At 42.0% G+C, this 72,089-nt stretch overlaps 1 protein-coding gene across 3 annotated transcripts; it reads left to right on the top strand.

Moving 5' to 3' along the window:
- Positions 1-19,487: 19,487 nt before the first annotated feature.
- Positions 19,488-61,706, top strand: MAP3K7 (mitogen-activated protein kinase kinase kinase 7). 3 transcript variants are annotated; one of them, XM_066612722.1, is made up of 16 exons: positions 19,488-19,715; positions 24,243-24,353; positions 25,483-25,548; positions 26,956-27,001; positions 28,877-29,015; positions 31,922-32,046; positions 33,221-33,349; positions 34,502-34,632; positions 35,235-35,316; positions 36,638-36,786; positions 37,641-37,800; positions 48,837-48,901; positions 52,417-52,531; positions 55,211-55,272; positions 57,206-57,321; positions 59,965-61,706. In XM_066612722.1, the coding sequence occupies exons 1-16, from the start codon at positions 19,626-19,628 to the stop codon at positions 60,143-60,145; spliced, it is 1,767 nt and encodes a 588-aa protein (XP_066468819.1). In that variant the 5' UTR covers positions 19,488-19,625; the 3' UTR covers positions 60,146-61,706. The 3 variants fall into 3 exon arrangements, with proteins under 3 accessions (XP_066468819.1, XP_066468812.1, XP_066468827.1); XM_066612715.1 differs by having other exon boundaries at positions 48,834-48,901; XM_066612730.1 differs by lacking the exons at positions 19,488-19,715; positions 24,243-24,353 and having other exon boundaries at positions 25,532-25,548; positions 28,857-29,015; positions 48,834-48,901.
- Positions 61,707-72,089: the final 10,383 nt, after the last annotated feature.

The raw sequence follows: 72,089 nt of genomic DNA, 5'->3' as shown, positions 1-72,089 counted from the left end.
TGCAACAAGGGGAGGTCCATAACTGAATCAGAGTGCTAGTATCCCACTTTCTTTTTTTAATTAGTATTTTCAGTTCCTAAGCCAGCTTCAATGTTGGCATAGTGTTGCACCAACATTTGGGGTGTATCTATCATCTGGAAGGGTTTTATAGTATTGTGAAAGATGACTCCTTCCCTACCTTCATCCCATTGGGGATGAAGCCCATGACTTCATCCCATTTGGGGGTATATGCTGTCTGTAGTTCCACCAGCATTCAAGGTACGTCAACACAACGTCGCACCGAAATCTATGGCATGTATGCACTTATTAATCACATTGACTGCAGTTGTTATGGAAGTATAAAAAAGACAGTCATTCAACAAATGCTCTTAAAATACCCAAACAGAAAAAAATAGTGTATCCCTAAACAAGCCTTGGAACCTTGTGCATGTCCATGTACACAAGTCCTGAAATATGAAATGATGTCCATGACCTTGGATAGAACCACATTGTACCTCTTAGGGCACAATCCTAACCAACTTTCTAGCACCAAGGTAGCACCAATGTAGCTCCAAGGTAAGGAAACAAACATTCCTTTACCTTTTGGAGGCCTCTGTGACTGCCACCCAACTGCAGGATGCAGCACGTGCCCCACTGGCATAGCTAAGTCAGTGCTGGAAAGTTGGTTAGGATTTGCCCTTATTAAAATGTTCCTAGGCTGCCTTTCAATCCCATTAATGAGGCTGCTTGCCACATATGAGGCTGCTTGCCACATATGATTTTAAAAAGTATTCCAACCATTTAAAACAACAATATAATCAACCAAATAATCAGATGCAGAACAGAGGCAGCACACCCTTCCAATTCCAGAGTCGTGCCCAGAACAATTGCATGGTGTGCTGCTAGACCATTTCCCAGTAACCAGTTTCAAGATTTCAACTGAAGTTTCCAACAAATGTTTTTTGTACCACTTTTCTCAAATAATCTGACTAAAGATGTGTCTCCAGTTAAAAGTTTCATAAAGAAAAAAAGGAAAATGGTTGCAATACTTTTACCTTATGATTGAACACACTCCGTTAAAAAAAAAAAAAGAACTTGCAGACTTTGTGATTGAGTAAAAAACTCTGTTTTTCAGGAATCTGGAGATGAGTTTCAGAAATAAATGTCACCAAAAAGTAGGATTTCATCAAACAGTCATGGGGAAACAGTGCCACCTAGTGGGAAGAAATATATTTGTTTATTTCCCATTCAGTATGATTCAGAAAGGGAAATAAAGTCTATGTATGTGAGCATTGCAGCCCAACCATGAAGCTGCCTGATTCAGCAGCAGATCACAGGGGAGACATGGGAGTGGCAGATTTGGGGTGCCTTTCACCCAGCATCTGCCACCACCTAGCCCAGTAATTTTCAACCTTTTTTACTTCACGGCACATGGACAAGATACTAAAATTTACAGGGCACACTATCAGCTTTTTGACAAGTGACAAGGCACACCATGTTGCCAGTGAGAAGTTCATATCCCCAAAGGCCTTATTAATAAATTACCCTCTCCCAATCCTCCACAGCACCTTCACAGCACACCATTCACAGCACACCAATGTGCCTCAGCGCACCAGTTAAAAATAACTGGTCCAGCCCAACACAAACATGAACTTGAGCAAGAAACAGATCAGCCTTCTCCTTACTGTGCTTCTTGCATGGTTTCCTCAAACCCAGAAGTGCAAGACTTCCAGTTTTATTTACAGGGACCATGTGAAAAACCTACTTTGTCCATGTAGCCCTTTTATATAAAACTGAAAGCCTCACACTTCTGTGTTTGCAAACCACTTAAGGAGTACAAGAAGGGACTTTTTACTCCAGAGCAGTGTGGTAAAGGCCGGGATGAAGTAATGTGGTAGAGGCTGGATCCAACTGTCATGCCAGTGGGGAAGGGTGCCCACTGGGATGGGAAGCAAAGTCAGGCAAAAGGGGAATGCCCACTGGGCAAGGTGTCTGACAAGCTGAGTCAGAATGGGAGTCCAGATCTACCTGCTGGGTAGATCTGGGCTCTAAGTCCAGGCGGGAGCCCAGGTCTACCTACCCAGCAAACTTAGGCCACTGAGGCCACAAGTTCAACCAGAATCCCTGGTCTACCCAGCAGACAGATCTGGCCTCCAAGTTCAGGCAGGAGCCCAGGTCTACGTGCCCAGCAAACAGCCATCGAGAACTGTAAAAGTTCAACCAGGAGCCCAGGTCTACCTGCCTGGTTGACCTAGGCTCTGGAGTTAACATAGTGCTCATGCCCCCCTCCCCCAACACAAACAATGAATCCACCCCTGGGTAGAGGAGGCAGAAGCACTGTGTCATCATGCCATCCCTACATATGAAAACAGATTTCAGGCTAACATGCGGGGCAATACCTCTACCAATATCTGTTCAAACAGTCTACATTTTATTGTATGGAGTAGGATTGTTTATTTGTGATTCAGCCATGACAAGTTTGTTGTTACAGACTTGCCAGATTGAGTACAACAGCTCAGGAAACAAGAATGCATTCCATAGCAGCCAGTCGTTCATTGTACGTAATTACCTTTAATCTTGTCGACTTGTGTCAGGTCTGAAAGGTGCTACAGATCAACACTAGTCAGTTGGAATACTGTTCTATTTTTGTTCTAACAGGTGAACGGAGTTGCAGTTACTCAATTGGCTGAACAATACAATTTTGACTCTATTATATAATTGACATCTATACAGTAAATGCCAATGTACTTTTCTTCTTCATTTACTTGGATTCATCATTTTTCTATACAGGCATTCCGGAACCCCCCACAGACACCTAAAACCGCGGACATAGGCAAACGCCCACCCCCATGGTCTGGAGGCTGCCCTTGCCTCCAGAGAGGAGTCTGAGCTCAGCAGAGGCCGAGGATGTCCCTCCCTGGCTCTGCCAGGCGCAGACTGAGCAATATAGCTCAAATGACTCAGCTTCCAGTTTCTCCGTAAAACCCAAAGTTGCATTATTTGAGCAATACAGCTCAAATACTGCTCAAATACAGCTCAAATACAGCAATACAGCTAAGTCTGAGCCCAGCAGTGGTCAGGGATGGATACCCTCGGTTTCTGCTGAGCTCAGACTCCACAATGGAAGATCTCCAGATCCGTGAGGGTGCGCATGCTGGGGGGCCTGGACTCACTTTGCAGAAAACTGAATCCACAGATATGAGATCTGCAGATATGGGGGCCCCTGTACAGTATATATAGAAACAAACGTATATGAATGAATATTTACATGCATGTATATTTACATGCATATGAACGAAGTTTTAAGTATCCTATGATATTCTACCAATGCTCCAATATGTCTGACAAACAGATTCCAGGATGGAGCTATGCGAATAGAAAGAAGCTTAACGCATAAGATCCAGGGTCACCAGGAGTAAAGGAATCTTATAGACACTTTCCTGGGAGTCTGTCCCATTGAACACAATGGAACTTATTTCAGAGTAGACACACATAGGATTGTGTTGTGAATTATTCAAGTCCTGTGCAGATAAACTGATGCCCAAAAGGCTCAGTCAGAAATGCTGATTCTGAGACAAGGGACTTGGACCCAGCTGTACCTGTGTATGGATATTCTGTGGTCACATACCACAAGGTGAAACTGTTACGTGAAAATCCCCTTTTTCCCTTCCAAGTTGTGTTTTTATATCTAGTTATGTATTTTGGACTAAAATGCAGGCCTAAAACTTCTCTTTCAGGCCACAAAAGGAGTCAGATCTTAAGCTCACTCATCTCTCATGTTGATTGTCAGTCTGGGAAGACTCATTTTCTCCAGAGACACTGGAAATGTCTTTATTGTTTAAGTCAATCACTGAATATGCAAACACCTTAAAGGAGGAGGACTTTGGCAGCAAAGTCTACCACCTATTGTTAACTAAATTACAGCCATTAAGCCACCTCCAGCCTCAAATCCTGTAGCAACAGGAAGTAAGCTACTCCCCCTCCCCCAGAGTCAAACTGAGTTCTGGACTCTTCCACCTTTTCTTTACATACTCCACATGTACCATTGTGTGTTACTGAGCATGCCCACAGCTCTGGGATACTTCCGGTCAGTTTAGATCAACTTCCAGGTCCAAGACAAATCTTATAAGAGAGAACTCAGAGCACATGTGGTCTCTCTCTCTGACTGCCCACCGGCCGGAGTGGCCAGACTCTTCCTCCAACTCTCCCCCCCCGACAGGTAAATATATCGTTGCGTCTAAACTTCCCCCCCCTTCTTCCCTACCTATTCCTCCCTGCTCCCCCATCTTTAGTCAGCAACTGGGTTTAGCAGATTAAGGAACCCCTATAATACCTCCCTACTTCCTGTCCATTTCTGATTCTTTTTCGGATGCACCCAAAATACACAGCACACGCATCCATCACTAGTTAGGTACACCAGACCAGTACTAGAAATCTATACTTATCGATTCTCCATGTGTATTATGTTTTACCTTTGTGTATTTTTGCAATAAAAATATAATCCTTTGATTGAAAGTTATCTTCCTCCCAATCTCCTCATTAAGCTAAACAAGAGATTTCTTTGCTCTACGCTGTCTTGCATCCAGCCTATGGTCCCAAAAGTTTCCAGAAGGCTAATATAAATAATTCCCCTAAACAAAACAGCCTTTTTGGTAACATTATTATTGGTGGAGAATGCGGGCAGGCATGTGTTGGTGATGCCAGTGTGACAAAGCTAACACAGGATCAGACTGTAGTTCTGCAAAGATCCTTTTTGAAAGTTTGGAGATGCTAGGAAAAACCTTGCTGAATGTTAAAGGAAAAAGCATAGGGAGTAGGAACATAGATTTGAGAAATGCTAGACTCACAGATTTGTGATTTTTGGAGTTGGGTGCAGTACCTGCATGCAGACCAGGGAAAATTTTACACCCATGGCTCTGGTTACAGTCTGCAAAAAGCAGACCCTCCAGTATTCGTCTTTTTGCTTCTAATCCTGCTAAAAGGAGTCAGCTGTTTGCTCCTTATGAGTAAGCAAGCCTCAATAAAAATTCCTTCCCAGTGTGCTTTTAACTGAAGCAATTAGCAAGCACAATATATGAGAGGGAAAAACAAAACCATGAAAATGAATGAAGCAGAATCTAAAGAAACCCAGAACTTGTACACAAGTTCAGGAGTTAATTGTATAGAGAAATGGTTAGGGGAAAAAAGGACAGAATCCACGGAAATTAGGCTGCTTTGAAAACAATGATATTTGTGGAAAAATAGTTGATCTTTGTGAAGAATTCAAAAAGAAATACAGACCAAGAGGGGCTAAGAAGGATGCAGTTTTTGCTCATGCTTTGTGGAATGGTATTTTGACCTTCCAGAAAAGCATACAAATCTTGAAGAAGGAGTTTGATGAAAAACAGGATCAGTGGAATAAAGAAAAGGAGAAGACAGAGGATAAAATAGAAAGACTAGAATGTAGGACAGAGGATCTTAAAAGAGAGTTAGAAACACGGTTAGCAGAATTTAAAAGAGATCAGGAGATTCAGTTAGAGAAGATAGCAGAGAAAGAGGCTAGGATAACTGATCTGAACAGGCAGTTACAACATTACACAAATGAACTTGCCATTTACACCCTAGGAAGGAAAAAGTCAATAGAAGAATATGATCAGGTTCTTAAATATGAACGAGACAATAGAAAGCTAGAGGAGGATCTTGAACAAACCAGAACCTTAGTGTTAAAACTCATGACCCAGGCCCAACAAAACAAACAGTCTGTAAGCCACGTGAGTTGCCAGAAGGAAATACAGCAATTAAAAGAGGCTCTAAACTCACACAAAGCTGCAATAGCCGCAGTCTATGGGAATGGAGCCGAAGAAATATTGGAATCAGAGCAAACTTTGCCCTCTGATGCAGTGCCTGCGTCTCCACTTAACCCTCAATGGGAAGGAGAGACTCAGTGCCCAGTTAATCCCGTTACCACAAAGGAGATAGTGGCTAATAATAACGTCACCAGGGAACTAGTATATGCCCCATGGAAACCCTCTGAATTAGAGGCTGTTGCCAGAGAACTAGGCACTTTATCAAGAGTCACCTGCCTTGATTGGATGTTCAAAGTTCACAGGCGCTATCCCCAGTTAACAGGTGTAGACCTCACTCCCCTAGCACAAAAATGTGCAAAGGGTCAAGACAGTGCAGCTTTGGATAGTCTCGTGGCTGCTCAGGATCTGCGTAGTTTAGAAACCTTTCCTTGGATGAGGAGGGTTTTACACACCTTGAAACCAGGCACTCCAATGCCAAAAATGTACCATAACACTGAACAATATGAAAATGAGAGCCCAGTTGCTTTCTTAGAAAGAAAGAAATTAATGGCCCTGTTAGTTGGTGCAGTTCCTCAGGTAGGGGGCCAGTATGACTTCGATAGACCAGATTTCATATCTGGAGTTTATGATGCTTTAAATAAGCAAACTAAAATTCATCTTGGCCTAATCAATACTGCCCATCTGACCTATGCTAGACTGCAACTTAAGCTTGCTCAAGTATCTGAATTGATGAGAGTTACTGGAACGGGGTTTGCAATACATGAACAAGAGGAGATTCAAGAGGAACCAATCCAGGCAGTAACCTTCTCTAAGTATGACCCTTACTCCCCATATGAAAACGATAGTCAAAATTGGGAGAGAAATGGGAACCAGGATTTCAATCCATTTTACAGTCAGAATCAGGGCATAGCAACAGAATACAAGCCCAAAACTCATGAGCCTGTAGCAATGAGCTATAGCAATGAGCCTGTAGCAGCAGTTCAACAGGTAGAGCCATCTGCCTCAGAACCAGTTTTCCCCATGATGTTCTTCAGTGCTTGCACTTCCAAGCCCCCTCCTAGTAAAAATCAAGTTTTTTTTACTATTAATGGGAAAAAGTTACGGGGACACATAGATTCTGGAGCCAGACTGACCTCAATTCATAGAAACTTAGTGAAAGAATGTCAGATTTTACCTGGAGAAACATATAAGGTAAAGCCTTATGAAAGTCCAGAGATTTTTGTACCTAAAGCAAAGGTGCATTTAGAATTTAAAGGATGGAAAGGTACACGTGTTGTGGCTGTACATTCAGACACACCTACATCATTTCTTTTAGGACAAGATTTTTCTGATGTTTTGAACAGGCAGAGGTATAATAGGAAAGCTCCAGTAGGCAAAAGTCCATATGGACACATGGCTGCTAGAGCAGGAAGAGAGCAGTCTTCAGTCATCTCTTCCATCAGCCAAGAAGAAATAACTTTCAAATCTAGAATTAGGGAAAAAGGAACCATAGGGAGTGGAAGATTTCCACCCCAAAGAAGACATTATCGTTGGAGAAAGGATTGAACCATGTGTGTGTAAAATGCATTTTAAAACCTATTAACATTTTTTTTTCTTCTTTGATGCTAAAAATTTAGATTATAGTGGCCTTTGGAACTCCCTGCCACTGTGCCAGCAACAAAAGTTTTACTAATAGCTTTATGTTTCCTTGAAACTTTCTAGATCTTATGTAAGCAATGCAAGAAGCCAATGCATTGTTCCTAATGAAAAGAAAAGCAGGAGGAACCCTCCTAATCTTGGTGCCTCAGGGCATGCACAGAGTGCAAACTAGTAGCAATCCTTTGTGTTTTTAAGTTTTTTGTTCCAGTAACTTAATGCAAGAAGCAAACAAAGCAAAACCTCTACTGCCTAATTTAGCAAAGGCTATCTTTTAGTTTTAACCCTTTTTTTTTGCTTCAACAGCAAGTAAGGACAAAGGAAAAGGAACGAGGACATGTCCTCCAAAGGACAAATGTCCTCCAAAAAACAAAAATTTACTTGAATCTCAAATTCCTTTACAGGAGCTGAGCAATGAGCCTATATGAAGTGATTTCCTTTTATAGTACAAGTATTCTCAGGACAATTTATGTCGTTTATTTACAAATAATACCTCACTTTGCCTGTTGTATGTCACCCACAACAGACACTTTAACTGATGGACAGTGCGAGACTCAGAATGTTTATCAGCCCTTCTGATTCTCAGTCAAGTCCAGTTTATAGAGAAATTGGCTATCCAATGCTAATCTGGTTCGCAGCACAAATTGGGTGACTATAAATTTCAAAATCAGTTTTTTTTTCTCTTCTCTCTCTCTCTCTCTCTTCACAATTTCTATACACCTTATGCATGTAACCTGTATTCATGTAAATGTAATACCAACAAGTCTACCTCATGTATTCTGTTCTAAGCAAAGCAACCTGAGATGCAGTGAGCAGAAGGAGAAGTTTTTGCATCAAGAAACATTTCTCTATGAACTCTATAGCTAAAACCAACAGATCTCCAAGCAAGACAGAGTTATGGTTTTTCTTAAAGTTGTTTTTTTTTTAATGTGTTTAACTCTTGGTACCCTCAGAAATCATGAATGCTCAGTATTATCTGGTGTACTTGATGTTTATTAGCTAGGCGGGGAAAGAAAGAAAAAGACACCTCAAGCATCCATGGACACAAGTTGAGCCACCTCGCATCCCTGGAAACTCTGGCGTGGACTGCAAGACAAGCTGGACCCGTGCTCTGTTGGACTGTACCTCTCTTGGAAGCAGCATGGCTGTCAGAACAATCTGACTTTTCACTCAGCCTGTGGACTCTCTCTCAGCGAGACAGCAAGGCAACAAGGTGGCTGCACGCCATGGCGATAGCTCCAGATGAATAGGTCCAAGGTATGCAACGGGATCCACAACCTTCTTGAGTTCCAGCTGTGCCAGACGACACCCCTTTGAGGAAGACCACAACTTCGCCACCCTGATGCTGGTGACAAGCTGCTCTGTACCGCCCCATACACAAGGCACCATACAATGAACTGTGTTTGTAGGCATACATGATTTCTCAAGTACAAGAGATTTTATTATTGATGTTCACAAGATATTTTTATTGATGTTGGTTTTCTTTGCTATAATTTTGTCTCAAATGTGTTCTACTTAGTTTGATTTGCTGTGGGGCCATGAGACCACTCAAGTGATCTCGGCCCCAAGGCGGGGAATCCTGTTAAGTGAAAATCCCCTTTTTCCCTTCCAAGTTGTGTTTTTATATCTAGTTATGTATTTTGGACTAAAATGCAGGCCTAAAACTTCTCTTTCAGGCCACAAAAGGAGTCAAATCTTAAGCTCACTCATCTCTCATGTTGATTGTCAGTCTGGGAAGACTCATTTTCTCCAGAGACACTGGAAATGTCTTTATTGTTTAAGTCAATCACTGAATATGCAAACACCTTAAAGGAGGAGGACTTTGGCAGCAAAGTCTACCACTTATTGTTAACTAAATTACAGCCATTAAGCCACCTCCAGCCTCAAATCCTGTAGCAACAGGAAGTAAGCTACTCCCCCTCCCCCAGAGTCAAACTGAGTTCTGGACTCTTCCACCTTTTCTTTACATACTCCACGTGTACCATTGTGTGTTACTGAGCATGCCCACAGCTCTGGGATACTTCCGGTCAGTTTAGATCAACTTCCAGGTCCAAGACAAATCTTATAAGAGAGAACTCAGAGCACATGTGGTCTCTCTCTCTGACTGCCCACCGGCCGGAGTGGCCAGACTCTTCCTCCAACTCTCCCCCCCCCCGACAGGTAAATATATCGTTGCATCTAAACTTCCCCCCCTTCTTCCCTACCTATTCCTCCCTGCTCCCCCATCTTTAGTCAGCAACTGGGTTTAGCAGATTAAGGAACCCCTATAATACCTCCCTACTTCCTGTCCATTTCTGATTCTTTTTCGGATGCACCCAAAATACACAGCACACGCATCCACCACTAGTTAGGTACACCAGACCAGTACTAGAAATCTATACTTATCGATTCTCCATGTGTATTATGTTTTACCTTTGTGTATTTTTACAATAAAAATATAATCCTTTGATTGAAAGTTATCTTCCTCCCAATCTCCTCATTAAGCTTAAACAAGGGATTTCTTTGCTCTACGCTGTCTTGCAGCCAGCCTATGGTTCCAAAAGTTTCCAGAAGGCTAATATAAATAATTCCCCTAAACAAAACAGCCTTTTTGGTAACAAAACCTCCTAAGAAGCAGCAGTAACTTTGAAGAGCAGAGGCTGTCCGGGGCTGGTACCAATAAAGTCTGCCATTGATGGAGCAAGGAATTCCAGCACTGCAGAAGAAATTGGTCATAAACCTCTGGCACACAGTTGATGAGACTAGCAGCGAGAGCCGCTGGTTGACCAATTGTCTTCATTCTTTCTTTCTTTCATAACACAAATGTTTTGTATTTTTATTATATAGTTGTAAGCTGCTTTGAGGATGTCTTGTTTGAATCAACAAGAGATAAATATGTTAAATATGTTAAATATGTAAAGGCAAGAGATAAATATGTTAACGAAAGATTTAAGAACCACTCAATGTGTCAGGAAATACACTCTGGCATTCAGGAAATAGGGAGTCTACGAAAATTCAGACAGCCATTTTTGTTCTGACTCTGGAGCCGATAGTTTTCTCACTGAGGCTGTCACTCTAGTCTCCCAAAATGTGGGCCTGTAGAAGATGGTCTTGGATGCTTCATCCAAGGGCCCTGATTGGACTTCCACCATTGCTAAAGTGTTAAGTCTTATTAGGACTGGGATTCCCCTCTCAAGATATATATTAAACACAAGAGGATCAGTATTTAAAAGGTGAAAAAACAAAAAACATATCCTTCCTTCCTTCCTTCCTTCCTTCCTTCCTTCCAGAAACCCATATCCATACAGTGGTCATTTTCAGGGTAGTTAACCAGCCCAGAGCCTGAACCGTTTAGCACTATATAACCCAATTGGATAAAATTTCAGGAAGGTGGGAAAGAAAAACAATGCCTTTTTATTTTTCTTTTCTTCCTCCCCCCCCCCCCCCCCACTCCGGACCTTAACAGCACAAGATTCTTACTAGGCTCTCTGGAGCCATGGACAGGACATGGGCTGGTTAACAGTCCTAAACTAACTTTCCAGAACTGATGCAGCCATGCCAATGGGGTATGCACTCCATCCTGCGCTGGGCGTGGGGAAATCAGAGCACTCCTCAAGGTAAGGGAATATTTGTTCCTTTACCTTGGGGCTGCATTGCAGCTGCATTGATGTTGGAAAGTTGATTAGGATTGGGATATCAGGATACACTGCAACCATCTATTGTGGGTCGCCAGAGATAGCTCATGCCTCAGCACCACCTGAATCCACCATCCACTGCCACCATTGCTCACACTTGCCTGTGTGTTCCCCTTCTGTTGAGGGCAGGTAGACAAATAAGTGGGCATACTTCCACCACTCCCGTTCCCTTTTTTCATAAGGATTGCTGCATGCAGCCTTCTTGGTCCATGCCTCTTCTGACAGGTTCAAGCTCCTCGCAAACAGAAGAGGGGTGGAGCGGAAAGGTTGCATGCAGTGATCTTCAACAATGAAGGGAACAACCATTTGGGCACATGTTTTAATGATGATGAGCCCTATTAAAAATTCCTCCTTTGTTGCTGTACAGCCTTTGCCCTGTACATTTTGAAGTATTTGAATAGATGTCAAAAAAGAATACCTAGAATAATTGTTTGCAATATGGACTAAGAATAGGGCATAAAGCAATGGATTTAAACCAGCCTTTGCAAATAAATCCACAAAATCTTGACTGGCTGCAATATTTGTATCATCTGTAGTCTAAAAGAAATAAAGCTTTGATAAAGCTTTCTTGCTTGATCTTCAGGATGTAATTCTTACTCACCACAGGAGACTGGGTGAATGGCTGTTGAAGACACAGTGATCTTTTTCTGCGTTGGAGTCTTAAAATGATAGCTGCCGATGCCATTTAAGGCTTCAAGAGACAAACAGTTGTACACACACCTTGTTTTCCATAGTTCCCACTGCTTCCATTCTGGTGATTGAAACCAGTTTTGTAATCAGGGGCTCTGCAATTTAAAAAAAAAAAAGTGTAATTTGGACACTATGGAAAACAAGATGCCTGCACAGCTGTTTTTTATTCTTCTTAGCATTTGAGGCTGCAATCCTAGCCACACTTTCCTGGGAGTAAGCCTCACTGGACACAATGGGACTTACTTCTGAGTAGACATGCATAGGATTGTGCTCTGAAATGGGTAACATAATTTTAACACAAGGATCATCCTCTCCATAGTGGATCAGTTTGGCTGTAAGTTTCAGAATCTTGAAATGATGGAGGCAGGACAATTCAGCTCATATGGGCTGAAGGAGAAAGAGAGGAAGTCACAATTCTTGGGACAGAGTGAGGATAGTGCTGTAGCTTGATGGAGAAAGCACATACTTTGCATGGCAAAGGTGCCAGGTTCAATCCCCAGTATTTCCAAGCAGGGCTGGAAAAGACAGAAGAATTGCTGCCACTCAGGGACAACATCCTGATCAGTACAAGGCAACTTCTTAGAAAGCACACAACTAAAAACAAGATTATTACTCCTCACTTTATGTTAAACCAGGAAAAGGACTTTCAGATGAAAAATGGTGAAAGAGGAATGTGTTAATCCCACTGCCGGGGGTGGGGGGGGTGGTTGGGATTTACTGCATGTTGATAGATCTTGGCTGCATAAGGACTTTGGGACTGGAAATTCAAGCCAGCCTCATCACAACATGAGATGGATAATTGCAAGCCTGTTGTGAACCACTCTTGACCTCAGCAGACCAGTGTCAGCACCAGCTTGGAGAAAGCTTTTGGACACAAGCCTTGAGGGGGCAGCTCTTGAAAAGTGTGCGCACACGGGAAGGGGACAAGAGATTTCTCATTTGTGCTGTGACTGCAGCTGCTGGGCAAAAGAGAGCTCTCCTTCACAGGAGAAGCAGCAGCAGCAGCTTCTCTCCCTCCCCAGCACAAGTAACCTTGTACTCACTCCCTGGTTTAGCAGGCAATGGGAGGAGAGCAACAGCTCGAATGGTCAGTCTCTCTTTGGACACTGGCCATTTTAATTGCCAGATGCCTGCCTCAGCAGGGAAAGGGCATCTGCAAACTTTAAAATGGTGGGTGACCAAGGATTGACTTTCATGGTTTCCTCCCCATCACCCAGAAAGCTGTGGGGCACTTCTGGGTGACTGGAGGAAGCAGTGGCCAGGCATAGCATGACCGTAAGGGCAGGGGCCTTGGCCTCAGGTCTGACCAGGTCCGACCTGTGCCATGGGCTATGAACATGATCTCCAACCTGTGCTCTTGATAGTGGACATGGTGACTGAAAGCAGTGTTCTCCCTTGCCATCTGAATAGACCCAACACCTTGTAACCAGAGTATGCCCATTTGTATATTAGGCCACAAGATGCATGCCCGTGGACCCCAAAGCCTTTGCCAGTGGCAAGCATGCATCTCCACAGCTTGTCTTTCATCCTTCTTTTCAATGTCTCATTTTTTCTGTACAGACTGAGACTTCCCTAACAGCCTTCAGTATCTTTTCATCCCTTTGTCTCCAGGATAAAGAGACTCCTCTACTTACCCTTGAGCTGTTTCCCCTCTTCTATAATCTCCCTCTCAGGAGTTTGTACAAATTCACAGGAAGAGTCCCCTTCCAAGACCAAACCTTTTTTCACTCCCACCCCCAGCTTTTCCTTGTGCTTCTTTTAGTGAAGAAACAACCTATTTCACTCTCTCTAGTCTCCTGCCATCCCCTCTCTATAGAAAGAAAAAGCTGGTCAATTTCAGCTTGCTCCACCAGTCCAATTTTCCCTTCAAAACTCCACATGGCCTTCTCCAGTAGCAACAGAGTTCTAGCTCTCCTGCCCCAGCTATCTTTCTGGATTGAAACAAATAATTGTTTCCTATCTCTCTCCGTTTCTCCTCCTCTTCACAACTTGTTCTTTCACATGCACTATCAGTGACAGATTCCTTTTCCCTTGCAGCTCACCTTGCCACCTACTTATCGGTTTCCATTAAACAGTGACACCTGCAGGTTTTCTTTGGTATGACGCTCTGCAATCCTCATTTTTTCCCTCTTTATGGTTATATTTCCCCTTTCCTTATTATGTCAAAATTTAATCTGTATGTTGACAAAACTTTTATCTGTTATTCTGGACTCCATTTCTTCTTTGCACTCCTCCTGAATGCCAGTACATTGGCTGCATCACAACCAATGGTCAAGAGAAGCATGTGCATGATGAAACAGGTGTCCTAGAGCTTGAGCAGCAGCAGTCTCTTCTTGGACTGACATTCCTTCCAGCATCAGTACTTGTTCTCTGGATCAAGCCTCCATTTATTAACTCACATCTGGTCCTTCACGGCTTCCAGATCCTGATTTCGGGTACTTGTATGCCAAGGACTTTGTTTCCAAATTAGGGATGGGTTGAGGCCGTGAGACAGAGACATGCAGTGGGTGGGGAGGCAGGTGAGGCAGAGCCTCCCCACCGGAGTCCTTTGAAAAGCAGTGCTGCTATGTGAGGTGTGCAAGCACTCACAATCCACACACTATGGTGCATGGGTCATGAGTGCTTGCACACCTTACATGGCGGTCGTGGTGCTTTTTGAAGGACTCCAGTGGGGAGGCTCTGCCTCACCTGCCTCACCTGCCTCACCACCCACTGCACATCCCTGTTGTATGCTAGTCTCTCGGCCTCAACCCATCCCTAATTTGGAATCAATGTACAGTATTATAACACTGGACAACAGGCATGATTGCTCTAATGAGCTCTCAGCCTCACCCTGATTGGTGAGAAGCTCTCTGCATGTGATCAAAAAGTTATTTGTATTTATAAAAGTGGGCCATCTCATTAAAAAAATGGTGCTAAGCTATGGCAAGACATTGCCGAAATCAATCCCCTCATATTTGTTCATACAGCTGCATGTTTGAGGAAACACTTTGGCTTTTGAATGGCTCAACTGATATTGCAAATGGTGGTTCAAGCACTGTCAGTTCTTTGGGTTTCCTTTCATATGAATGGCATTCACAATAAAAGTTCATCCATCTGTATGTTTCTTCAGGGAGCATACACTGGAATACAGGAGTTTCTGATATTTTAGCTGAGAAGAAAAACACCCCAGCACATTTGGAAGCCTAAAAGGACATGTTCGCATGATGCACACACACAAAAAAGCAGCAATGAGGCCTTCTGTGCCACTCTTAGAAAGATGGTATTTCCACAATGAAGAAATCTAAGATCTAACTTCGAAAACTGCAGGTTGCATTGACCACAGTATTGTAATGGAGCAGTTTACAAGCAGGCTCCCCAAAGGTCAGCTCTCTGATCTTGGAAGCTAAGCAATGTCAGGCCTGGTTAGTACTTGGATGGGAGACCGCTTGGGAGTACCAGGTGCTGTAGGCTTATACCATAGTCTTTCGAGACTGAAGGTTGCCAACCATTGGGAGTATTGTAGTCCAAAAATAAACATCTGTATTCTGAACTTTTAAAAAAGTGTGTGTGTGATCAATATATTTTTTTTTACAATTACCTTTTCCCCCAACTGTTTAGCGCTAGTGCTATTCAGCCATAAGCAGCTTTGTAGTAAACCTCACAGTGCAATCCTAGGCATGTCTTCTTGGAAGTATTGATTATTTCAAAACCCAGAAGTGGGCTCCAATCAGTGATTGAAGCTATTTGAAGCAGTGTGGAGGCCCACAAAGGGTTCTCTGAGCCTTCCAGAACCCCCAAACTACCAGTGTGATTCCCCATATATGTTTAAAAGCCCCTTGCTCCTGGCAGCAGCACAATCCCTGCGGTGCCATTGGGGCCTCGCCCCATGTCTGCAAATATTTAATTAATTTAATTAACAGTATTTAATTAATTAACAGTATTTATATACCACTTTTCAACTAAAAGTTCACAAAGCGGTTTACAGAGAAAAATAAAATAACCAAATGGCTCCCTGTCCCAAAAGGGCTCACAATCTAAAAAGATGCAAATGAATACCAGCAGACAGCCACTAGAACAGACACTGCTGGGGTGAGGAGGGCCAGTTACTCTCCCCCTGCTAAAAAAAAGGAGCACCCACTTGAAAAAGTGCCTCTTACCCAATTAGCAGGGGTTAAATTTACCGCAGTCCTAAAGTCCAAGTAAGAGCCACAGCTGGTGCATCAGCTTGAAGCTGCACAAAAATACTCCAGGACACAACAGCTACCTGTTAGCAGCAAAGTTGGATCCTGGAGCACCTTGCAAAGCTGATCTTTCAAGGGAAGTGCTATCCTATCCTCAGCAGGTTGTCATTCCCTTCCAGTATCAGCTTTCCTACTGAATAACAGCACCTATATCCTGCTTGAATTAAATGTCAACTCATTAACCTACATTGTCTTTCACAACTGAGGCATAAATCCAGAACCTCCATGGCCAACATGGTCCCAGATAAAAATGAGAGGTAGAGCTTGTGTCAGCTGTATACTAATGACCCTGCATTCCAAACCTCTGTACAGCTTCTTCCAGCAGTTTCAAATCAATGTTAAAGAGCACAGAGAAACAGATGGAACCCTGCAGGATCCCATGGTCAGGATGTTGTTGGGCATCACAGTAGGTGGTAGACCTATAAAATCCCTAACTTGCTTGGTCATCCACCACTAGCACACACTCAAAATTAGGCAAGTGCCAAACAGGACACCTCAACAGGCCAATGACAATATGGTAGATTACCACAACCCCAACCACCTTGCTTCAACCAGTGGCTGTACAAGGAAACTTGGTGGACAGAGCTAACTCCATCTGCTTCATTCAGCCAGGTCTCCAGTATATGCCAGGTCAGCATGCTGTGGTCTGACCATTAACAGCCTGGCTTGAAGAAGCAAAACTCCAGGCTAGGGGGAATCCTACCATGGCATACAGAACATATTGGGAAAAGAACTGGAAGAAGGAATAGCACTCAAGGGTGTCAGCTTCCTCCCCCTGTGTTTCCATTAATAATAGTGTGATCTGCATGATCTAGATTACAACCATGGCAGGTTTGAAATACTAAAAGCCCCTTTACTCCCCCTCCCCCGTTGTTTTAACCCAAGCTATATACTTTTAAAAATAAAAGACAGAAAGACTACTACAGAAAGAAGTGCGCACAAAGGGCATTGTGTTAGTTAGACAAAATGCGCTGGGCCCAACGCCCACCACCAGTGTGCTTAGGAGAGGACAGGTGGGCAAGTGGTGGAACTGGCCACTCATGCAGCAGCTGCCACTTCAACCTCTTGCCCACTCATCTGTTCCAGTAAGGCAGTAGTGAGGACTGGGCACAGAAAATACAATTTTCCCTGCTGCACTGCCCAGACAGATATGGACAAAGAGCCTGCAGAGATTGCTGCTGCTGCTTTTGAATGTAACTATTACTTGTCATGGAGAGAGAGAGAGAGAGAGCGCACGTGCAATCTTGTAGACAGTGAAGTAGCCACTTCATTTTCTGCCCACTCACCAGCACTCTCCTACTTAGTGCTATGGTACTTAGGATCTTACTTGCTCCAATCTTACCTGCTGCCACATGCAGAGAGAAAGTGAATATTCTCCTCTCTGATAAATGTTACACAGTACAATCCTCTCCATCATGAAATCTAGAGAGAAATGGGGGCACTCCCATATCTATCCACTTCTTATCTTCTCTCCTTTGGCATTGTCCATTCTTGGATCTATTGGGCCTTTGTGAAACAGTGGACAATGCCAAAGGAGAGAAGATAAAAAGTGGATAGACAAGCCTCCTTGAGGCAGGCACTGTGAGCATCACCCTGCTTGCTGCTCACAGTGCCTGCCTCAAGGAAGCCGGCCAGGATAGCGCAGCTGGAGCATGCCTGGGTGCTTGCCAAAGGGATCCATGCTTCGGCGTTGGCAGCTGCTTGGGTTTGGTTGCAGGTGTAGCCTCTCACAGTGGGAGGCTCTACACCACATGGCCTGGGTTCAGTCTTGGCTGCCATGCCAAAGCTTGTGGCACTTCTGGGTAGAGAGAGAGGAGGGCAGGGTGACAGGGAAGAAGGTAAGGGCACATGGGGACAATCAGAGGCAACACAGCAAGCAGCAGGGGATGATTGGAAGCTCAAAAGAGGGCTGAGCACTGAGGCAGAATGGTGAGCAGCCACAGAAAATAGTGGCACCAGCCAGCAGACCAGTGATACACCCATCACCTGAGGAAGCAGGAAAGCTCCCACAGTGCTGTGGAGAACAAAGGGTGGTGCAACCCCCTCTCCGTCATAGAATTAATTTTGCCCCTCAAACCTCAAAAGCCTCTGCCACAGGATGGGTCTCTCTCATCGAGAAGCAGAGCTCCTTAGGGCACTACACTTGGCCCACAAGGGACACAGGCATCACAGCAGGGAGAAGTGGGTGACAAGGAGGAAGCCAGGTGGGCCACCACTGTGAGATACAGGAAGCTGGACTAGATGGGCCTTTGGTCTGATCCAGCAGGGCTCTTCTTATGTTCTTATGTGCTTCATGGCCATGCTCAATGGAATTATGGTGCCTCTGCCAGATCCTTCTTCCCTTAGTGTTGGGATGCTGAGAAATATCCTGGTGGGAGGCCCATTCTGCTTAGATCAGTGTTTCTCAGCATGTGCCCTCCACCATACCACTTCACAAGGTCCACCTTTTCAAAGTGCCACTGGAAGTAACTGGAGATGACATCATCACCAGTTACTTCTGAGTTGGAAGACCAGATGCGACAGACAGCAGTAAGAGGCTCAGAGTGGATGGCAGGGCTTTTTCAAGCACAGAAAAGCATGCTTTGGAGCCTCCTGCCACTGTTTGTTGTGTCGCGTTCCTGGTCTCGCTGCCCAGCCGAAGGTGCCCAGGGGTCCAGCGAGTACCTCCAGGCACCACCTCAAGTACCACTGGTGGAGAAACACTGGCTGAGACGCACTCCACCCGCCCACAGGCAAATGAAGGGATGCAGGCTCTGCAGAAGGCGTGATGGCAACCCCACCACTGCTCAATCCAGAACTGACTACAAAGAGATTGGGGTGGAAGAGAGGAGGGTGGTGGGTCCCCCAAAATTGGATAGGCCTGTGCCCTATGAGCCCAATCCTGTGCATGTCTATTCAGTGGTAAGTCCCATTCTAGTCAATGGAGCTTCCTCCCAGGAAAGTGTGGCTAGGAGCGCAGCCTCAGAGTCCAGTCCTATGCATGTCTACTCAGAAGTAAGTCCCATTCCAGTCAATGGGGCTTCCTCCCAGGAAAGCGTGGCTAGGAGCGCAGCCTCAGAGGCCAGCCGCCTGCGAGCCTGCCCAGAAGGAAGCCCCATTCGAGTCCATGGGGTTACTCCCAGGGGACTGCGGCAGCCTCCGGCGGGCGAGCGGGCGGGCGGGCGGAGCAGCTCCAGGAAGAGGGAGGCGCGCTTCAGAGCTGGCGGTGCGGCGCCCCTCCTCCCGCTGCCGGACGGCGATGGCTCCGGCGGGGCCCCCTCAGTGAGGCGCCCTTGCGGAGCAGCGGCGAAAGGGGGAGAGCGGCCGGCCCGGGCAGCGGCCCCGAGTGGCGAGCCGGGCTGCGGGCAGCGCCTCCTCTGCCGGGGGCGCGCAGCCGCCGACGCGACTCCCAGGCTCCGGGCGAGAAGAGGCCGCGGCCTGCGGGCGCCCGGGAGCGGGGCGGAAGGAGCGGCCCTGGCCTCCGAGGGGGCAGGATGCCGAGCCAGGTGAAGCCCGGCCGGAAGAGGCTCGCATGAGGCCTCCCCGCGGCCCAGGGGGTGCCCTCGCCAGGCCCTCCTGCCCCCCTCGCCGTCGCTGAGCTGCGGTGGGGCCACCGCCCCGCCTCTCCCCCCCCCTCCAGCCCCGCCGCCAGTGGAGGGATGTCTTCGGCCAGCTCCGCAGACATGATTGAAACCCCCCCGGTGCTCAACTTCGAGGAGATCGACTACAAAGAGATCGAGGTGGAGGAGGTGAGTCCCCGCTGGTGGGGGGGCTGCCTTGGGGAGGCCTACTCGCGAGTAGGCTCCACTTGGGACTGGGGGTCCCAGGGCAAGACCACCCACTCAGCTGCCTGCAGCCCTGGCCACCCTTTCCTGAGAGCAAGCCCCGCTGAACACAGCAGGGCTTGCTCCTGAGTAGACTTGCATAGGATTGTGCCCTGACTCTTGCAAGAAGTGCCTAAGCTCCAGCCTACGTGGAAGTTGCTGCTGCTTCTCTTTCTCCTCTTCCCCCCCCCCCATTCAAAATAAAGGAAAGATACTTGGGGTATTATAACCCTATTGTGTTGGCCTTATAACAAGGCCTGTTGGTATATGGCTCCTGTTGGGGCTTGAGAACAGCAACATCATATATACTGTACTCGTTTGGGGGATCTCAGCCCTACAAAAACTATTTTTGCAGCACTTGGGCTACAAGATTTCAGTTCTGACTTAGGCTGCCATCCTATCCACACTTACCAGAGAGTAAACCCCATTGACTGAGTAGACAGGCATAGGATTGGGCTCTTAGACATCTGAGGGCCCAATCCTATACAACTTTCCAGCATCAGTGCAACCACAATGCAGCCCAGAGGTTAGGGTACAAGTGTTCCCTGACATTGAGGAGGCCTCTGTGACTGCCTCCCCACCAAAGGATGCAGCACACGCCCCCTTGGCATAGCTGCACTGGCCCTGGAAAATTGAATAGGGTTGGGCCCACAGATGTGAATTCTTCCTTAAAAGATGCGATATTTGATGTTGAAAGCCTTTGTGTGGGTTTATATTCTTAGAAAAAGGGATGACACTTAAGGGTCAGAGAGGTATGGCTGAGATCGTATCTTGTCTCACAGCAGGTGTGAACTCATTCAACCAGTTTTATGCAGTGTTTTTCCCATTTAGAAAAGCACTTCCAAAGAGTGTGAAGAAGACTCATAACTTATTTGTAAATGGTTATGTGTGGATATTCTGCACGTGTCTACTTGCATGTTTGTGCAGTTTGGCTGCTGCTTTCCATCACATGTACATAAGCAGCAAAATACAAGCATGATTTATGGTGCCTAGTTTGCATCTTGTGTTTTTATGGACTAAAAGCATAATCAGTGGAATAACTGAAAGTGGCATTCTAACTTAGCTCCAATTCTCAGCTTCAGTTCAGTTTTCCATTTGTGAAGAGATGGCTACTTTTTCTTAAATATCATGCTGCATTAAAGTAGCTTCCAGCATCGTTGTGATGATGGTGATCTCCCAGTTTCTGATGTGAGGGCAACTGTCAACTGAATGAGAAGCTGCCTGGCAGAGCCTTAAGCCTGTGGATCTGGACTTTGCTGTGCCAAGCTGATTTGGACTGGGTAATAGTAGGTTAAGGACATAAGTAGGTTAAGGACATTGGTGGCATAAGGGGAAAAATCTTTGATTCGTTATGTTCTTCTTCCTCCATATATGTCACCCAACTACAGGGACAAGGCTTGACAGAAAATATGGGTGGAGCTGCAGCTGGCATCATTTGGTATCCACTTACGGAAGTTTCCAAGAAATTGGATTTCTTGTCCAATTCATGGGGCAGAAGGAAGACTATAAGTAGAACATGCCCTTTGAAAGCAGATTTAGGGAAATGTCTGAGAAGTGACATTTCACTGAACCTTTTGCATGTAACTGCATACAGCAATTGTCCTTCTAATTTTATCATTTTAAAGTTGTTGGATTTGTTATGTCTTTTGCCCAATTAATCTAAAAGATATTTATATCTGTTAAGTCTCAGTTCCCCATATTATTGTAATTGAACAGGTTTATTAACTTAAGGAAACAAGTATCCAACATTTCACCACACTCTCCGAGCATTATGTCACACATGAAACATGGATCAGGCAATGTACATTGCAGCAGAATTGAGCCCAATGTCTGGTATTACCAGCAGTGTTCCCTGTAAGGGGTCTGCTAATGCGCAGACCCCTTAAGCGGCTGCATGGCATCACAGTGCAACCTCCAGATGTTGGCAATGACTTTGTTGCTGAGTTTCCAGTTTGCCGAGCTCTTCATTGGGAGGTATGCAGTTACTCGTCTGTGCACCTTAGAGGGAACACTGGCTGACAAGGAAAGGGTTTAACCGTCACTCCAGTAGTGTTCCTGAGTACCTCTTTTTTAATTTTTCAAATTTAAGTGAATGGTTACCTTTTATTCCTATGGGCAGGGTCTGCCCCATCCATGAAGCCAACTGACGGTGTTACTGCAGGCAGGAGATTGGTGGGGGGCACTCATCTCTGTCCACCTACATGCCTCCACTGCTTCTCCTTTCACTCTCTGGGACAGAGAGGAAGTGTAGAGGGGAGGAGAGTGCTGAACCAGAACATTTTCTTTCTGTATGTGTAAAGCTATTTTTGAACCTTTCTCCCTTTTCCTTCTCTCTCCTTTCGTGCACCCCAAACCTTCCAATCTAATATCAGGTCTCCCCCATCTTGTCCCCCTCCATGCCTGTGCCATTATGTCTCAACTTTCCTTTTTAAGGATTTTCTCTCCCTTCTCTCTCTCTTCTCTACCCTTTAGCAACTGCTTACATAGTTGTGAGTGAATGGTTAGAAATGTTTGTTTCCAATAAGTAAGATAGGTTTACAACCTAAGTCTTACTGAATACAGTAGCCTTATTTCTGAGTAAGATAAATAACACAATTTTCGAACACCTCTATGAACGACTAAGGGCGCAATCCTAACCCCTTATGTCTGTGCTTTCCAGCACTGACATAAGGGCAGTGCAGCTCTGAGGTAAGGGAACAAATATTCCCTTACTTTGAGGAGGCCTCCGTGAGTGACATCCAACTGCAGGATGCAGCACATGGCCCATTGGCACCACTATGCCAGTGCTGGGAAGCACTGACATAAGGGGTTAGGATAGCGCCCTAAGACACATTACAGTGCTTTATTTAGATTCCCCTTCCCTTTTACTGTAAATTATACCCACAATAAAGTTTGCCTGTTTTTTCACTCTTGTCTCCTTTTCCTTCCCTGCTAAACTACTGAGCCATGTCATTGGCCACTCCACAGAATATCCACATATGAAGTACTGTAGTTTTCTCTCATGTACACGTTATGTGTGTTTAAAAGTTCACACCATAATAAGTCACAGTAGCCAAATGTTGTGAAACCATTAAGACTTTGGGTTGCAGACCAATGTCTCTTCTTTTCTCTTCCATAATGCTGATCACATTTGGTTATCTTATGACAGTTTCTTTCGACGTGAAACTAATAACTTCATCATGGAGTACAGGGTTGTGTCTCTCTAGTCCTGCAAGCTAATCACTCAGGTCAGAGAGATCCGTTATTCAAATATGTATATATGGGGTCTCTTTGTTCATTCCTTTAATTCTTTCTGAGGTGAAGGAAGCAACTTATTACTCCAAGCAACATTCCCCATTTCCCCCTTTTTCCTGCACAATCCCAGGAGCAAATAAGCTAGTCAGTGCCTGAATGGAAGATTTTTTCAGATACCCTGCACATGCCCAATCTCATCTGATCTTGGAAGCTAAGCAGGAGCAGGCCTAGTTAGTACTTGGATGGTAGACCGCATGGAATACCGGGTGCTGTAGACCATATAGTCTTTCGAGACTGAAGGTTGCCAACCAAGATTTGTGTTCCAGTTTTGAATGCCATTAAACCTCTCTGATACAGGAAGGCAGGTGCAACTTTAGTCATGAACAGATTCTTTCTCAGGGAGTCAGGTCACAATGCACACAAGCCCAGGTTCAAGGTAATTGTCCCATCCAATTGAATATTTTATGACCACTTCGTCATCTCAACCAAATCTGCAACCTGATCAGGTGGGCTGAATGGGCTGGTTTGTGTCAGTCTCAGTAATGGGCTGGTTAGGAAGTATTGTTCTTCAGTTGCCCAGCCAAAGGCGATGAGCAATCTACAGAGTTACCTGTCTACCTGGCTATGCAGTTTATCTGTAATGATGATGGTTTAAAATTGTCTCCAAGGTGCTTCTTTCCTACTGACCCTTACATCAAGGTTTCAGTTAAAGGAAATCGGGATGGAGATACAAGCAGCAGAAGCCCAAACATCACAACATGTAGATATGGTTATTATTCTAGACAGGCCTGTTGATCAGCTAAATCAAATGCAGGTCATCCACCATGTGAAGTGGCCTCTAGGGATTTGGTAAGGAGTGGCCACAGGATATAGGTATCTTGTGGTCTTGAGTGTTCCCTGAGGCATCTTGTGGGCCACTGTAAGCTGGACTATATGAGCTCTTGGCCAGATCCAGCAGGGCTGTTCTTATAATAAACCTCTTCCTTTGGTCGCCTACTTCAAATTTAAAAAAAATTGTCAGGCAACTTACAGGCTACAACAAATGGCTGGCTGCCTATGTTCATCACAAAAGTCACAAAAGTTGTGTAGCCTTTTCTGAGAACATAAAGGTGTGTTTTAGTTGTGTTATTTTATAATGTTAATAAAATAATTAAAGGAGATTGTGTAGATTTGTTTGTGGAAATATTTATCTGGCAGTTTTCAATTGCCTTCATCTAGGTTGTTGGAAGAGGAGCTTTTGGAGTGGTTTGCAAAGCAAAGTGGCGAGGAAAAGATGTGGCCATTAAACAAATAGAAAGTGAATCGGAACGAAAAGCCTTCATTGTAGAGGTACAGTTTTGCTTTTATGTTTATTCTAACACTCACAAATACCAGATAGACTTTCAGAGGCAGAATATTTCAGTTGCATGATAATTTTTGCATAACAATATTGTCTCTTCTTCTCCTTTATTATAATAATAATAATAATAAAACTTTATTTCTATCCCGCCCTTCTCCCCAAAGGGACCCAGGGCGGCTAACAACATATAAAACAGATTAAAACATAATTTCACAACAGATAAAAACATATTAAAAACACATTAGCAGAACCCATAAAAACAGTAGTCAGATAAAAGTCAGAATAAAAGAGCATAAAACAGCAGTCCTTAGAGGAATCAGGCCTGTAAAAAAGCAACTAAAAGATGTATAAAAGATGTTAAAAAGGCCATGAAGTCAGAAGGCTTGGTTAAACAGCAAGGTCTTCAGGCCTCGCCAAAAACTCTCAAGAGAGGGAGCCATTCTCAAGTCAAGGGGAAGTGGAACCTCTCTAGATGCTGTCCCATGGATTGTGGTGTGCTTTGCTTATATAAGAATTGAGAAAGCAACAGATGTTTTCTTAAGACTACTATTTGAGTCTTAAGGTGCAATTAGTCTTAAAGGTGCAATTAGTCTTAAAAATCTGTATATTTGTATGGGTGCTCAGAGTATTACTGGAGTATTACTGTGACTGTACTTTTGAAAAATATAGGTCCCCTATATCCTTCCCCTTCAAATTTTCTGCATAAATAGAGGGGTCTAATGGGTCTAATGGGCAGTTGCTAAAAAGATGAATGTCGCCAACCCGATTTTAGATGCAGTGCTGAACTTGCTATGCTGACATGGGACAGCATCTGGCAGAGAACAGCAGCATCAATGGTACTCTGAGCTGCTTGCTAACAAGATGCAGTAGAAGGAGGGCACATTTGGTGTCTCTTCTTTATATAGGATGATGTAGCTCTTATACATAAGACTGCAACAACTAAAACATAGGATAGAATTAGACTGCAATACTTTCTTCATACAGATCCATACATTATATAGCATCGCACTGTTCTGATAACTTTTTAATGTCGGGCATCAAGTCTATATGAGAACCAGACTGACTTTATCAGAGAATTAAGCCTTTTGAAAACACGTTTTTATTTATTTTTAATTCCAGCTTCGACAATTATCACGAGTGAACCATCCTAATATTGTTAAATTATATGGAGCATGTTTGAACCCGGTAAGTAACACTTTTGAAATCCTAATATACTTGGAACTAATAAAAATCAAAGAGGTTACTCAGCTTATTCAGCCTAGACCAGCATTTCTCCAGCCAGTGGTACTCATACCACCAGTGGTACTTGAGGTGGTGTCTGGTAGTATCCGTGGGATCCCCAGACCCCCACTGCCTGGCAGTGAGACGAGCAAAGCAATACGACAAGCAGTAATAGGAGACTCAGCTCAGCAGGCAGAAAGCAAAAAGCCTTTCCGTCTGCCCTGAGCCTCTTACATGTGTTTGTTGAACTGCGTCTGACTTCCCAATTCAGAAGTTACTGGCGATTACATCATTGCCAGTTACTTTGGATGCTATGTCCAACAGGTAGACCGTGCAAAGTGGTATGGCAAAGGACGAACATTGAAAAATGCTGGCCTAGACTGAAGTCTTAGGTACACTTGGGAGTACATCCTATTCAGTTAAATGGACCTTAATTCCAAGTAACTATTTAAATTGCTCTATTTGAGTTGTTTAAATCAGTGGTTCTCACACATTTAGTACCAGGACCCACTTTTTAGAATGAGAATCTGTCAGGACCCACCGGAAGTGATGTCATGACCAGAAGTGATACCATCAAGCAGGAAAATTTTTAACCATCCTAGGCTGCAACCATACCTACACTTACCCAGGAGTAAGTCCCATTTACTATCATTGTTAAAAGAATATATATAGTAGTTTGTTAAAAGTACAGATCTGTAACATTTCCCCAAACGCAGTCACATATCATGGTAGCATCAAGTCTAATATATTAAAAATAAAATACTGTTTTGAAATGAATGGGGACCCAGCTGAAATTGGCTCGTGACCCATCTAGTGGGTCCTGACCCACAGTTTGAGAAACACTGGCTTAAATGATTGCTTTAACTTTTTTTTTTAAACCACTCAAAACACAGTATGATCTTCCCAGAAAAATAAGAATTTTTAAAGTTCAGGTTGGATTAAATGAAAATATCTCTGTGTGGTAGTTCTTTATTGGGCCTATGTGCATCAATTGCACTTTTCCTTTTTATTAGCACAATTGTGCTTATATTTAGGATCGTCGTATTCGTTTATCCAGAGGCTTGGATATGCTGTCATTGAGTATAAAGTAGGAGCAATCAGATTTCCCTGGTTCCATTCTGTTGTTGCCTCGGGGCTTCGTAAGGCTCACTATAATACTCTGCTGTCCTTCAGTTTTTATCAGTGTTCAGCAGTGGTCTCTACAGAGTTAGAAATCGGAATGACAGATTCCTAGGGCAGCTTTGGTAACTAGATTAGGTAATTAGGATGGAGAGAATTTCATAAATATCCCTGTTACAAACATAATGCACATTTTCTTTCCCTCAGAGTTTTTTTTTCTAACTTTAAAAATTTGATTTTCACCCCTCCAAGGTGTGTCTTGTTATGGAATATGCTGAAGGAGGCTCTCTCTATAATGGTGAGTATCTCCTGAATTGTGTTGTCTGGAATGCAAACTAACATATGAGATTGCAATTAAACATTTGTTCTCCAAAATTACAGCTAACCGTACAAGTAAAATACAGTATAACTGGAGAATTGGCATCTCCACCCTCCTAGCAAGGTGAGTGGGCAGCAAGCAGAATGCCAGTTAACCAAGTTTCCTGGTTAACAAAGTTGTCAGGTCTGCCAGCCCCCTCCCTGGCTGACTGGACAGGGCTCAGCTCTGCAGTGCCACTTTTTCCTCTTCCTCCCTCAAGAAAGACCACTTAGGAAGTAGAGTCTCTGTTCCTGGAGTACCTTTGTGAGGAAGGGAGGAGGGGGAGGCAGTACCAGATAGCCAAGGCCTGTTCAGTAAGTAGAGGTGTGATTTTTTTGGTGTTAGCAAAATAAAAGCACATCACAGCGTTCTGCACTTCTCATTTTTGTAAAAAAACAAAACAAAAAAGACCCACACCCAAAATTTGCAAAAAAATAAACTGGGAAATCTGCAAAAAGAAATGGGCTGGACGGGGGGAGGGGGTGCATGGGGAATGACTATGGCTGAATCTGCTGACACTGTACCACCTATATCACCTACTTGAAACACTTTTAAAGCAATTATAATTTATAAAAATGCTCCCTTATAATAAAAACTCATAACACTGCTTTCTGCACTTTTTCTCCTTGGGGATAAAATGAAATCTGCAAAAAAATAAAACATTTAAAAACATCTCTATTAATAAGAAAGGGTGGGGACTGGCAGTCAGGTGGGGCAGCTTTGCTACTGTATTTAACTTCCAACATTTTTTATTTTAATATACCTGGATTCTTGTTTTGACTGCCTTTTGATAAGAAAAATAAAAAATCAAAGTTTCTGAAAATGTCAGTTTTCAGTCTGGTTAGTAACTGTTAGTCCTGGCAGCTAATGCATAAAGATACAAAGCAGTTTATATGATTTCATTGACTGGGCAAAAAAGTGGGTGCAGTGTATCTTGAATGGTCTGTGCTATGGTTATATTATAACCATACAATATTATACTAAGAATATTTATATGCCACTCTTCAACAGAATCGTTCCCAAAATGGTTAACACTGAAACAAATCAGTAAATTATTCCCTGTCCCCAAAGAGCACACACTCTAAAATAAAAAAAATGCAGAAGAGACACTAGCAACAGTCACTGGAAAAGACACCATGCTGGGGCGAAAAGGATGCCTTTAAAAGGTAACTGCTGGCCCAGTTAGCAGGGGTGAAATGGTTGTTAGATGCACATAATTCAATTCACATTTCCTACACCACCGCAAAGCTGTTGAAACCAATGTTTTACTGTGAAAGCTGTTGAAAGCATGGTAAGTGGATTACATTTAGTCTCGCATGGGCATAGATGGCTTCCCACTTTGGCGTACGATAGCAATCTCCAAAGTTGAGACCGCTGCATGCCAGTAAAGATGTCCCTGGCACAGAAGGAGCTTCCTGTTCTGCCTGCAGGCCTCTCTTTGGTGCCACAGATCACCCCAGACTTAGCGCTAGCCAGCCACTTCTGGGGTCTTGCCTCAGCAGGCTTTGTACCTAGATTTCCAAGCATGCCCAGCTGGCCAGCACAAAGGTTGGGGCGATCTGCTGCACCAAAGAAAGGGCCCTGGGTAGAACAGTAATCTCCTTTTACCCCGAGGAAAGGATCATGGTGGGCGCTGGATCCAGCCCGCTGGCTGGAGTTTGATGCAGGCTGGCTTTCAAGAAGCCATGTAGAAGCAGTGATGCAAATAATTTCTGCTGCATATTCTACATATGTGACTGAATAAGAATGTTCCCGTCATTGTATCTACTGTAATGTGCAATAAAGTTCTTTTTAGTTTGTACCTTTGTCTTCCAGTCCTACATGGTGCTGAACCTCTGCCTTATTATACTGCTGCACATGCAATGAGTTGGTGTTTACAGTGCTCCCAGGGAGTGGCGTATCTTCACAGCATGAAACCGAAGGCGCTCATCCACAGGGACCTTAAACCACCAAAGTAGGTTTTTTGGGGATTATATATGCCTCCTCCCTGTAAATTGCAGTTTGGGGCATCTTGTAGCCTGTTTCTGCTTGATGAAAAGAATATTTTGACGTATAACATCTACTTTTAAACACCATGTAAATGATGAGGTCTGCACTAATATTATAGTGTTTTTCTTTTACTTGAACTTTTGATTGGTAATATCTTGAAACGGCATGATAGTCTGTAAAGTGAACTTTCTGGAAAGGTTGCAGCCATCGCTTTACAAAATTGAACAAAGTTGCTTAAAAATTGGCATTGGTGTGGCTCACTCCATTTCTAATTGCATTCAGAACCCTAGTAAGCTGATGGAAAATATGACCAAGGGCAGAAGCTAGCTGCTGTTAGATGTGTGTCATTCATACCATTTTGTGCGAGTACTGGTTGTTTGTCATGGTCTGTTGAGACCAACAGTTGGAACCCTGGCTGAAACTGTGCTGATGGGGTAGGCTTCATTTTCTGTGCTTCCCATTGAAGGGTCTATAACCAGCAAGACTGGGAAAGGGAAAGGGAAAGGCAGTAATGCAAGGCAGAATCTTTTCAAGTGATCATCCCTAGAAGGAGCGTGTATTTATGTAGAGACAATGGTGTAGCTAAGGGGGTGCAGGGGGTAGCAGTTGCACCAGGCATCAAGCCTTTGGGGGGCAACAAACTGAGCTTGACTCTACTGACCAAAATTGTGAAAATCTTCGTATATATGGATAATACCATCATGTTATATATCACTGGAAAGGTAATTTAATGCAGAATGCAATGAAACAAACCGCACTGGAATATCTTTTCTATCAAAAGTTATGGCCAATTAACCAGAAAATGAAAACACAACTGCCTTGTGAAACAAAAAGTGGATTTGCTTAATTCCAAACTGACCTGTGAGACTATTTGTTCTGAGTGCCAATGAGATGTTATGATACAGCATGGAGCCAATAACTTTTTATTTAATTAATTAATTAAATTTAATTTTGTCATGCAAGGGAGGCTACAAAATGTTCTTTGACCCCAGGTTGTAGATAGATGCCTTAGCTATGCCACTGACTGGGGGGGAGGCAGCAGAGCAAGTGGGTGGTGAGCTGCTGGGGGGCAGAGGTGGGTTCCTCCCAATTTTCACTTTTTAAAAAGCCTGGGTGTGACATCACTTCTGGTTGTGACATCACTTCCGGGGCAAATTTTGAGCTTGGCACCAGGCTACACGATCATTAGCTAAGCCACTGTGTAGAGATCCAAAGTTGCTCTTCCATTAGTACAAAGAGGGAGGTGCAATTTTAAGAACATGGTTGGCAACCTTCAGTCTCGAAAGACTATGGTATAAGCCTACAGCACCTGGTATTCCCAGGCGGTCTCCCATCCAAGTACTAACCAGGCCTGGCCCTGCTTAGCTTCCGAGATCAGACGAGATCTTCTCCTATGAATAGAAGAAAAACTTAAGAACCAATAAAAATAATAAACCAATAAATAAATAAAAAAATAAAAAACCAATAAAAGAAGAACCAATAAAAATATCAGTGCATTGATTTCCCTTTCCCCTTTCATTTTTTCCTTAAAATTTGCTCAGTATGAGGAAGTGTATGCCATTATTATTCTTATTATTATTATTATTATTATTATACTGCTTTTCAACCACAAAATAGGCGATTGAGTTGCCCTCTCTTAAAATATTAAAATAAAAGTTTTCTCATAAAAACCTTCCAAATAAAGCTTGGCTTTATTATTCTATTTAAGTCACATGTGCTAATTTTTAAAAAAGCAATCAAATTTTTAATTACCTCTGGCTATTGGGAAGACCTTGAAGAACATCTATACAGCTTATCAAATTAATGTGGCATACTTTTTTTCAATCTAAAACAGGGGTCTCTAAACTTTTAGGCCAGATGGCCACATCAAATATCTGGCATGGTGTCGAGGGCCAGAAAAATAAATTTTAAATATAAAATTTAAATAAATACATCAGAAAGCCTAAGGCCTTCAGACAGCCCAAAAACATCACTTCTAGCTTTTCAGGAAAACCAGGAAACGTTGTTTTTAGACCTTTAGAAGGCATTCTGAGGTGAGGTGCATGGCGACCGTGGCCCTCGGAACACCCTCCAGACGCAACTGGAACACAGCTTTGGTCACATTCAATTGAGGACCAGAGGCTTGCTGCGGGCCAGATAGAGGCTTGTCATGGGCCACATCTGGCCCCCGGGCTGAGATTTGGAGACCCTTGATCTAAAAAGAAGTTAAAACGAATGTGTTAAATCAGATCCCAGTTGATATAAGTCAGCTAAAGATTTTCCAGGACATCCATGTTTTCCAGAGAGCATTATTGGGGGAGAGGCAAAAGCTGGACAATAGGGCCAGAAATGACAGGTGCACTCCTTTATTTTCTGTCTACCATTCATGCCTTTTATAGATCTTCTGCACTTAGTGACAGCATTGCAGTGGAGCAAAGCTTGTTTCTAATCCTGATGCTGGGAGGCCTGGCTTTTCCTGCAAGAACACAAAGTGTGTTTCTGGGTTCCTTTTTAACATATTATGCTCTCGCCTGTGAAAGACTTGCAAATTGTTTCTTTCACATAGAGATGGGAGACATAGAATGTTTTTCATTGTTTATGTGATTTAAGAATTCTTACTACATTTTTATCCAAATAAAGCTGCAAAACACTGGAGGTGATTTATTTAAGAACAAAATGCAACAGATTTCTTGGTACAACTACTTTTCACAATCTTTATATACCCAAAAGTACAATTATTTTTCACAATCACGTTCTATTTGTATTATATATTTATATATTGAAATCTATAGATTTAAGTATGAATGTAGTTGGGGACATTTGTCTAAAATTAACCTTTTTTCCCCTTAGTGTAATAGTTCAAGACTTCTAAATTTTCTGTTTGTTTGACAGCTTGCTGTTGGTGGCAGGGGGGACCGTTTTAAAAATCTGTGATTTTGGTACGGCCTGTGATATTCAGACACACATGACCAACAATAAGGGAAGTGCTGCTTGGATGGCACCAGAAGTTTTTGAAGGTAACAGTAATTCAGAATGTAATACGATGCGTTCCTGTGCATTTTGCAAGCATTTTCATTTGTCCGTTTTTCTAATAAATTCAGTAATGAAATTTCCACAAGTGCAGTTGTTCTTGTTGCGTATAAATGCTGATTATTGCTATGAAACGTGGGTGGGGATGTTTTTTAAAAGTCTGTTTAAAACATTTGTTTAGGAAGGTTAACTTATATTCTGTGTTCATAGTCTTAGTATTACCACAGTGCCAAATAGTTGGCTGGTTTCTTGATCAGAATTGTTTGTCTGCTAAGTAACAAGCCTGCTTGTGTATACCAGCTCTCAGCCCTGCAGTTGTTGCACCCAAATGGTTATGTTTGTGTACCTGTTTAATGTCATTTTGAATGGCATTGAAATACATATGTGTAGGTTTGTACACTGCAGCACAGTTGCATGCCAGTTTGACCACACTAAAGTTCTTAATAACCCCATAGAAGGGATAAAGTTGTGCTCAATACTTCAGTTTCTTCTAAGCAATATAATAATAAAACATAGGGAATTAATATTCAGAGGGAATATATTTGGTTCTTTTCTCAGTTTGAATACATAAACATTCTCTGCTCATAGCTGTCACAAAAGAAGATGTCATGGAATGCTTAGAACAATTTATATTTTCCAGTTTCAGCAGAAGCTAAGTCCACATTAAACATTTATATACAAATGCTGGAGAACACGCTCCAATGACTGGATGCATGTACAAATGACCAAGCAGATAGCTATGTACAAGAGACCATCAGCATGCACACATGCTGTTCATTAGTTTTTTCCACATTTACACCTTTCATCAACTTACTCATTCTATTCAGTGCTTCTAGTATGGAAGGGAAGGGTAAACTTTAACTCAGTTATTTTTGCTCATGTATTGCAGGTTTGCATTCACAGAGGACTTCTTCTGTGTTGGCAAAATCTGGACAATGGACTTGAGATGTTTTTAAATGATTATTTGAAGTGGTTCCTTCAGATTTATAGTTTAAGTTGGTGGCCATCACACATAAATTACACCTGAAAACAAATACTGTAAATGTATACTTCACAAATATGATTACCATGGCAATGGTAACCTATCTTCAAAAAGATTCATTTAGTATGATTGCAGTAAAATACAAAAGCAAACATTATATCAATGACCTTTTTTTTCAGGTAGCAATTACAGTGAAAAATGTGATGTATTCAGTTGGGGTATTATTCTTTGGGAAGTGATTACTCGTAGAAAACCTTTTGATGAGATTGGTGGTCCTGCTTTTCGAATCATGTGGGCAGTTCACAATGGTAAGTGAAATTTTGTAGGGGGAGCATGTGGTTGAGTCATGCAGAAGTCGCCTCCCTGCCTGCCACAGATGGGCAGTTAATCTTCCTGCAGTCTGCGCTGGCAGTTGGAAACTGACTTTAAAAAGTATTTTGGTAACTGGGTCAGATAAAAATTGGATTTTGAACCAGTTACTACTTTTTGTGCTTAGGGGATTGGTACAAGGCAACTAAGAGATATCAGATTCTGGTTCACTGGAAAGAAAACTACCAACAAATTTATTTTTTTTAATAAAAAAACCCTCTCTGAACCACATTCAGGTTTAATGCTGTGCCCTAAGTAATTTCTGCATGCTTGGGGCCACTCTATGTTGTATAAGACATACAAGCAATAGTTGGGCTATCATGTAAACTAACAGGGAATTATAATGTACCTGTAGTTTAATCATGGCCCTCTATTTCAAAAAGTCAATATTTTGATTTCATCAAATCAGTCTTCCATTTAATTTAATATTTATAGAATGCAATTTATGTGTATGGCACTTTACATAGTATGAAGAAAAAAATCATAACGTATAATACGTTGTGTTTGCTCAGTAACAGTTTTATGCATAAAGAATGATTTGTAATTCTTAATGGGTTGTTTTGCACACAGCGATTAGTACTTTGAAACATTTTTATAAGTGGCAGAGCCCAACATAGAAGAATTTGCCTAATACTTGGTTCCTGGTCCTGTAGTCATGCTTGTGTCTGTTCCTCATGTATAGGGAGGATGGGAGAATAATGTCTGAATATTTTACAGGACTGCTTGAGGAGTAATTTGACAATCTAAAAGTGCAGGAAAATAAATATCCTATTGAACCTTTAGAGGATGCATAACATTTTCCTCATTTTATGTGCCTGTACCATTCTGAATTCATTTTCCAGTAAAGGGGAAAAATTCCTGCTTTCACTCCTGTGAAATTTTTCAGTATGTTTGAATGGCGTGGGGGGGGGGCAGAATAAAGCTACAAGTCTATTTGGTCTCAATCTGTCTTCCTAAATGATCAAGTATTGTTATTTGGCTTTAATCAAAACTAGTTAATAAATTTTAGAAGTGTATTTAATTCTTAAAAATTGATTGCATGTGAATTTAATGGATATTTTAAAAATGGGTAACTGTCTGTCTACTTGTAGGTACTCGGCCACCACTAATTAAAAATTTACCAAAGCCTATTGAGAGCTTGATGACTCGCTGTTGGTCTAAAGATCCCTCACAAAGACCTTCCATGGAGGAAATTGTCAAAATAATGATACATTTGATGCAGGTATACAATATATTTTTGTGTGTAGCTAATATTTTATATATGCACATTTATATAGGTATCGTACTGTAATACCTGAAAAGTTTAGCTCCTTGGGAGCAAGAAAATGCAGAAGACGTGGAAAGTGATGGGATGAACGGAACAGTGTGGGGAGGGAGTTAGGCGCAGGGTCCACTTAGAGGCAATTGATTCATTTGGCTTAAAGCTGTCCATGACTGACAGAGCGCTACTTCTGGCAGTGCAAGGCCCCAATAGAATTGAGGCCTGACAGCCCAATCCTATCCACACTTTCCTGGGAGTAAGCCCCATTGAATCTAATGGAACTTACTTCCTAGTAATCATGCATAGGATTGGGCTGTGAGGTAAGTAAACAAACCCAAGAAATCCTAATATTTTAATTAATGATTTGACTTAATTCCCTGACTTTGTATCTAATTATGGAGTTTGGATACATAAAATCTGGGTTAGCAGGTCACCTGACCTGGGTCCTTTAAATTTTTGTAAAAGGCCACTTGCAAGGAATAGTGATATTATTCCTAGTGTTTTTACTTTATCCACTTGAATTTGTTCATCATTAAGATCTTTACTCCTTTACTCCTTTGTAGTACTTTCCAGGAGCCGATGAACCTCTACAGTATCCTTGTCAATATTCTGATGAAGGCCAAAGCAACTCTGCCACTAGTACAGGTCAGTCTGCATAAGCAGGTGATAATATGATGCAAAAATAGAAAAAAAATGCACACTTGAACTCAGTACTGTTCATTGGCATTGCATCTCAAGTTTCCAGTGCTGTGCTAGCAGTAAAGTAGACCAAGGAGTTCATACCAATGCGAAAGTATTGGTTAATGCTATTACTCCAAAATTAGACACCCTTACTGGATAAAGTGTTGAGCCAGTATATTATATGTGAATCAAGAAATAATTCCCCAACATGCTATTCAAATATTTTTCAGACCATGTGGAACAACCGTTGTGCCTAGTTTTTAAAAATAAGTTGTTAGAGATTTGTACCTAGCTAGTTCTGTTAAGGTGAATGGGACTTGGCTTTTGTTGCAAGGCAACAGCATGTGAGCTACAGTTATACAATAACAGGTGTATGTTAATGTTGGCCTCCACTAGTAGGGGGAGTGAGTTTGAAGACTTTTAGGATAGTGGAACCCACTGTTACTAGACCTCTCGTTTGACTTCTTTTCCTGTCTTGTTTTCTGCTTGTGTGTAACAATGACTGCAGTTCTCTCCTTGTTACAGTAAAAATCTTAAAAGTTAGTTTGCTGTGTAAGGGACTGCTTTTATCCCTCAGATCTGCTAACAGGTTTGTTATGACTGAGTAGTCTCACTGATGAATGGTATCTTAAACATGATTCAGTTTTCAGGACTTAGGCTGAAGTCTTTAACTACAATTGAGCATTGGGATGTAAACTCTCCTTTTCATTGTTAATCTGTGCAATAATTCAGCAAACTTGTATAAAGTCGTTTTAACTGAAAGTTATTGTGAAATGGTTTGGCAACTTCATGAACTGAGAAATGATCTGAAAGCCAACTTCCTGTTCAGATATATTGCCCACATGGTTTAGTACCTACCCACCATGACCTCATACACACACACACACAATGGAATGGAAAAAGTAACAAATTTGCCATCCATATTTTAAAAGCTGCAAGCATGCAGACTGTGCTATGATAAAACCTGAGTTTAGCTAAATACATGTGTCGCACATAAACCTCCTAAAGGCAGGAGGATTGTAATACCAAACCTGGGTTCTATCAAGCTACCTGTCATGCTGTTAAATAAAATGACTTTGCATTTTACCATATTGAGAGAATTTGATTTTCACGTGCAGAAAGAGGTCTAGTGCTTTAGCAATACTGCATATTAAGCTGCATTACCACATGTATTTTTCAAAGTGTTTTTAAAAACATGTGGTATTAGGATGCAACCAATAGAAAAATAAATTCAGTTTATTCGCAAGTGACTTCTCAACTAAAGGCAGGATACTTTTAATTATAGGCTCGTTCATGGATATGACTTCCACAAATACCAGTAACAAGAGCGACATTAACATGGAACCAAATGACTTTCAAGGAACTGCTACCAATGACACCATTAAGCGCTTAGAATCCAAATTGGCCCAAATGAAAAATTCAGCAAAACAATCGGTAAGAATGTGTATGATAACTTCAGAGAAGTTCATGACCATCTTGAATTAGAAATTGAAATTGTCTAAAGTGTACTTAAATAATTTTTTGTCAGACTTGCAAACTGGTTTTTTTAAAAATTTGGTCCAGGACTTAAGTAAGTGAGAGCACAATCCAAACTGGAAGATCCGCTGGTGCAGCACTCCCTGTCTGGCGGAGGGTGTAGCAAACATGCCATAAGACATATTTGTGCACCCAGGGAGTAAGCAGCACTGGCAAAGAGGCTTGTGCCACCCTGCTGATGCTGCATCCAGGCAGTTCACTGGATAGTACAGGTAAGATTGCATCAGGCGGTGGCTGGGTGACAGGAGTGTGGTTCAAAGACAGTGAGGGGTGCTTTGCTGCAGAGGAGGCTAGAGCGAGGGCAGATCAGGCCTGGGAGGAAGCAGGATCAGCAGAAGACTCCTCTGCCATATCCTGCCCTTCTTTCCGGGCCTGGCAGCCTTACATGGGGCTGCTCAAACTTCCCCAGCTAAATGGCTGGCAGGGGCAGGCTGGGGCATTACTTGGGTAAGGGGGTAGCTCCTTACCCCAAGGAGACCTTCAGCCTGCTCCTTCTAAGTGTTGGATATAGCAGAGGCCATGCTGCACCAGCATTTGTTAGGGTGGTGTTACCTGCTAGTTTATACCTTTAGGAGAAGGTATAAGTTTGTTCTCTGCCATTTCTGTGGAACAGCAGTAGTTATGGACTTTGTCATGTCATTTTAAGAACTTTAATAGGAATTTACCTTTACATTTTTTTTACATGAATTCTGGTTTGCTCACTGATTTCAAAAATTAGCATTTTTTGAATTATTCAAACTTTTTTTTTTAAGGGAGAGTCTGGCCGTTTGAGTTTACCTCCCTCTCGAGGTAGCAGCGTGGAGAGTTTGTCAGATGTTCGTGGGCGACCACAATCAACTCTTGTTTCTGGAGAAAGCAAGCGAATGAGTGCTGATATGTCTGAAATAGAAGCAAGAATTGTTGCTCCGACAGGTAAACATAGCATAATATTAAAATTTCTACACAGCTAGCCATGTGGAAGCCAAAATGGCATTCAGATGAATAAGAGCTAAACAAGAGGATACAGCATGTACTTCAATACATAGTATTTACCTTACAACAGGATCTCCTTTAAAGGAATCAAAACTTAGATTTACCTTAACAACTGTCAGTATTGTTTACCCTGATACAAAAAGTAAGCTTTTTTCCTGTTTTGTCCCAAATGAAAAAACTGCATATTTGTGATGCTGTTTTAATTTTTTCCCCACTGAAAAAATTGAACATTCCCACTGAAAAGCCATTAGAATGGGCACAATGTGGTTTTCAGTTAAATTGCCTTAAAAGTTCCCTTAAAATAAATGAGATATAAATATACAGGCATCCCAAACCTATACTCACCAGTGCCTGGAGGAACAGCAGTGCCAAAATGGTGATTGCTGTATCCTGCAGGCGCCAGGAAGCCACCAGTGGTCTCTCTAGGAAAAGGGAATATTGGTTCCTCCACCCCATCCCACCCCCAAGAAAAGCCCCAAGTCCTGCAATGGGGCTACTCGCATCTGCACCAGTTATTTTGCCAGCGCTGATGGGAAAAGCTCCATGTTGGGCTTTGCAGCACGACATGAGGCATAGGATCTGGTGGAGGAGGCCTCCACTGGTACCACCTCCTCTCCTGGTCAGGTCCCTCCCCCACTCCGGAATGCCTCCTTCTGCCTCAAACCTGCAATGTTGTTTGCCCCTGGTGGCTTCACATCATCCTCCTTCCTGCCCAGTGCTGGTGCTCCTTACTCTCAGGGTGCTGCAGACTTGCTTTACAGCATGTTTACAGCACCCAGCCCAGCTGGCACTGGGCTGCAGCATCGGCACTTCAGGCCCATAGGATTGGGCCCTAAGATTGCAATCCCAAACATACTTTCCTGAGATTAAACCCCAATGAAACTCACTTCTAAGAGTAAACATGTACAAGATTGTGCTGCTGTTTATGTATTTGTTGGGGTTTCTTATTAGACCTGTGATTGTTTGCTTGTGCCTGAATACAGTCTCTTTTTTCCTTAATATACAATTATCTTCATTTAACTGGAATGCACATCAGCTCTGCATTTTAAATTCAACTAATTTAAAGATAGTGAGGTTTTTTGGATGCAAGTTATTTGAAAGGAGTTGACTTAAGGGGGAAGTCAAGAAGTGGGATTTCCCAAAAAGTTCATAACTGGCTTTGTGCCTTGTGCTTTAAGAGGAACTAGTGCAAATATGATCAGTGAAATAAAATGTGGAGCACTTCGTAGGGAATTTTAGCTAATCTTCAGTTTGTTGAAACTGGTGAAAATGTGCTTCTTGGTTTGTCAAATCGATTGTCACCATAAGCATGTAATAAAGTGTTAGTTGCAGCTGTCAGATTGGATGAAAACCTGAGAACTGGGTGTTTTGGGACTCTGGGGGCCCCCGGCCCAGCGCACCAACTTTTTCCTGCTCCAGACTCCATTCTGAGGTATGATGAGTCTGCAGGAGGATTTTTTTCCCCTTGGCCTATTTCTCTCTTGCTGGAATTGGGCTGTTGAATACACAGGCATGCTCCCATATCTCCTCCTCCTGCAATTACGGGAAACCGTGGATATGGGCAAACACCTCTGCCCCACCCGCCAGAGGCAAGGGGAGCTCTGTTCCCCTTGCCTTTGGAGGGTCCTCTGAGCCCAACAGGATTTCCCTGGAGCTACTAATGCACAAAAAATTTATTTTTATTTTTAATACATTTTAACGCATTAAAAATGTCATTTCCAGTTTCATGGAGAAACTGGAAGTCGCATTTTTTTAAATTGTCAGGCTCAGTCTGAGCCTAGCAGAGGCCGCAAACAACTGTCCAGTCGAATGCAAGCGCTGCACGGGGGGCCACGGACCTGATCCACAGATATGGGGGCTCCCTTGTATAACATGGAGTATTTTTGTTACACTGAAACTGCAGTAACTTTGCGCTTATAAACAATGTTCACATTTAACTTTTATACCAGTCGGAAGCCTGCAGAGGAAGTAGGTGGACATACACTGCCTCTGCTGGCTTCAGCACAGCTCTGGTCCCCCCCCCCCCGAGGGTTCAGGTGGTGCCAAGTCTGGCCCATCTTGTGTCCAGGGGACCCACGTTGAGCCAGATCCACAAATGTAAAATCCATAGATAATCAGGCTCCACCCTGTATATGCAAAAGTATTTCATAGCTGACATTTGTGTTAATCTGCAGACTTTGGGTATACAAGCTACAATCACAGAAATTTAGTTTGAGCTGGTGTAATTTCATCAGTCTATATATTTTAGCTGTTCACTGTCATATTATGGAAAATGGTTGATATTCTGTCTCTGTTATGTGCAATGACTAAACAGGCATTTTATTAATGAAACAACTTTTCTGATTCTTATTTCTGGTGAGATTTTGATCCTATACTTGTTATGCAAGCTTCCATCATGCAGGTGGTACATCTAAAACTCTGCCTTGGAGATTTATTTTCTAATCTAATCGTAACAGCAAGGCTTAGTAAGCAAAACTTACTTAGTAACCATTGTAGTTAAATTTCTTAAATTACTTTTGACTTCTCTATTCATAAATACAGTATTTGTAGGATGTGTGCCTTCACAGGAAGAAATGCAATAAATAAACATACTGGGCAGATTTTGGTTTCTCATGAGTTTTTATACCAGATTAGCTTCCTGCAGTCACTGGAGTGTATATATATATATATATATATATATATATATATATATATATATATATATATATATATATATATATATATATATATATATATATATATATATATATATATAAGATGAGCGGCAGTATTTTGTTCTTAGGATTTGTTGTGGTTGTCCTTTTCTGCCTCTGATTAAGTAATACTGACTTTGAAAATGTCAAGCACAGGAATCAATAACTATTGTTCATTCCAGCAGAAATTTAGAGATGGGGCCTTCTGTATTTTTAAAATTATGGTAGGCAACTTGCCAACCCCAGACTTCTTGAATACCACTTGTTTAGGGAAATGGTGTTCTTAGCATGCTCAGATTCTGCCGCTGAATACATCAAAAGCTCTTGTGCCTAGAATAAATGAAAGATTTGTTCCTTCTGTTACTAGGAAATAGCAAATCTTACAGCTGTGCTGTTATACAAATAATTGAGAATAGCCTTTGAAGTAAACAAAAAGGATTTGTCCCTTGTTCAGACCTTTCTGGTAGTCTCACACCCTAGCTCAGAAATAATGTCTCTTTGTAGCTTTTGCCTGAATATTTCAGGCAGATTCCACTAAGCACTGATGTGTCTTCACTCAGTATATTGAAATAATTATTGTGGAATGGCTACCTATACTAGTAATAATAATAATAATACAGGTATTTATATACTGCCTTTCTTGGTCGTCAGATTTCTCCTCAGACTTTATTCAAGGCGGTTTACATAGGCAGGCTGTTTAAATCCCCGTAGGGATTTTTACAATTAAAGAAAGGTTCTATCTTTCAAGAACCACACAACATTTCAGGTGGAACTTTTGCGGTCTGTATCACTTTCTGGCCTCCTCCCACACAGGCTGACAAGCAGCTCCTTCCAAAGAGCAGGTGGAATAACTCGGCTCAGCTTGTCAGCTGCTTCAAGGTCTCGCCATTCATGGTGCCGGTAGCCTTGAACTGGCGACCTTCAGATGTTATCTTCAGGCAGATGGAGGCTCAACCCTCTAGACCAGACCTCCTGCCCAGTAGGAAGAAGTAGTAGTAGGAAGTAGTAGTACTTTCTTCCCAGTAGTAGGAAGCTTTCACAAACCTGTTCTTAATAAGAAGCTTGAAGCATAAATTTTTGGGCCTTTATCCATCCTTTTCGTGTTTACTGGTTGTATTAACAACTATATTTGTGCCTAAGTTTAACATTGCAAATTTAATTTCCAGGAAATACTTGTGTTCTGTCATTTTATTTTCTTAATCTGTGTGACCAGGTGTTTAATATTATAATTCCTGATTTATTCTGGCTCTTTTCAGACTGTTAATAAAAGTCAGGTTCCAATTAAAAGGCAAACAACAGTCTTGAGTCTGATAATGTCAGAATAAAGAAATAAGAATAACTTTCATGAAAGCTTAGAAATGTATATGTAACCCTGATGAGAACAATACTTTTTGAGAGAATATCTGGCCCACACCAAGGGGGCATACATTGTATTAGTCTGCAAGTACAGGGAACCAGTGCAGTATTCTTTTCTCTAGAGGCTGGAACTCTCTGGTTGTTCCCTCCTTCATTACCATTCTGCTTTGTCAATTTGAATTTTGTGTTTTCTAACTATCACTAATTACGTTGTACTGTTACGTGGTTTAGACTTGTTCTGTGTGTGGCTTTTAACAAGTGCTTTACAGTTTTAAGCATGAACGGAAAGCTGTGCAGTTCATTCTGCATGACCTGTTTTGCATGGACTATGGTTTAACCAATTTAAGTAAAAAGTGTAGTTTGTTGCTCTGGATAATGTTTGTGTTTTCACTGTAGTTGTTTGCATGTGTATTGTATGTGTGTGTATGTTTTTTCAGCCTTTTCCAAACCTAAACGAGGGCATCGTAAAACTGCTTCATTTGGCAACATTCTGGATGTCCCAGAGATCATCATACCAGGTATCACAGACCAGCTAAGTGGGTCCGTTGACAGACAATGATGCTGGGATAATGATCAGATTTTAAATACTTTTTGCTCCTGTTTATGATTAATTACTATCTGGCACCAGTTTGTCTGAGATGGCTGAGACCAAAGGAAGCCTTTCTGTGTCTCTTCTTTCCATTCCAGAATACCAAAATTTTTTTAGGTGACAAACACAAATATCTGGTGATTAAAGTATGGAAACTGAAGAGCTTCATGCACCCAATGAAATTAACTCTAGTTCATGAAGGGCTGTGCTGAAATAAATTTGGTAGTCTTTAAAGTGTTATGAAGCTGAACATGTGACAATAACATGGCCGTATATGATATCCAGATGGTTCTCTTACTCATTAAAAGTCTCTTGTTTAGAAAAATAAAATGCAGACCAAGTCTGCATTTCCAGTTATGTACATCAGGAAAAAGTAAAAGCTTTGATTTAGTCACTGTAAGAGTTCTAATAATTCTTGAAGCATGTACATGTCAAGCATGTACTAGTTAGCACCAGTACAACAAAAATACTGACTTATTGGATTTTAAGTAGTTCTGAGAAGTCTGTTAGGATTGACTGAAGATAAACAGATGTGAATGCTGCCATGACAGGGCGCCATGGATGAAGGGCGCCACCGCAGCAGTAAATTTGGGAACCGCTGCACTAATGTGATATTTAGATGTAAACACAGCCATATGTTGAGCATATCATTAAATCCATCCTGTGCGGTGTACACAAATATGTGAAAAAGCTTAAGAGGGTTTTAAATAGTGCCATATTTGGGTAGTAATGGAGTAGTAAGGATCATGGGTAGTAAGGAGCAACTTACTGCATGGGTAGTAAGGAGCAACCAGAGGTCCACAAACTAATTTTATACTAAATCTATCAAATTTTAGCGGCTTTGCTTGTAAATGTTCATTAAATTTGAATATCTGTGGCATAATCAAAAACTCTCTGTAAGATTGTTTCTGTATATATCAGTCAAAATACCCTTACAGCGCAATTTTATATATGTTCACCCATAAGTAAGTATCACCATGTTCACTACCATGTTCAGTGAAGCTTACTAAGCAGGTAAATGTGGATAATATTGGACTATAATCCTGTATACCCTTACCTGGGAGTAACTCTCATTGAACTCAGTAGGACTTGCTTCTGAATAGATGCACTTGTGATTGTGCTGTAGATAAATGACTATATTTAGTATTTTATTAAGAACATTTATATATCACTTTTGAACGGAAAAAAATTCAGAACATTTTACATAGCGAAATCAATGGTTTCCTGTCCCAAAAAGGCTTGGAATTTTTAGTTGGTGCAGAAGTAAAACCACAAACCAGCCACTAGAAAAAGTGCTAGGCAACTGTGAATAGTTAATACCATAAATACTTGAGTACAAGTCAATCTCACAGATAAGTTGAGGGCAGGTTTTGAGCCAAAAATTATGAAATTTTCTATGATCCTCAGAAAAGGGGGTGTTAAACTTGGGTGAGGGTCAGACTATAATTTTGTCTGATTTTTACCTGAGGCCAGATCCTGAAAAATAACCTGCCAGTAATTGTTACCTAAGAAGAACTGTACAGTCTCAAATATTAAAAATGTAGTAAAAGATCATAAGATACATTTTTATTCATTAACTTTTTAAATTTTGGTCTTCACAACCTTTTTGTAAACACTGTCAGAGTTAAGTGCACTGTAAACAACATACCAGTAGAACCATTAATCAAGTCCTTCTTTAAGGTGCACATTGAGTGTGCAATTCAATTCACAGTGGAGAGACAAGCAAAAAGAAATGACCATGAGCAAGCGCAGCTACATATAGGTACAACCTTATTTATTCAGAAGTAGACCTATTGCTTTCCATGGGTGTTAAGTGTTCAGATGGAAATGAGGATTGCATCATTTTTGAAAATGAGACCTCTGCCAACCATTTGCAAAATGGAAGGGGGGGTACAGAAGGGTGGGTGTGATCCTGTCAAAGAGAATGAGGTGTGCTTGATTTAAATGGAAGTGTTGAGCCCTGTCTCACTTTTCTCTCAGGAGGAGTGAAAAGGTTAACTTTGGCTGCAGCTTGTTCTGGAGCCCATTGCCATGGAGATTGATTGTCCTGTAATTATCTCTGCATTGTCCTCTTACTGGCCTCTGGGCTTCTCCTAGCTGCTGCAATGTGCCTGAACAGCCACAGAAAAGGCGAGGAGATGATTTACACTTGATTTATTGACAGAAATGTCTTGCCTTATAGGCAAGTATCTATGGTAGTAATTAACTGTAGTAATTCCAAGTCCAATAGCTTAGCACAGAGATTCTCAAACTTCCCTCCGCCGTGACCTACCAGTTCTGCGGTGAAGGGTGGCATGAAACCACATGACATGCATGGAAATTTTCATAGTATTCACATTTTACTTTGAAATAATTATTTCAGCATAGCCCTTTTTCCAAATTGCATTTTAACAAGGTGTGAGACCTAGGGCCACAAAAGGAATGCACTTCCAGTCCTGAGGGATGTGATTGAGTCCCCAGTGTTTTGAACTGGCAAAGCACGATTATTTTTGAGCCAGATCCTGTGCTTTTGGCTTTGGGATCCACTATCGGCTAACTAAAAATGTTCATTACCAAATTGGGGCATGATTGATTTTTAACTCCCACTTCAGTGCCATTGTTAGCTTCTGAAATGTATCAAGTTAAGGACAGGATCAGCCACAGTGTGTGTTCTGATTTTGGTACTTTGGTTCAATTGGCAGTGGGGCTCAGGTGTGCTTGATCTTTTCCTTGATCATCCAATTATGTTTATAATATAAGTTTTAAAAAAACTTGTGTTTTGTCGCTTGTGTCTCTGCCTCTTATTATTGTCCTGAGATCTTAGTTTGTTCACAGAGAGAAACATATTCGTGTTTACCTAAAATGCCCCACACATTCAAATTACCACTAGCCCTGTCCTCTAACTACAGGTTGTTGAGCCACAGATTCTCAAGTCTCAAAAACATTTTAACTCTCTATTCTTTAAATAGCTTCTTTAATGACAGTATTTTTCCCATGAACACATCATCCTTGCCAGTTTAGTTCAGTTCTTGGTGGGTTGTTTTTTTTTCCAATTTGCAGTGCTAGAAACTTGTATTTTTATGGCTAGATTCCTAAAATGATGTTAATATTGATTCAGGAGCAACAAGTATTTATTGGTATGCTGCTTGTTCAGCTGTGCTTGAGCTGCTTGCCATATGCCTACAGTAGTTAACAGCAGTGAAAATGCCTTTGCCTAACAGCTTGCTTTTGCTTCATACTGCTAATGTGGAAGCTTCTCATTTAAAGCAGTTTGCACATCACAATTCTGCTGTGCACAACCTTCCTGAATAATAAATGTATATCTGTCTATTCATTTTTAATGTACCCCACCCTGATTATTTTAACTTTTCGGTGACTACAATATAATGTTTCAGCCACACATGTTCTGGGTTCTTTAGCTTCACAAATGTTGCTAATCTGAAATGAGAATGGGCATTCCAGATATTTTTTACAAGCTCATTTCAGCTTAGCTAATTTTAGAATGGAGCTGTTGAATGAAATGTGCACATACAGTAATTGTTATATCAGTCATGGGTGGATCATTATGGGGGCCATGCTGAACTGTGAGAGTTGAGGGCCCTGTTTATCAACTGCAGAAATTTTCCTACAATGAACCATTGATTTTTCAACAGCCAAGCTGTGATTTCCTGTGTAAAAACATAATTATTCTCAGATCGTACTTTTTCCTAATGACCGATCACTGTCATTAAGATCACTGCGTATTAAAGAACAGTTCCATCAAAACTATTGTAACTAAACTGGAAACCGAGCACCGGTGTCTCTCAACAATAATAATAATACTTTGTAATGGGTATTGTTGGTACAGTACAGAAATTTGGAATCATTTTGCATGACACAATATTGGCCTCAAAGCTGAAAATCCCTTTTCAAGTTTCAGTTACTTTAAACCACTTACTTCTCTTATACAGGTGGCACCTCTTTATCCATGGATTTGGGACCCGTGGTTTTAACTCACTGCGGGTTCCAAAACCACAGATCTGCCCCACCTGTTGTCATCTGATCACTGTGCTCTGGTCATGCTCACAGACCCTTTTGAGGCCTCCAGAAAGCCGAAAATCAACACTTCCGGTTTTTGACCAAAAACTGACTGATTTTCAGGTTTCTGAGGGCTAGGGAGGCCCGGCCTTCTGGAAGCCTTAAAAGGCCATCTGAAGGTTGGGGAGGCCATTCACAGCCCTCAGAAGGGCCTCCAACCTCACTGCAGCACAGCTCTGGCTACAATCAGAGGATAGGTGCTGCAATCTGCAGATTTTGTATCAGCAGGGAATGAATGGGTCCAGGAATGGGTCCCTTGCAGTCACCAAGGACCCACCTGTATATTTTAAACCCTTAGTGAATAAAAAATCCTTTGTATAAAAAGTTACCCAAGTAGACACTACTATTTTGTGGTATAACTCAAGAAAAAGAGAAGATGTTAACCAAAACATGCCACTAGAAGAATTTGTTCAAGTAAGTCATTCTTGCTACTTTATTCTGTCTTGATCAGGGGTGTCAAACTCGTTTCATACCAAGGGCCGTATGGCATTTATGATGCCTGCCGAGGGCCGGAAGTGATGTTGTTAGGCAGGAAGTATCGTCATTGAACAGGTCATAACCAAAAATAAGCACTCTTTCTCACTTAGAAATTCTTTACCTGTAAATTCTTTACCTGCAAATGATAAAAAGCTTCTGCAGGCCACATCCAGCCCCAGGGCCTTATGTTTGGCACCCTTGGTCTAGATCAGGGGTGCCCAAACCCCGGCCCGGGGGCCACTTGCGGCCCTGAAGGACTCCCAATGCGGCTCTCAAGGAGACCCCAGTCTTCAATGAGCCTCTGGCCCTCCAGAAACTTGCTGGAGCCTACACTGGCCCGATGCAACTACTCTCAGTGTGAGGGCAACTGTTTGACTTCTCGTGTGAGCTGTGGGATGAGGGTTCCCTCCACTGCTTGCTGTTTCATGTCTGTGATGCAGTAGTGGCAGCAAAGGAAAGGCCAGCCTTGCTTTGTTCAAGGCCTTTTATAGGCCTTGAACTATTGCAAGACCTTCATTCATTTATATAAGTTCCACTCGTATATTAATTTATGTAAATTTATTCAAATTGTAAATGTAAATTAATTCTTTTCCCCCCTGGCCCCCTACACAGTGTCAGAGAGATTATGTGGCCCTCCTGTCAAAAACTTTGGACACCCCTGTTCTAGATGCATCTGGAGTCTCTTTTTTTAACCCAGTTTTCTGTGCAGATTTAAGGGTCTATACTGAAATGTTGCGAAGTCACTAGCAGCATTCCTGGGGGGAAAGATACAATAGGATTTGAGGCAATTTAATAATAGAAAGTGCATGTTTCAGAATTGTGAGTGATTGAGAGACACTGGACATTTGTGCATGTGCTTTTCATTTTTGGAGTGCTTGCTTGGAGTACTTCTGCTGGTTTAAAAAAAAATATTAAAAAAGCAATTATTCAACGCAGTATTCCAAGACCAAGAATCCTGTAACTTGTGTTAATCAGAATATATTGGTGTTTCCTTTTGGACTGCTTCTCTGTGATCTTGGAAACAATATAAATAACAATTGCTGTCAGTATTAAAATGCTTGAAGAACATATGCACTAAAAATGTAGCCTTTTATGGGGGGAGGGGAAGCTCATTCCTTGGCTTGCAAGTTACATATCCATTATTACTGATAATTTTTATGTGATAGTAGCATCCAGTGCTGTGAGCAAAATGAACAGCTAGTAGGAAGGGTTGCTGGAATGAGACAAAGTCAAGGTTATTTTTTTTTTTACAAAAAAACCTTTGCAGCATTATGGCTTGAATAGAAACGGGGATTTGCATTTCATGAAAGAGGCAGGGAAGAGAGCTCATTTTTAGGACAATACTGTTGGGTTACTCATTTTGTTGACCAAGTCAAGGAAGCAAGTTAGCCTGGCAGCATCTTATCTTAGCAGCCTTGGTCTAGAAATCCCCATAACGTAACCTCCTTGAAATAGATGTCGTCATCAGTGCCAGCCTCCCCCCTCCAAGCGCTGAGCCTGTGAAAGCACGTGTGACAGAAGATGTGAAGTAAAGTGCAGAAGCTATTCGTGGGGTAGGAGTGGTTATTGTATTAGGATATGCTTTCTGTTGACACGCCAGCGTGCAGGGTTTTTTTTTCCTTTACTTTAAAGTTTGCAGCTGTCTCTCTGCTCTCCCCTCTCCTCCCCATATACAAACACACTATCTCTCCCTGAATCCGCACAAATTCCAAACTCTTTTTGCAGTAGTCTCCGACTATTGTTTGAGTGTATTTTCACCCTTTTTTGTTTTCCCCTCTCTCCTCCCACCCACCCCCCATCAGTAGGCAACGGACAGCAGAGGCGCAGATCCATTCAAGACCTTAGCGTTGCTGGAACAGACTCCAACCAGGTAAACATTTCTCTCTTTTTGGCACTTAAATGTTTAATGTAATGGATTCATCACTTGAACTGCTGTCTGAATTTTATAACTAAATGCTTACATAGGTGGGCAATTCCTCCCAAATGGGTTATCACAAAATCTGGTGCTACAAAGGAAAATGTTCATAATTCAGGCATGTGAAGGACACTAGATTAATGTGAAGTGAGCATATGAACACTCTTCCATAGCTCTATATTGCAAGGAGGCCACTTATGGAAAAAAATCTCAGTATCATATCTCCATTTCATGCTGCAGTTCTTTTGCTGGCTTTCATCAGGGATTTAGCAAAGCTACTTTCCTGTGCGCTCTTACTTAGGGGGAGAGGGTGTGTTTCTTTCAACTTATTAGGAATTGGTTTTGAGTGCATCGTGTCTAAAGACAGCCTGCAAGTTTTAATAATGCTCCCCTTTTGAAAGATTTATTAGGCATTCACTGCACATGGATACCTGAGACCTAAGTTTTTTAAAAACTAAAACTATTCAGAATATGCTCTGTGATGCATTTTGGGTTAGGTTGCTTGATAATTTGCACATCCATTCCTTGATTGCTAATCTTTTCAACATTAATGTTTTGAAAGTTGAAACTCAAGTTTAGGAGAAGTCTTCAAATTCACAGCGGTTGAAACATTCAGATTTATTCATTCTTTCACCTGATTGTATGAAACGGTATATCCAGAGGTGTGTGTATGTATGTATGTGTGTGTGTGCCCAAGGCACTATAGTGTGCAGTTTGTGGTCTGTAGTGGAAGAGTTAGAGGAGGATGTAAATGAAGTTGTGTTGTACCTCTATGGAGAAAGAATTTTGTTATTGCTGAGATTCTTAGCTCCTGAGACTCTTGGTTTGCATGACACTATGTTGGATAACCATTGTAAATGACAATTCCTTGGTAAACACAATTGGTTATTTTAATTCTTGACAATGGTTAATTTCAGAGTCAGCGTGCATGCTTGTTGACTTTTTGTGAAACTCATAAACATAGCCATTATGGTGCTCCAACAGGTATTTCAGCTCTACTTAGGATTGGTTCAGCATGAACTGAGATTAAATTGGTCTCCCTTTTGAGACTCCCCAAATCTACAAAGAGAGTGCAGTAATTGCATCTGTCTTTTAAGGAACTCTCTATATCTTGTAATAAATGATATCGAAATAAACTTCCTTCAAATAATAATGGCATATAGACCTCTGTGCATAGCAGCACTGACAGCTATTTATACATACATACATACATACATACATACATACATACATACATACATACAGGTATTTATATACTGCCTTTCGTTGGTCGTCAGATTTCTCCTCAGACTTTAATCCAAGGCGGTTTACATAGGCCGGCTGTTCTAAACCCCCATAGGGATTTAGATTCTATTCTCTGAGTCCTGGCAACTCTGCTATCGCCAGTTAATTGCAATGCCTGCTGATGATGCCACCACATTACCCATGCATAGAAGGCACAGTTCAACATGCAATAATAGTAGGAGCACCATAGCATCATGCACAAGCTTTGCTGCCAGGAGCGGCCTGCAGTGCCTCTCCTATTCCAGTCACTCATAACCAAAGTGTGCAGGACGGCAGTAAGTGATATCTACATCACAAGCTTTCTGAGAAAAGGCAGTTTAATAGGAAAATGGAAATGTGGACTGCGTCCCACCCTTGGGAACCAGAAATGTAATCTTCTGAAGGCAGTGCCTACATACTGGGTGTTCTGCTAGCAGCTTTTCCAGGTTGAAAAAGGAGAGGCAACAGTACTAGAACAAAAGCCTCTCACTCTACTGAGCAACACCTTAATCACTCAACTTGGGACCAGACAGAAGGGTGGATCCTATGTAGACACCCAGTGCTTAACTACTAATGCAACCCTTTCTCTGCTGCAGTAGTCCAGTGCCATATAGGTAAGTAATGTAGGGCTCTATGTGGAGTTTTACCTTGGTGGAAAGGAACAATCTCAGCATGTCAGAGATCCCAGATTCAAGTCCTGCCACAGGGTCCCAAGGGAAGACTAGGAAGAGAACTAATATATATACAATGCAGTAGTGGCCAGTACATGGACCATCTCTGCACTGGACCGTTAACTTCCGAATCTCATTTATTGTGAGAACTTGTTTGTGTTTGGGCCACCACATTGTTCAGGATTTAATGGCTTCTCAGATCACTGATTAGTGAATATAGCAAAACTTAGAGCTAGAAGGTTTGTATTCAATTCCCACCTCAGCCAATGGCTTGGTGCAACCCATCCATCCTTAATGGACAAAATGAGAACAGTGAGCTACCTAACCTGGTTGTTGTGAGAATGTGATGATGGTAGTGCTGTTAATAAAGCAGCAGCAGAGAGAGAGAGAGAGAGAAGGCGGGGCAGTCTCTGCATGGACTGTGTACCAGTGAATTGCTCCCACAGACAAAATCCCAAGGTGACAAGCAATGACCGTTATCCATTCCTGTGGTTTATTTGCAAACCCAGTTGACACTTCAGTCGGGCAGGAAGTTGAAAAACAGCCTGGTAATTTGGTGCTGATGTGAGAACTAGCACAAAAAGCCAAAGGGTATGCACAGGTGGGGTCGAGTATGCTTACTGCTTTAACTGCAATGTTCCATGATCCTTGGAAAAAGAACAAGATTTACCACCTTTTTCAAATCCACAGTTGGAGACTCATAAGAATAAGTATAGAGAATGGTTGTGTTGAATAACACAGCAGTTATGGAAGAACTCTTTCTTTTCAGAATCCTTAAGGAAAGAAAAGAGCTCCTGTTTCATACTCGTTTGCCAGTACTGCCCTATGAAACTTTATCTTAGGAAACTTTTTTTTTTTTGGTACAGTGAAAGTTGGTAGGATTTCCAGTTTGTTTCCCGTAGCCATCCCTATGGATTACTGGCTCATATTTAATTTCTTAGAAGTCTTTTGTGAGTATTGATTCACGTTTTTGATTCAGGCTTAATGACTTTATGCCCCTCTTCAAGATTGAGGGACTTGCTCCCTTTTGTCTTCTGCCTCCCTCCAAACCTCAGGTTTGCATACAAGAAGTGATGCATGACAGGAGCAAGGAAGGAATGCTAAGGCACTGCAAATGGGTTCTCTGTAATAATTGCTTTTTGCTGGGGGACAGAAGATGATGGGGACTGAAGGTATTGGGTAGGCTGGAAAAACAGGCCTTCATGCTCCTGCTGCCTTAGCTGTCCTCTCCTCTGACCTTCTGAAAGCTGCCATATATAGTCTCCTGTTCCCTTGGCTAAACGGTCCCAGGCTCCAGTGAAGTGCGTAGGAAGAGTACGTCTGTGTGAGAAAGGCATCCCAGACTTGTGAACTGCTTCTCCGGATTTATTTCTTGAGAGGAAGGAGATGTGGCAAAATGTCCATGGGAGATGAAATGAATTGCAAACAAATTTCTAGAACTACATGGCATTCCCTAATTATTTTGCATTTTCAACAGTGTTGTCTGAGACACTGGTTTTAAAAACGACAATTTTATTTATTATAATGTTTGTACAGGAAAGCAGAAGCAGCAGTAGATCCTCCAGTCCTGGTGTCAGAATGATCACGACTTCGGGACCAACCTCTGAAAAGCCAGCTCGTAGTCTTCCATGGACACCAGATGATTCTACAGGTAAAGTTCTTGTGTATGGAGATTTTATCATTTTAACAGTTTATAGTTGTTTGTAAAGACAGTGTGTATTTTCAGTAAATGTAAGGGATTTTCAAGACAATTTTGAGTATTCACAATTTTAGCTTTATGCACTGCCTCTGGAACATAACCCTTGCATAAGCTGAGGGATGACTGTGCTACACTAACCATAATGAAGCAAGTTACTATCCATGCTAATTTACCCCCTTTCATAACATCTTTTAATCAATCTGAACTTCAGTGCAGTGTAGGAGTGGGCATTTGTGTACAATATGCTGTCATAATAAATGTCTGTGAATTAGTACAGTACAGCATCAGTAAACACCGGGTATCTGTTCTGGAAATTCAAGCACTATGCAAAACAGTGCTACTGGAGGAAATGGAAGCTGATTGGCCCTGCCTGACCCAGAATGTACTGTTCCCCTTGACTACAATAACCGTCAGTCAACCTGGAAATGAAGAGTGCTGTAGTGAATCAGTGCTAAAGCAGCTGACGTTATAGAAAGTATTACTGTATTCATTATAGGGCTGTAAATGCCCAATTTTAATGATAGTGGGTGTTCAGTATTGGGTAGCACATGCTTTATAAATGTAATCAAAGAGTTATAGGAGCAAACTAGTCAGAGTGGAGCAATTAAGCTTTACACAAGCATGCAGGCATTGCATAACTCCTCCAAACAGTTATTCAGATATGAACCCCTAAAGCAGTCATTGTGTGTACCTTACTTGTTCCTTTTGGGGGTTTAGATCCTATTGCTTAGCTCTACTGAGTGCTCAGGGTAGCTTTCAATATGTCATAAGCCAATAACAAGAACCTCACATCTTACACAGTATCAAACATCGATAATTAAAATGAAAATCCTAAAAACAGTCTGCATATCGACAGCAAAATTTGGGACATTCCACACCTATTGTGGTGAAAAGGTTTTCCAGTTTTCTAAAATTAAAAACAAAGCTGGCCAGTCAAGCTATTTTGAGGGAGAGTTCAGGACACCATTGCCAGGAAGGCCCTGTTCCTGATTCCTGTTCCTGATCCTGTTGATTTTCATGCCCTTGTCTGTCAGAAGATACCAGTGCACCTGGGGCTTGTGTGAAGCAGTGTGTTTAGCAACTCTCCCACCTATGTGGGAGCTGTGATGTGTGCATGTGCATCTACACAGGGCTCTGCAGCTATCAAGATTGCCTCCTTTTGTAATGGAAGTGCTTCACAAATCCTCCTTGACTTAGAACAGGGAATCCCCTGCATATATGCAGTTCTTTAGTGCCCATCAGAACCCAGTGAAGATTTTGATTATGCCCTTTGCTGCTATATACAGGTTCAGCCTTGTTATACACGGATTTGACTCAACACAAATGGTCCCTGCAAATGAGAAGGAATGTGCTGATCCCTGGAGAAGGGAAAAAATGCATCCCTTTAAAATCAGTTTTAAAAACTGAACAGTCCTTTAACAATCGCCTCCTTAATGAGAGAGGGGGGCAGCTGGCTGACAATCCATCAATCTTTCTCTCTCCAGTGGACCCCTCCCTTCCCCCTTTGATAAGATACTTTGCATTGGTGAAGGGAGGAACTGAGTGAAGCACCTTTGTAAGCGCTCAGACTCTTATCTTATATCACAAAGGTCAGCAAGGCTGTTTTTAAATCACCAGAGCAAAGAAACTTTGTTTTTTAAAAGGATTTGCTATAGTGCAGTTTTTTGCCATCCAAGTGAGTGCTTCGAAGGGAACCCATGCGAATAATGAGGCTCAACTTGTATATTGCAAAAGTGCGTTTCAGGGGAGTATGTGGTGTTGGTTTTTCAACTCTAATAGAAAATTAGCTGCATGTACAAAAAAGTGTATTGTTTTATAAAAAATTTTATCTTTTCAATCTGCACTTACAGTAGCTCCTTCTCTTGCCCTTATCTCTCTTGGGAAGTTTTAGATTACTATTTTTCTGTCACTGCAAAGTAATTTTTTTCCTCCACTGTGTGGTTTCAGAGGGCCAAGCCCTACATAGTGACAGCTTATGATCTGATTTCATGGTGGAGTGCAGAGAGTGATTCATAGACTTCTGATGCAGTTCTGAAACTGCTCCTGGCCAGTGCCGGGGGGGGGGGGAACACCCTATCAATACAGGTTAAAGTTCCTTTGAAGAAGAGTAGAAAATGTAACAAACTGACTCAGGCTGAAATCCTAACCTCCCTTTCCTGGGAGTAAGTTCCATTGAACACAATAGGACTGAGTAGACCTGCTTAGGATTGTGTCCTCAGTTATTTTTAAATTTGTCACTACGGGGTCACACTATAGAGACCATTCATACAGTGAATCTGACACAACTACGCTTTTCCCGCTTCCCACTTCTTTGTTGGACTGGCCCTAACTACAGCACTGCACGGCCATTTGATGGTAGGCAGCTAGCTCTTCCCATGTGAATGCAGCCATCATGCACTGAGAGAGTAGCAGGGCACCACTGGGCATCTTGACAGCTCAGTCCTGTGTAAGTTCCATTGTATTCAGTGGGTCTTACTCCCAAGAAAATGTGTATAGGATTTCAACCTGAATCTCTTCTACATCTCTTCCTAATGGAATCAGTATAGAACAGGGGTGTCGCACAGATCCAGCATGTCTTGAAAGCACTTCGAACAGTTGAAATTCAGAATATGTACTCTATTTTTCTAACAGATACCAACGGTTCTGATAACTCGATCCCAATGGCATATCTTACATTAGATCACCAGTTGCAGGTAAATTATTGTTTATTTTCCTTCTATAGCAGGGGTGTCCAAAGTTTTTGGCAGGAGGGCCACATCATCTCTCTGACACTGTGTCGGGGGCCAGGGGAAAAAAGAATTGATTTACATTTAAAATTTGAATAAATTTACATAAGTTTACATCAATGAATATATTAAAGATGAACTTATGTGAATGAATGACTTGCAATAGCTCAAGGCCTATAAAAGGCCTTTCGCAAAGCAAGGCTGGCCTTTCCTTTGCTACTGCTGCTGCATCACAGATGTGAAACAACAAGCAGTGGAGGAAGCCCTCATCCCACAGCTCACGTGAGAGGTCGAACAGTCGCCCTCACGCTGAGAGCAGTTGCACCGGGCCAGTGTGGGCTCCAACGTATCTCCCGAGGGCCAGATGCCCATTGGAGACTGGGGGCTCCCTGAGGACAGCATTGAGAGGCCTCGAGGGCCGCAAGTGGCCCCAGGGCCGGGGTTTAGGCACCCATGTTCTATAGTATTAATATGTATATTTGGCCATTTCTTTGATCATCAGTTCCCAAACTTCTCCGAGTGAAGTTGGAATCACTGTGAGATATTGTGAGGGTGGGGCAGGAGTGGGGGGGTGGCCCTGACAGCACCGCAGGAATCGCGGCGTCACAGGTACCCAGGGACGTTGTACATGTGGGTGTCCAGAATCCTCCTATAGTGTTCTGGAAGCTCAAAACCCTCTCTGCGACCCTCCGCACAGCTGGACTGAGCTCCAATCTCCTGTCAGAGCTCCAAGCAGCTGCACAGATGGTCACAGAGGCAGCTACAAGCCTCCAGGAGGCTTCAGGACACCCCAGGCATGTTACAATGTCCCTTGGTCCCTGTGGCGCCATCAGGGACCCATTCCTGGGCCACTCCCCTTAAGGGGGAATGGCCCATTTCCAGTTCCCTGGTTGGTCATGACCCACCAGTTTGGGAACTGCTGCTTTAGATAATTACGTTGGTCTTCATGTTTGATATATGCTAGGCAAGAGATGGAGAGAACGGTCTTGTAGAAATGACCCTGGATAACAGTGTTTGACTAGAAAATGTAGTCTCTGTAGTGTCTTTTATTTCTGAATGTGATGATCTGATACCACAAGTATTTCTTCTGATATAGCATCTCAGAAGGTCATGATAGTGTTCTTACAGGGGCACATCTTGTCTCTTGGGAGCCTTCTGTCTTTAGCACTGACAGTGTAGCATTGACCAGTACTTTGGTACCTATATGAGTCTGCCCCTCCCCAGGACAGCACAGAGACCCCTGATGGGGTGAGCTGCCTGTGTAAAGCACTTCCCTCAGGGGTGATGGATTTGGATTGCTTTGTTCTTGCCAATACAAATTTGTTCTACAGATTACACAGGCCAACACACATTTTGCTTCCTTAAACGTTATATCAATTCCTGGGTATATTTGGGGTGCTGATTCCAAAAATGGCATCCATTTTACCCTATCATGTCTAGTTTTGGATATACAGCATAGCCTCTTTAGTGAATGGTTCAAGCAGCTTCCTCTTGAGGAAGCCTACACCATGGCTTCCTCATGAGAAGCTGCTTGAACCGTTCACTAATGAGGCTATACTATATCTCCAAAACTAGACGTGATAGGGCAAAACGGATGCCATTTTTGGAATCGGCACCCCAAATTCATATGAAACCACTGTAAAGTTTGGGAAAAACTTTTCTGACCCTCAATTTTGTAGGCCTGTGTTATTAAATGGTAATCTAATACTCGCTGCTTAGGATAGAGATATTTTCAGAAGTAAAGGTAAATTTCAGGCTTGAATCAAAGATTTTTTTTAACAAACACAACTTAACTCTTGCTTCTAAATGCTTTAGAAAAAACATTACAGACCAGTTTTGACTTGCTTAATTTTAAGAGATCACTTGAATAGTTTTTGACATACCTGGTTTTTATTTTCAGCCTTTAGCACCATGCCCAAATTCAAAAGAGTCTATGGCTGTGTTTGAACAGCACTGTAAAATGGCACAAGAATATATGAAAGTTCAGACAGAAATTGCATTGCTCTTGCAGAGAAAGTAAGTAAAATATATATATTTCTTGTTGGATGCTGTGTGGATATCTTTTGGGCTGGATCTGTGTTCCAATCATGTATGACATTCTCTTTAAAGAAGTAATAGTTAACATTGATTCCAGAACAACTATTCTCATATACCTAGCCATAGTTCCAGAGATCTGTTGGTTAACTAGCATTAGCCTACTTCTGTAAATTTCATTAAAGAAGTGAGCAATGAAATAGCTTGTAAAAACTGTCTTAACAGTGGACAAACTTGAACCCTCTTTCCTCTCCAGCTGCTTAGAATGACACACTATGCTGATTATCAGTGCTTGCTTATTGCAGGCAGTGAAGTTGGGAGGTGTCTACCAATGCCTGAGCCTGCATCCTAGTGGAAAGTTGTTATGTCATATTTTGAGTCAAACTGCATCTTAGCTGTGCTATTTTTCATGAAAGAGCATGAGTCTGAAGAGCGCATGTGATTCTGATATACTGTACCTTGATGTTCCAATACCAATACTTGGTATTGGTACCAACATCATACCAACATTGATACCAACATCAATACCAATACTGTATTGATGTTCCTTGAATTCTCCAAAGAGATTTCAGTGATTTCAGACTACATCTCAAACCTGATGTGCTTCTCTTTTCCAGTTATGCCCCAGTGCCCTGTCTGTTGCTAAGTAGGTAGCTCGGCTGAGCTATTGCAAAAGGTTGCTGCTTCTTCCTGACTGCAGAGCTATTGGAACAGGATTGGCAGCATTTTCTTCTTCCCAAGGCAGTGAGAAAATCCTTGCTGCTTTTGCTCTGCTGTCACAGCATATCTGTGTTTCCAGGAGTGTTTATTTCAGGTGTGCTCAACCTGACTGACTCTGTGTTCCCAGACTCAGCCAGGTGTGCTTATTCTCTGGCCTTGGGGAAGAAGCTGATTCCAGTGTTGAGCAAATGCACCCTCTAGCCTTTGTCATGCATGAAAGAAACACAGCAACTGTACCACTTGCCAGTGAGCAATCCTGTTGCTTGTTCACAGGTTGGCCCTTCAGCAGTTTTGGGGGCAGCTGTGTAGAAGTGTAAGCGCCATCAAATAAATAACTAGATGGGGGGGGGGGAGAGAATGGAAACTTTTGAGAAATAATTCACCACAAGTTGACTTTGGATAGTCGTCTTAAAATTAGAGGCCAAAAGTGTTTTGATTGCTTACCTCATCAATTAAACAAGAAGACAGTGGGGAAAAAATAGTCTACGTGACTGTTGTCTCTGCTATTTTAACAAGAGTTCATCTCAACATAGAACATGAGCTATTTTGAGAATGGTGTGAAAATGACAAAACCTAAACAATCTTTGACAAGAGCCAGAATAAGCTGCTAGTATATATTTAGCAAGACTTTTTTGTTCTTATTAAGGTTGCAAAATTTGTATGGCATGGCAGAGCCAGCAAAGATTTTCTCACTGACTTCATAGAAAAGAATCATGATGTTTGAATCATGTAGAAAAGCATCATGTAGTTGTGTTTAGCAGTGTAATGGCATATTTATGTCATGGTACAAAATAGGTGTGTCTAGTTGATCTCAGGATTAGATATTAATGACAGACACAATGTTACTACTAATGGCCTCTTTCATCTCGCAATGCACAGCTTCATTTACCCCATCTCGTGTTTTCCTGTGCTGCTTTGCTTCTTTGGCCATGGCTGTCAAAGTGACCAGGAGGACACACAGCATGATGTCATGTTGTGCAAAGTTTTTGAAGCTACAGGAAGAACATAATGTGGGAGGCAATTTAAATGGCAATGCCAAGTTGAGTTTCCCCAGTAATTCACCACTTCAAGACTTTCTCATTTGTTAATGCTTTTCAGAAGGTGTGTGTGTGTGCGCGCGTGCGCATATAGCACAACAACTGCAGTTGTCCAGTGATCAAAGACCCTTGAGCGTTCTAGCATGGTTATGGTTGGGGGTGAGCTGGAGAATGAATATAGCATCTTTAGAATTCCCAGCAGGGAGAAGGAGCACTGACTGATGGGTGGACTTAGGACCAGATCATTGACAATTCATTGATTTATTGTGATCTTTCCATCTGAAGTTCTGTGTGAGGGCTGTCTTTATCCCATATCTGCCCTCTGCTCTTTCTAGTATGGAAGCTTATGAACTTCTGTTTCTTTCACTACCTATATCTAAAGACTGTTTACCAATAAAAGAACTTATTACTACTGTACTTTGTCCTGATTATACCAGAACTTAGCCAGTAACAGGGACAGCTTTGGTGCATTTCAGACATGCGTATAAGAAATTTTAAATTATATAGTTCTGGTTTTGAAGAAAATTGATGAATACAATTGCAAATTACCCTATTAACACATTGATGTAAAGTTCAGCTATAACTCAACAGACATCTGTCGTTGTAGTAAATATCGTTCTAAATGTTGGTGAACAGGGCTGGTTCACATTGGTTCATACTATACTATGGTATGTGTACATCAACATAGATGGCTATGACGCTTTACATGCAATGAAGTGGAATAGGGAGGTGTATGCCCTCTTATCTTTACTCATCAGATAATTTGTTTATTATACTCAGGCCATTAATAGTATTAGATACAATGAACTAGGTACATCAATTTTTTTTTCCTCTCTATAACTCTAATTTTGATTTTCATTGCATGTAGGCAAGAACTAATAGCAGAACTGGACCAGGATGAAAAAGACCAGCAAAATACATCACGCCTGGTACAAGAGCATAAAAAGCTTTTAGATGAAAATAAAAGCCTTTCCACGTACTACCAGCAATGCAAAAAACAGTTGGAGGTCATCCGAAATCAGCAACAAAAACGTCAAGGGACATCATGATTCATTGGGATTTCAAATTGACAATGATGCACAGAAAAACTTTTTTTTTTAAATGATGCCATAATAGGACAACTCCCGAGTGTTTTCTTATTGGTGTGTGCTGAATGTGTAGATGTACCTGCTGCTCTTCCAGCATCAGTTCAGTATCTTTTATTTGGGTGAACATTGAGTTGTTTGAGAAAGGTAAGAGCGGTGATCAGCAGCACTAAACATAAAGCAAAATGCAATGAACTCTGGCTATTTGCATGATCCTTGTGTGATGGCTAGCCTATCAAAAGTGATTAAGTGGCTGCTAAATGTAAGATCTTTTTTGTTTTACTGCAATAAGAACAGTGTAGAAACATTTCCATTTTTAGAATGTGTTCGTCCTTCTCTCATCTTGTACTGTTTGCATCAGTCCTTTTCCAGGACTCCCCCTTGCACCAAGCACAAGAAGTGATGCTGGTTAAACAATGCATTTTCCCTTTTAAATAGTCCCATCTTCCATGTAAAAAAGGAAGTCGAAGCTGATCCACCATGACTAGTCTAGTGCTTGATCACCTTTCATTTTAACTAAAATGTCTTGTAATCTTGCAACCATAAAAATGTCTGTATTTTCTTTATTTTGGGCGTTGAGGAATGGGAAGAGTATCGGCAATTTATCCAGGTTTTTGGGGTAAATTGAGCATAGTCATTAAGCAACATAGGTCTTGATGTGTTTAATCATATATTGTATTGGCTACTTGCAACTCAGACACTGAGTTCATTCCTTTAAATATCCAAATGCAGCTAGAGAGAAGACAGCTGTGGCTTTGCCACCCATTCCCTCTCTGGTCTTGCACATCCCACTCATTTACCTGCACAGCAAGCAAGTCTCTATGTGTGCAGCATGTGGTTGAGAGAATGGGCAGATGAGAGAATCAAGCAGCAAGCAGCTGTCTTATCTTCTGTGGCATCAAGAGACTAAAAGGAACATGCCTGGATTGGGAGATGGCAACCCTACTTGACCTTTTAGAAGAAAAAACAGAATGCTTTGATTGTATTGTAAAGAGATTCTTTAATGAATGCCAATACCCCCTTTTTGCTTTGTTTCAAGAGAACAAGGTTCAGAATCCCATGAATGGCTGTAGGCGTGACTAGGGGGCTTGCATGTGCCCTGTTGGGCTTTCTGACACTTTTCCTGAATATAGCAGGGACTTCTTCTCACCTACTCACCTCCCACAAATGTGCTCTTGCAAGTGTTTTTGCAGTAGCACTGAGTTCAAAAGAGGTTTTCAGAGTTCAGGAATTGCTGAAGAAAATTATGAAAGACCAGGCCTGTTGGAAAATGCAACTTTATCCTGCTGATTTGAATACCTTGCCACGAATTACCTGCTTTCTTCAGAAGCTGAAAAATTGTGTATGGACAAATATATATTGTATAGTTCATTTGAATGACAGAGATTAGTATTAGTCCTTTCTTTTGTGTTCATGTAAATGTGGCCCTGTGTGATGAGAACAGTTACTGAGTGTGATGGGAGAGTTAAACTTTCTGGTTTGACTACAGATTTTATGCATCTGGAAATAATGATTTTTACACTGAGAGGCGTCTGAGATTTGTGATATGTGATTTATTTGGTACCCTATAATTCTTTCAGTGCTGCATGAGGTAGCAGCCCAGTTGTGTCCATTTTTATTTGCCGTCCTGTCCTACCCTTTTCAATGAGACTTATTCCCCCGGGGAAGCATGCATGAGATTGCAACCTTATTACGACAATGCATTTCTGAAGCACTTGGAAGTTTTTTGGATTTTTTTTTTAGTAACTTGACACTTACAGCAAGAAAATTCAAAACATTTGAGCGGATGGAGTCTTGGATTTCAGTTCAGGCTTTCGCACAAAACAGCTTCCACAAAGCAGTTGCAATTGTTCTGTGAAGCTTGTCTTTACTTTTTATTGCCAAGCTATTTGGCACGGGGTTGCAGAGGCATGGAAAAATCCTATGGTAACTTCCAGTCCACATGCTAACCATTGCACAGGGATGCTATTTTCATGTGAAACAGGCCTCGGGAAACCAGTTAATTCAGACTTCTGGAGTGCTGAGTGTTCCTACAGTTAGTCACATAAGTTTTCACTCTTGTGTTGGGCATTTTTTAATCTCTGAGGTATTGCGGATGTATTGCTGGCTATCAAAGCTAAAAACAGTCTCTTCAGTTTTAAGATAAATCTACTATTGGCAAATTCTGAGAGTTAAAACCGCACTCTTATTTTAATAAAGGGAGGGGTTATAATTCCTGAAACCTTAGCAGATAATTTGATTAGTTAGCTGAAACTGATATTGGGATCAACTTAAGGGCATGCATATTTATAGCAAAATGTAATTGGCAGAGAAAATAACTATAGTATTAGGAATAGTACAAGTTATCCAAAGCATTGCTGTTTACATATATCTGTTGGATTAGCAGGCTGGATGCTACTGTGGGTGCACCTACTTTTCCTCAGCAAATTCCAGCATGAGTAAGCATAACAGAAAAAGCATTAAAGTTCAACTTTTTACATAGATAGATTACAGTGATGGTTACGTAGCTGGAACAATCTTACCCTAATGTGACCACTGTGAAATAAATAGCTTGTGGGTTGCAGTCACAATTGATGACTGCTTTAAAGGTAGCTTCAAGGTACATAATATTTCAGTTAATGTTGACATATTAACTGACCATTAATGTAACATGTTTAATGAAATCTGTTTGACTAACTTTATTTAATGCAAAATAAACCTCATTCTTGGGCTTGCAGGTTGAAATAAGTGACTCCAAGGATTTCAGAGTTTTGCTCTGCAACTCCAGGTATTACAGGAGGTACTCTGAAGAAGCAGGCTGACAACTTCCCATTGTTTTTAGTCCTGTTGACTATTAGCATCTGATTCCACATGTAAGGTGGTACATCTGATTTCCAGAAGCCATGCTATATATTGAGAGAGGTGACAATCCTAAAGAGATTAAATGACAAGTGGAACATACTGTATATAGGCAGAACCACATCTAAATAGGTGTGGTTCTAAATAATTATTCAAAAATAATTTAAAGTGCAAAAAGTGCCTGAGCCCTCCCCATCCACCTTTTTTAGACTGTAGGGTTACCCTTCAGAGGTACCCTCGCCCAATAGGAACAAGCCAGACCAGGAGAAAAGCATGTAAGGTAGGTAGTGAGAAAAAGATTAAGAGAGGGGAGAAGAGTGTAAGAGGGTTCAGCATTTCTAGCACAAGCACCCCTTTGGGGTGTTAAATTTTACATCCAGTGTAACTGCTAGAGAGACACATTTGAAGCTTGGGCCTGTCACAAGACTCTGGAGCAGTATATATCTCTGTACCACAGCAGCTCAAGTGACCCTTGGAGCAATAAAATTATCCTTGGTCAACAACATAGTTTTGTTTTTATAGCACACTGGAGGAATGTGGCTCAATTGAACAACTTGGTCTGAGAGGGTGTTCCTGTTCCATGAGTATTGGATGAGATGTACATCCAAGCTTCCAGTGCTGTTTCTGATGTGGAGAAACGTCAGTGGAATTCACACTCATCAACCAAGAAGCAGCTGAGTACCTGACTAACCTTATGAAGTTATCAGCTTCTTTTAACTTCTCAAATGGAGTATTTTACAGGTGATAGTGAAAAAGCTCACAGAATACCAAAAGTCAGTAGAAGCTGCTGGGCACAATGCATATGAGTCAAGCACAACTCAATCCTTTTGAAATCAATAGGGTCAAAGTTATTCTGATGAAGATATGGACAGTCAGAGAACTTGCCCAGACCAACTATCTGAAAACTAAACTAGATAATCTGCAGTTTGTGTGATTTGAGCCACCATGGTTAGGTGGGTTTGGGTATGTGTATGCATTTTAAAATGTAAATACAAGATAATGGAAACAGATGCAAATAAGTTTATGCGGGGCATGCCTTCTGTATTGGCAGGCTACTGTGCCTTGAAGCTGCTTTGCTGATTCAATATTCCATGACTGGTCACTACCAACACAACAAAATCAGAACTAGTGCAGCATCCTTGCTTTGTCCTAATGTACCTTATTTGCTTCTGTAGAGCCATAAAATACTGTCATGCTATTTGTGTATTGGGCTAAGATTGCGTGGTGGTTTTTGTAGGAATTGTAACATTATAGCTTTCTTCAACAATTCTCCCATTTTAGGCAATAACTATAGATTCAAAAGGTCCATGAAAAACTAAGCACCGTCATAGTGGGACTGAAGATAGCATTTTTTACCTGTTAACAATATGTAGACATATGCTCTGGTAAGACCACAAAGCAGGGATAAAATGGTGACAACCACACCATGATGGTGCTTGATCGGATAGTCAAGGGTATGGTGTCCTTGAATGAGGGTGGCCTGATTCTGTATCTGAAACATATACGGTATTCTCAAAGTGAGATTAGCCTGACTATGTTTTCCATTCTGTACTGCAACATCAAGCAACAGCTTGACTATGGCAGGCATCACACAGATCAAGTAGAACTTACACATTGCCACCAGTGACTTGCACACAATACCATGGAGGTATTTGCTTTCTTTGGTTAGGACAACTAAGAGCCCAATCATATCCAACTTTCCAGTGCCAATGCTGCAGCAATGCAGCCCCCCAAAAAGGGAACAAACATTCCCTTGCCTGGAGGAGGCCTCTGATTGTCCCCCTACCACAGGATGCAGCGTATGTTCCATTGGCACAGCTGCATCAGCGCTGGAAAGTTGGATAGGATATGGCCCTAAGATTCCAGTCCTGGCTGCATTTTCCTGAGTAAGCCATACTGGATGACTCTTGTGTAAACATGTAGACCAGGGGTGCCCAAACCCCGGCCCTGGGGCCGCTTGCGGCCCTTGAGGACTCCCAATGCGGCCCTCAGGGAGCCCCCAGTCTCCATGGCCCTCCGGAGACTTGCTGAAGCCCGCACTGGCCCAACACAACTGCTTTCTGTGTGAGGGCGACTCATGTGAGCTGTGGGATGAGGGCTCCCTCCACTGCTTGTTGTTTCACGTCTGTGATGCAGTAGCGGCAGCAGAGGAAAGGCCAGCCTTGCTTTGAGCAAGGCCTTTTATAGTCCTTGAGCTATTGCAAGACCTTCATCCATTCATATAAGTTCATCTTTAATATATTAATTTATGTAAACTTATGCAAATTTATTCAAATTTTAAATGTAAATTAATTCTTCCCCCCCCCGCCCCTGTCAGAATGTCAGAGAGATGATGTGGCCCTCCTGCCAAAGCTTTGGACACCCCTGATGTAGACGGTTCTGCTGCATGCTACTAGGCTTCAAAGAGGGACCTTTTGAATCAGTTTTTAGGTTAATTACTTTTCAGTCTTTGGAATCAGAAATGCAGGCCTGTGAGCCAAAGATAAATTCCTTGAACTTGGCTTAAGTAACAATAGTTAGCATTATTGTTAATAGTAGGGAGAAGGAAGAGTTGCAGACATTTTTCTTTTATGTACCCTTTTGGGGAAATAAGTGGGGCTTCCAAACAAAAAAGCAGTGTCTGACTAAAAGTGTAACAACTATTTGCTCTGCCTTCAAATAATCTGGAGTACTTCTCTTGTGCTGACAGATCATGACCCACAGCTGAGTTACTGCCTTAACTAAGGTAGGTCACACTTTTTTTTCCTTTTTTTTTAAAGGAAGGGTTAAAAGATTTTTTTGGAAGAAAGGAATGGAGGTGGACCAAAAAACTGAGAGATGTCCCATGTTGGTTGATGGAGTATCAGTATTGGTTCTGAGAACTGTAGATCTGGAGTACAGCCTGCTTGGCTAAACATCATGTGAGATATGTGTTCATCATAGAATGCTTAGGAATAACGTGCTATTCACACGTACTTCGTGTACACTGTTTGTTGGTCTGTACATGTGTACAGTTAGTAACATGTTCAACACATGGATAGCAGTATGGGAGGCCCATGATTTTGCTTTTCAAATGAATGCATCTACAATCATGCACACAAAAACATGTACAGGTACCTTCTTTCTTTAATTGTTCCTGGTCAATAAGAAGAATGTAAAAACAATGATTCCCAAATCTCATGTCTGCAAAAAATGCAAAGACAGTTTCATGATCTTTCACCTTTAGTTTGGTCTACCATTTCCGTTTTGCCCTATCAGTTCACAACTTGGTTTGTGAAGTGTGTGACATAGTGGTTTCTTCATGAAGGGAACTGGGCAGATGAGAATTCTGGTTCTATAGCTCACTGAGGTAAACTGAAGTGAGCATGTTTGAGCAGCTTCTCTGCCAGGGCTAATAGCAGTTTCAGTAGCATGGTTTTCACAGGAAGCACAAGCAGAAACAGTAAAATATCTCCTCCCTATGTACCACAGTACCAGTCCTGGTGCTGGATAAGCTTCACGTGTACAACATGTACTTTGGCCCTTTGACACACAAATAAGAAAGTGGACTTCCAATGGGACAGCTGGTTTGCAGCTCAGAGACCCGTCACTAATGAACACACACTGCAATCAAAGTCTCATCTACTCTATCCTAAAGTCAAATGCCACTGCTCCAGGCTAAGTGGTTTGAAAGCCATAGTGGCAGTGCTGGTAGGATATTTTTCCAATGCCAGGATTAGCAAACACTGCCAACATGATACTATGTACATTAGAACTAAGACAGGACTTGACAGTCCTGGAATCAGGCCAACATAACATCACCTCTTCATTGTGAAAATATCTGTGCAATCAGCACAATGGGGGAAGGCACTTTCAAAAGATGTCCTGATCAGTGGTGATGTCCAGCCTTAGTGCATTTGGTCAGGAGGAGGGGGAGAAAAGAGAAGTGGCTGCTGTTCCCACATCTCTTTTGAAAGCTTAACAGACTTGCCATTAAAATGCTACAATAGTGAATATATATAAAGTACTGTGTTTGCAAAGTCACAGTTGCTAGCACCTGCTCTGCTCAGAAAGAGGTGGGCAGATCCCATTACTAAATGACTCCACTGATAAGCATCACACTGCATTATGTCATAGGAAGCTGCCTTATACTTTGCAACCATCTCCCATAGTATTGTCATCACTTTCAGGTGATGGGAAGGTTAAGTGGGGCTCTGAGGCTTCTCGGACAGTGATGCCATCAGCTAGAACACCCAGGAGCTGCCTTTGGAATGTTTCTCAAACTACCATAGTAGCGTCAGCATGAGCTAAATTGCCAAGGTGCATTTGTGAGTGTCCATTATAGATACTATGTTACATTAAGGCTGCAATTTACCAAGGAGCAAGTTCAACTGAATACTGAAACTTCTACTGAGTAAACATGCATGGGTATTTATATATTTGGAATTTTGTTAAAAAGCTATTTTCTCCATTTTTAGGCATTTGTTTTTTAAAAAAAAAAAACTTGCAATCTGCAATGAGCTAGAGCAGCAGTTCTCAAACTGTAGTTGAGGAATTTAGAGTAGTGCCAGTTCTCAGCAGAGGGCTAGCTCCAAGGATGGCGAAGGTCTTCCAGAAAGAAGGCAACATAGACAAGGCAGATGTCCACCACCAGTCTGTACAAAATATTTATAGATCAGCAGTTCCTTTGCAGCAAAATAGCATATGTATTCACAGCCACAATCTCCAGCTCTCCGACATAGACTCCTGCTCTCTCTGACTCCGTACAACGACTCTCGCAGGTGGCCTCTACCTGCCTTGCTTATATAGTGCTGTGCACCAATCACAGTGGAGATGACCTCATAGCATTATCTCATAGTCTCATGACTAATAACAACATCTCCCATGGTCCACTAACTGTACCTTTACATTGACTTGTATCAGCATTTTTCATACATATTGATTGGATACATGGAGTCACAGAGGGATAGAGAAAGATATGTACATATGTGCTTTTGTGCTTACATTTAGGCACAGAAATCAAGGCCTTGCCCTATTTGGACTGCAAATTTCTCAGGGGTATTTGGCAGAATAGGCCTGACAACGGTGGGTCACAACCTGATTTTTGGTGGGTCATGAAACTGACAATCTGATAGCTGACAAGGAAAATGTATTGACCCCTATGGAAACAGAAACAGAGCAGTGTGTATGTTTACTCACAAGTAGGCAAATGTGCCTTGATCCACTTCGGAGGGCAGGCTGAGGGGAACTGAACACCACCAGAATGGTCCCAACCCAATGAACTTGGGCCCCAACAAACTGTAAAGGAAGCCCCCCCCCATCCAAGCTGACAAGGAAACTATTGATCCCTATGGAAAGTGCATGTTTACTCATGGTTAGGCAAACATGTCAGTTCTTATTGAAGGCCAGGCAAAGGGGAACGCAAGGCCACCAGAATGGTCCCAATCCAGTGAACATGAAGCTCAACAAATGCTCCAAAATGCCCCTCCCCATAGTAAAAGGATAAAAACAGGCTTGAGCGGCTGGTAAAGTCAAACTTTCTTTTTCACTAGCTGGATCCCAATAGTGTTTTAAAAAGTGGGTCCCACTGATAAAAGTTTTGGGAACCAGTGAGCTAGATCTGTAAACAAAGTACACTGAAGTAGCCCCCCACTTAAGGAGATCCAACTTACAGACATCCCAATTTACGGACAGCAGTGTCATTCGTGTGCAAGCACAGGCTGCTCTGACATTTCCACGTATACTACTGATTTTGGAGATGGAGAGAAGCTGCTGGGGAGGGGGACACTCCATTTTCAAGGTGTAAAAGTGGTGAGTAAATCAGAACCAGCACAGTACTTAACAGAACTGTACTTGTGTTCCTCTCCAGTTTATACACCTGCAAATTCTAACTTGAGGTAACATGTCAAATGCAAGTGATAAAAAGCAACCTATATAAAGGCAGCCCCCCTCCCCATCTAAGCTGCTCTAAGGCCCATTTTGTACATTACATCACAAAAAAAGGCAGAATTACCACAGACTGCATGTTCATTAGGGAGGTTGAATGTTTTTACTGAACATTTCTACTTATGGAAATATTTCCATGGTGTTTTTCAACCACTCCAGAAGGTTATTCACAATTTTGTTTCTGTTGCATAAATAATGTTTCAGTTTAAGTATGGACCTCAGGAACCTAACCTGTACCTAAGTAGGGGACTATCTGCAGAATTAATTTCAAAGTAGAAATAAGTGGCAGGGGTTGGAAACACTCCAAAATGAAGATACTTACAGATAATTTTTTGTTATAGTCATTTTTGTCTTGATGGAGGGTGTCATGAGGTTCTCCTGTGCTTTAAAATTTAATTCTATGCTACTGAAACCAGCTATCCGGGTTTCAGAGAGATGCCAAGAACCATCTGCATGGAAAACATGGGCTGTACCACTGAACTTCGGCCTCTTCATAATTCATGTCCATTTGGCCATCATCAGGATGCTTGGTGCTATCCTGTTTTACCTGAGCAGGAGGAAGGTTAATCTTTAAGTGCAGGACTGGCCCATGGTGACCCCAGAGAGCTTCATGGCTGGATTGGAATTGGAATACAATGTGTTCCTCATGGCTTGCCCCATCTAAAAGCCAGTCAGCTTTTAATGGTATTGTCCCTGCTACCCAAGCAAAATTGTACATGGCAGGAATCAATCTAAGAGGTTCATGACTGCCATGATTTCCTCCTGCCTATTCATGCTCCTCCTTTGCATTCATGCTCCTCTGATATAATCTGCCAGGAAACTTCTCTCTGCTTCTTCCTTCAAGATGTTGGGTGGGGTCCAAAGGTTGCCTTCCTCTAGTGCAAGTAATCCTTCCACCAGAGGAAGACTGCAAATGTGAGGTGAAAGAGAAGCTTTGGAATCTGCTCATTGCTAAAGATGCCTGCCTTACTGAATGGAAGGTAGCTACTCTTCCTGCCACTTTTCAATCAAAACAGGATGTTGACTCCATAATTCTGTGGGTTGAGGTCAAGGGGAAAGAGTTCAACTGAGACGTAATAAAGGCTGTGTTTTTTTTTCTCACTGGCATAAATGGGACTTATAAGAGGGACTCTGCCCTACGGCTCTAACCGTAGCACGCGCAATGTCAGCCTATGGGCTAGTCTAAAAAAGTGCCAGAACCACAGAGTTTTTAAAAGCCATGACAACCCAGCAGTTGGGTTTTAACTATTCAGCAGCTTCTGCCTCGGAAATGCGCAGGTGATGAATGAGAAAAAAATGACTAAATGGTTCTAACGGAGGACTTGAAATGGAAAGCATCCTGACAGCGTCAGATGGCTCCAAAGAGGAGGGTTGAGTCGTGTGATAAATGAATACCTGCCTTGGCTGTGGGCTTGGAGATATGTCTTTAAGTACTTTCTTTCAGAAAGGCAGTGCAATTTGTCATTGCAACAGCAAAACCACACTCGGCCTGCTGAAATGTATTATGCACCACAACGTCTTGGTGAGTCACTTATTCTGACAAAGAACTGTAATATTTCATACGTTTGTTTTAAAAAGAAAAACCGTCCTGTCGTTTTTCTCTCCCCTTTTTTTTCTCTCCCTTTTTCGCTTGACGTAATTGGCTTTATGGGCCTTCCCAAATGTTAAGGCCTGGATTTTTGTTGCAACATATGGAACTGTTGATTCCAATTCAGAGTCCATGCAGAGCCAGTGGGTCTCTTGCACTGTAATTTTTCTGGGAGCCAGTGTGGCTTGCCAAACATTAATAGCCAGGATTTGTCTGATGAATAGCTTGGGGATTTCATATTCTATTGAGAATGCCTCACAAGGGAGCTTTTACATATGGCATAGATTATTTAAGTGTACCTTGTAAGTACTTTGCATGTGCATTAAAGACAAACCGGTTTATTGAAGCTCAAGCTTTTAAAGATGAGAGCCCACTTCATCCGAGGCATATACATTATGCTCACTTCTAGCAGGTGCTTGCCAATGCACACAGGTATAGAGCAAAAGGAAAAATGTAAACAGAATGAGTCAAGTGGCCATAAAATGCAGCATATATCAGTGACAATTTGGTGTCAAGTTGAACAGCAGTATAACTCAGCAGTACAGCAACCTGCGCTGTGTGTGGAAGGTCCCAGTTTCAATCCCTGGCATCTCCAGGTAGGGCTGGAAAAGACCTTTCACTAAAAGCCTAGAGAGCTCCTGCACTGTTGACAGTACTGAGCTAGATGGTCTGGCTAAGTAAAAGGCGGTTTTAGATGTATGTTTAAGATATAAGCAGTTACAATTCACAACAGAAATTTTTGGTGATCTTTTGGTCATTTTAGAAAATACAGGAATAAAACTCCAGCCTGGAAGCCATCTACATCTAGAACATTCTTATGTTCTTTTGCAAGCCATCTACATCTAGCTTTCTGAATGCCTGACCTAGATGGGTGGAGAATTGCCTCCAGGATGCTTTGAAAGCTCTTGTCAGTATCCTGCAGTCACTATAGTAACCTGAAGTGTGCTTGTTCATCACTACTTAAACCCAAGGTTGGTGTCAGAGTTGGTGCCAAGTTAGTACCAGTAGACCCTGGGACACCAATCGGTTTTTGGCCCCTGGTTGGATATGCAAACCTACCCCCGTCTTCAACTGCTTCTTTGCATGCACAATCCGCTAGTGGAACTGCTCATGTACAGCTAAATGAACCATGCATATCCAATCTCTGAAGGATGATACTTCCTAGCCTGGTCACATCACTGATCCTAATCCATAAGGGAACGTTTGATGAATACAATGACATCATCGTATTCAGGACTTTTTCTGAGCAGGCAAACACCCCCTTTTCTGGCAAAACTCCAAACTCTGGAGAAAAAAGTGTGTAAATATCGCCTACTGATTTCTCCTCTGTGGGCCTTCTCCTGAAAGTTTTACAGCACCTGCCTTTGTAATAAGAATTCCCCTTTTTTCATTCTGCCACTGTCCTTTTCCATTTCCATCTGGCAAGTTATCTGACCTCTTCTTTTCCAACTTGATTATCCTTTGGGAGTATAAACTATTGGCGGTCATAAGAACATAAGAACAGTCCCAATGAATCAGGCCATAGGCCAATCTATGCTTCCTGTATCTCACAGCGGCCCACCAAATGCCCCAGGGAGC

Source organism: Tiliqua scincoides, chromosome 1 (assembly GCF_035046505.1).
Source record: "Tiliqua scincoides isolate rTilSci1 chromosome 1, rTilSci1.hap2, whole genome shotgun sequence".
In the NCBI taxonomy this organism is placed as follows: domain Eukaryota; kingdom Metazoa; phylum Chordata; class Lepidosauria; order Squamata; family Scincidae; genus Tiliqua; species Tiliqua scincoides.
Note: the sequence above shows the minus strand (reverse complement) of the source record. Positions and strands in the feature narration are given on the sequence as shown.

Bases quoted from the DNA above. Each gene is read 5' to 3' on its own strand.
- MAP3K7 (XM_066612715.1), top strand. From the start codon at position 19,626: ATGTCTTCGGCCAGCTCCGCAGACATGATTGAAACCCCCCCGGTGCTC. The intron at 24,354-25,482 runs GTACAGTTTTGC...TTTTAATTCCAG, and splicing joins GAAAAGCCTTCATTGTAGAG to CTTCGACAATTATCACGAGT. The intron at 33,350-34,501 runs GTAAGTGAAATT...GTCTACTTGTAG, and splicing joins CATGTGGGCAGTTCACAATG to GTACTCGGCCACCACTAATT.